Below are 70,105 nucleotides of genomic sequence, written 5' to 3' on the forward strand. Positions count from 1 at the left end.
CACCCTCTCCCTATCTCTCCCCCTCCCTCCCACTCTCCCTTTCTCTCCCCTACTATTCCTCTCCCTCCCCCACTCCCTACCTCTCCCCCTCTCCCTACCTCTCCCCTACTATTCCTCTCCCTCACCCTCTCCCTACCTCTCCCCCTCCCTCCCCCTTTCTCTCCCCTACTATTCCTCTCCCTCACCCTCTCTCTACCTCTCCCCCTCCCTCCCCCTTTCTCTCCCCTACTATTCCTCTCCCTCACCCTCTCCCTACCTCTCCCCCTCTCCCTACCTCTCCCCCTCCCTCCCCCTACCATCCCTCCCCTGTGTGTGTGGAGAGGCAGCCCGTCTGCTCTCAGGGGGGGGGGGTGTTTAGAGCAGAACTACGTCCCGTACCGAGAGGAAACTCCTGCGGTTGGAGGCGACCCTGGGCTCCACCGGTCAGGGAGGGTCTGGCCCCCGTCTCCTCCTGGTGCCCTGCAGAGGGGGGGGTGAGGATAGGGGGGGTGGGGTGGGAGAGGAGGATAGGGGGGGGTGAGGAGGGGGAGAGGATGATAGAGAGGGAGGGTGAGGAAGAGGGGGAGAGGCTGTGGTACTCACAGCACGAGGCTCTGACCTGTGGGTCTGCCGAGCCAGATGACCTCCGACCCCTACCTGGTTGATGACGTCATCACTCCTGGACGAGGCCTCTTGTCTCCTAGTGCGGAGTGAGCAGCCGCTTGGGACCTGGAATGTAAACCTGAAGCTCCGTTTATTATAATGAGGCTGATTTGATTTCAGTGAGTTCAGTTTAGTCAACGAGACGCAGATGCTGTTTGTTCACATTTTGGGACATAACGTTGATGAATACAACTTTTCTAAAAGTCTTATTGAGCTGTTATTATGAAACCCTGACAATAGTAATAATCGATCCATCTTAAAATATACGTATATATATATATATATATTGTACATATATATATGTATTTGTAGTATTTTAAATAATAAGTGTAGTATTATCAATAATTATCTATAAATACCTTAGTGTTTAGATCGATTTAATTTAAATAAGAACGTCAGAATAATAGACGTTGGCTAATTCACACGCAATGTAGTCTTTTAAAAATAAAAGACTCGTGATATCCATGAGAGTGAGAGACAAACACGTGAAAACTGAACTAATGGCGCCCTCTGTCTTCCAGTAACGTCGAAACAACTGTGATTCAACACCTTCACGATGGCTCTTCACCTTTTTAAAGGTTGTTTACTGTGAATATATCTTCTAGATTGTTCGTTGTATTGAACCAGACCAAGAAGTAACTAAGTAAAAATAGGTTAATCTTATGTTGTTTTTGAATTAAAGATGCAAACATAGTGATAATACTTACTAAATATATTTCCCTACCTGGTGTGACATGAATGTAAACATCTTGTCTCACCCATCCTTACCCTTCCTCACCCATCCTCGACCTGGAGCCTTGAGCTGGGGGGGGGGGGGGTGGGGGTTTGGTGTCTCCAAGCAGCCGTCAAAGTCACGTGGCGCTGTCCCCAATTACAGCCAATCCTGCGTGATCTGGCCTCGGTCGCCGTGGTTCCAGACATCAAAGCAGGCCACTCTGACGCCGGCGCTAATTAGACCGCCGCACGCGCACGTTTCATCAGCCGTGTTCTCCCAAACACTGAGCGTCCTCATCTGAGAGAAGGAGGAGGAGAGTTCTGGGTTCTTGCTTCAGAGCGGAGATGAGATCGCCCTGCAGGAGTCATTAGAACATCACAGCTCAGCAGCGGCCAGCTCCACCGCTGACCCCAGGCCAGCCGGGACACCGCGCTCATCCAGAGCGAGATGAGCACTCAGACACACTAAACACACTCCAAACACGGCAGGCTCCGCAGCCCACCACAACGGGAACACAACGCTGCTTATCTCTGGAATACACAAACAGATTTGATTGCCCCGCCCCCAAGTGGCAGCACGACTAAACCTGGCTGCTGATTGGCTCTGAACTTGCCTTGAACTCGGAAATAATATTGTTAAGCTTTTTCATCATCGTCAGACATATGTGGACTGTGGTTTCTGTTGCAGTGCTGTTTTAGTAAAGTCTGTCTCAATGCTTTTACACATCGCACTAAAGCACGTTTTTTCGGTGTGAGCAGTAAGGGGGCCTCATACAAATAGTAGCCTAGGGGCCGATGCCCACCTTAATCCGCCACTGGCTTCACCTCTTTGTTATCAGGATGTTTTCCAGGATCTGTCTGTAAATCTGACACAACGTATAGCACTGACATGACGGCTGACGAGTCATCTGCCCGGACCAAGACACGAGGTTCATAACGACGCGGACATACGTCAAACACGGCCGTGCGTCTCCGCACCGCAGGCGTCACACGGCGGGGGTCGTTAGGGCGATAAACAGAACCGCGCTCGATGTGTCACAATAAATCGTCTTAAATAACCTGCAGAGGGGACACAGATGGAGGAGAGAGTCAACCGTGAGGTTTGAAGTCGAGCGGGGCTTTTCCAGCGGGGTCCGTTTGGCCGTGGCGCCCGCGGTCAGAGCAGGACACTCGGACACTGAGTCTCCGGGACGAGGACAGTGTGCTCCTCCTCCGTGATCCTAAAGGAGCTAATGATGCTGGGAGGGACCGTGATGCTGAGCTGAGGAAACGAGGCTGACATATGCGACTCGGAACGAGATTTATATTAATACAATGGACACGGAATATATACATGTTTGATACCCCAGATGTCACAAGACATGGACTGAAAATGGCTTATTATTCATCATCAGTGGTATTCAGTGGTCAACCACGTCAAACCGACACAACGCGTCAACGTGTTTCTTCCCCGTGTATCTCAAGACAGTATTAAAGTAGTGTATCATTCCTCAAATACTCACCAACCCTGGATAAAGTGGTGGACATTTATTCTCGTTGTAACGGCACAAGGGAATTATATAATATTTCATCCCAACACCCGAGACGATTTGTTTGACTCTGTTGTAGTACGACTGTAACTCCACACGGGGGCAGCATGGGCCTGGGAACAGCGGCCCCTCCGCCCTGACCCTAGATGGTCGTCCTTATATCCTTAGATGAACAACAGCAGGTTATATGTGGAATAGCGGGTCACAACAAACTAAACCTCCATTCAGGGAAGAGGAACCTTCAGCGAACATTAAGTGTATTTTTCATCTCTTTAAGTGCACATGGTCAACGGTATGACTGTCACTAAGGTCATGTTTAATTATAGTAGGCCTACCTAGATATAAATACGACTTATAATATCTAAATATTAATATTTAGTGATTTACCTTTATTTTGTTTGAAGACTTTGGAGACTCACATGTCAGCATGTGGTTGACTCGTTTTGACTCAATCAATTCAAAGTAACACTTTTTGGCAGGTATTACAGTTATAGGAAAAGAATCACAGACGTATTGTTGGTTTTGCTGCAAATGTTTATAATCGTTCAAAATGGTGTTTGTGCAAAAAATATGATATCAACAAAAAGTCTCAACAAGTTTTCTCTTGGATTTCTAGATTTAAAGAGGTGAGGACTAAATACATTTACATTGACATAAAAGGCATATAGCAGACACTTTTATCCAAAGCCACTTACAATGAGTACATTTGTCTGAAGAAAGGGAAACAACAATATATATCGCTGTCGGTACAATAAGGATGTTCATAGAACAAGTGCCAAGGACTTAAAATTGCTAAATTAATCCATTCCCCGTATTCAACAAAGATAGGTAGGATTAGATGCTACACGATGCTAAGTTCTATTTTTAAGTGCCAGGATGTTTAACATACAATAAGTGCGTACATAATGTACATAAAGTGCCAGGACATACAAACATACCATAGGTGTGTAAAAGAGGTGTATTTCGGGGAGTAAGTGAGGCGACAGGGCAATGGGTGGGTAAGGTGGGAGGGAATGCAGCGTCCAGGTGAGCTCTGAACACGTGAGTCTTCAGTCTCTTGTGGGAGCTGCTCAGCGACTCTGCGGTCCTGACGTCGGCAGGGAGCTCGCTAAAAGAGAAGAGGTTTGACTTTGTCGTGCAACCTTTGCTCGATCTTACGTTTGGCGGTACCAGGCGTTGAGCTGAGGTAGTGGAGCCGAGCGCTGGAGCTGGGGGGTGCGGTCTGACCGGTGCCCGGAGGTCGGCTGGGGCAGTCACTCACCCTCTATCTCACACTGCATCTCAACCTGTACCTCCCTGTAGCTCAACCTGTACCTCCCTGCATCTCAACCTGTACCTCCCTGTAGCTCAACCTGTACCTCCCTGCATCTCAACCTGTACCTCCCTGTAGCTCAACCTGTAGCTCAACCTGTACCTCCCTGTAGCTCAACCTGTACCTCCCTGTAGCTCAACCTGTACCTCCCTGTAGCTCAACCTGACGTCGGCAGGGAGCTCGCTAAAAGAGAAGAGGTTTGACTTTGTCGTGCAACCTTTGCTCGATCTTACGTTTGGCGGTACCAGGCGTTGAGCTGAGGTAGTGGAGCCGAGCGCTGGAGCTGGGGGGTGCGGTCTGACCGGTGCCCGGAGGTCGGCTGGGGCAGTCACTCACCCTCTATCTCACACTGCATCTCAACCTGTACCTCCCTGCATCTCAACCTGTACCTCCCTGTAGCTCAACCTGTACCTCCCTGCATCTCAACCTGTACCTCCCTGTAGCTCAACCTGTAGCTCAACCTGTACCTCCCTGTAGCTCAACCTGTACCTCCCTGTAGCTCAACCTGTACCTCCCTGTAGCTCAACCTGTACCTCCCTGTAGCTCAACCTGTACCTCACTGTAGCTCAACCTGTACCTCCCTGTAGCTCAACCTGTACCCCCCTGTAGCTCAACCTGTACCTCACTGTAGCTCAACCTGTACCTCCCTTTAGCTCAACCTGTACCTCCCTGTAGCTCAACCTGTAGCTCAGCCTGTACCTCACTGTAGCTCAACCTGTACCTCCCTTTAGCTCAACCTGTACCTCCCTGTAGCTCAACCTGTAGCTCAGCCTGTACCTCACTGTAGCTCAACCTGTACCTCACTGTAGCTCAACCTGTACCTCACTGTAGCTCAACATGAAGCTCACACTGTATCTTACTATACCTCACTGTACCTCGCTGTAGCAAACTGTAGGTCAGAACTGTATCACTGTAGCTCACACTGTACCTAACTAATTGTTACACTGTACCTCAAACTAGCTCAGACTGTAGCTCACTGTAGCTCACACCTACACTTTGACAAGCTGGCGTACCCCTAAAAACAGTGCCTATGAAAACCACTAGAAGACAAAACAGCATTAATAAAATAAGAAGCAAATAATATTGTGGCGGTAGGGCTATGCAGTGTCTAATGGTATCAAAAACAAATCATAAAATAAAGGTGGTAAAAAAAAACAAAAAAACAATTTAAGTATATATCTTTAACAAAGTGATATGACAAAACACAATGCTGAAATTGTCGGGAACAAATCCCAAGAAAAAAAACAATAAACTGTCGAAACAACAACAGAAGCAGGAACAGGTATATACAGGGCATATGAGTACAGTGGTCCACTAAATACAGTGATGGCCACCCTTATCCAACCTGAGCCAAGCCATATCTCACAGGGAACTCATTCCTCTGAACTCTTGTGAGCCAATCAGCGGGGCTGTATCTAAAGTTCGGTATCATTTGTTTGCTTACTCTTCAATAACACTATTCGTTCCCCCCAAAAATCCTAAACTCAAAAGCTGCCTGGTCGCTCCTCAAACCCCGTTGGCAAACGGGACGCCGGACTCCTGGTTGATGCTCTCCTTGACCTCCAGGGGCAGCGAGTCGAAGAGGTGGTCCTCCACTACCAGGCCGCTGCGGCGGAGCAGCGCACACTGCCCCAGCTGGAGGGGCAGGCGGTCCAGGCAGTTCCCCTTCAGCTCCAGCTGCGTCAGCTGCGCCAGCTGGCCGATCTTCTCGGGGACGGTGGAGATGCAGTTGTGGCCGAGGTTCAGGGTCCTCAGTTTGGTGCACTTGAAGAGCTGCTTGGGCACCACCTCAACCTTGTTGCCGGAGATGGCGAAGTACTGGAGGCTCTGCAGGAAGCCCACCTCCAGCGGGATGACCACGATGGAGTTGTGGCCCACGTCCAGATAGCGCAGCTTGGGCAGGTTGAAGAGCGACGAGGGCAGGGACTCCAGCTTGTTGTGTGAGAGGTAGAGCGACTCCAGGTTCTTCACGTGGCTGATGGACAGCGGGATGCTGATGATCTTGTTGTGGGAGAGCTTGAGGCAGGTGAGCCTCTTGAGGTGCTGGAAGCTGATGACCTCCTCGATGCTCCGGATGTTGTTGGACTTCAGGTGCAGCTCCTGCAGGTTGGTCAGACTGAAGATGGCGTGAGGGATCCGCTCCAGCTCGCAGTTGTGGAGCTCCAGCTCGGCCAGGTTCATCATCTTCTTGAGGCTGTTGAGCACCAGGAGCTTGGTCCCGTCGTTGTCCACCACCAGCTTGACGAGGTGGGGCGACAGGTCTGTTATGTTGGTGGGGATCTTGGTCAGGTTGCTCTTGAGGTGCAGGGTCTTCAGGTGGCGGAGGTCTCGCAGGGACTCCAGCCCGATCATCTTGTTGTTCTCCGAGTTCAGGTTGCCCACCAGATACATCTCCCTCAGACTCTTCAACAGGTACACCCAGGTGGGGATCTCGGCCACGTCCGTGAACTTGACGTGGAGGCAGCGGAGGTGGTCTCGGAGGAAGACGAAGGCGGTCTGCTCCACCTTGGCGGGGCAGTGGTAGAGGTGTAGCTCGTGGAGGTTGGTCATCTGCGAGATCTTGGCCGTGATCCTGGCCTCGGGGATGAGCTCCAGCCGGAGGATCTCCAGGTCGGTGAGGTCAAACACGGCGTCCGGGACCCCCGACAGCATGAAGAGGTGCAGCTCCAGCTTCTCCGCGGCGTTCCGCGTCACGTGCTGCCGCAGCTTCTCGAAGGTCCACTCGTGGTTCAGGCTGATCTCGCGGAGCTTGTTCTCGCTGACCTCGGACAGGAAGACGCCGAAGCGCTTCGAGTACAGCTGGTCGTACTGGTCCACCATGTGCAGGAGGAACGCAAAGTCGTTCTTGACGTCCGGTATGTCGCTGAAGCTGCTCTCTTCCCGCACCTTCTCGAAGGAGTACTCCTTCAGGGGCCGGCGGAACAGCCAGAACAGCGTGTAGATGCAGACCATGCCGTACACGCAGATGAGGGCGATGTAGCTGACCAGCAGCTTCTTCAACATGAACGCCATGTTGTGCGTACACTGGAACTTTGAGTAGCCGGTTAAGTGTTTAATCTCCGGCTCGCACACGTGGGCGAAATTGATGGCGGCGACAAAGGTCATGGTGTAGCATAGGATGAGGATGAACTTGACCGTCTTGATGACCGTCTGCGCGACGTAGAGCTTGTAGATCAGGTCGCTGTCCTCCACGTGAGCCCGGAACTTCCTGACCTTCTCGAACAGCGCCTTGGCTTGCTCTCCGTCCTTCTTGTCCAGGATGGTCATCGCGGGCACCTCGATCACCAGCTTCTCGGCGGAGAACTGGACGCTAGACTTGACCAGCGTGGCGGGGGCGGACTGGTTGGGGCTGCCCTCCTCGCTGCTGGTGGAGAAGTGTTTGGGCAGCGAGGAGGGCCCGACCAGTCGCTGTTTGTTCTCCTCCGAGTGCTCGCACGCCGTCTCCGACAGCGCCTTGGTCGTCCACGGCGACTCGAAGCACTTGCCCAGGATGGAGACGAAGTGCTCAATCTTGGAGCTGGTCTTGGGGTACTTGAACCAGAAGTTGCTGCTGACCATGAGCACGATGGTGTGGATGAGCGCCAGGTAGGGGAAGTACTTGGAGTACCAGGGAAGCGCCACGTGGTAGCACATCTGGTTCACGAAGACGTACTGCTGGAAGTCCAGCGCCGTCCGCACGCCCGTGGGCTCGGGGAAGCCCACCTCCACCGGCTCGCCGAAGACGTACTTCCGGAAGACGTCCGCCGGTCGGCCGTCGGCCAATAGCGCGGCGGCTGCGTCCAGAGGGGCGGAGTGGACGTCAAAATGTCCGCCGCCACCGGGGGCCTCTGGCGCCTCCTCCAGGATGGGCAGGCAGACCACCTGGTCTTTGGTCAGCTGCATGGTCCCCGCAAAGATGGCCAGCATTAGCATGACCACGCCCAGGTAGTCCATGAACACGTCCCACCATGGCTTCAGGATTTTATATGTGGGCTGGATGTCGTTCAGGGAGGCCACCTCGGTCAGGGTGAACATACCTGGAGGACACGGGGAGAGGTCATCAGAGGGAGGAAGATGGAGGTAAGGAAAGGAAACGTAACACACCTGGAAGATATAGAGGTCGGGAAGAGGTCGTTACAGAGAGGGAGGGAGGGGAAGGAAGGAGGGAGGAGAAGGGAAAGAGGGAAACCAAATGAGAAAGAAGGTATCTAGGATAGGAGGGAGGGAGGCCCGGAGGGAGCAATGAAGGAAGGGTGAGAGGGAATAAGGATATAGAAGAAAATACTTAATTAAAGTGAAACCGTAAGGCAGGGAACTTCCTACTGTATGTTTGTGGCAACAGTTGAAGCAAGGTCGCCCTGTGAAGCAGGTTACCAGCAAAATAGCAAACTATCGTCTTCTATTTTGCCATAAACAGTGTGTGTGTGTGTGTGTGTGTGTGTGTGTGTGTGTGTGTGTGTGTGTGTGTGTGTGTGTGTGTGTGTGTTCTCACTCAGATGTTACGACGTAATAACTGTGCATAGGGTCAATCTTACTTATGATCACACATAAGCGAAATTAATGAATGAGAACGCACATGGTCCTGTCAGCGTCCCCCTTCACGTCGAGCGAGTGAACTCCCATCATTGTTAAGGTTCATAATAACACGTGTGTATATATTAGTATATACTGTGACTGCACTCTGTGGTTTCAGGTGGAGTTCTCCGGTAGATCGTCGAGCTTTGGAGGCGCTACCCGGACGATTTGGTTGGAACAAGTCGGGACACCACGAACGGTTTACACCGAGCAAAGAGCTTTAAGATTGGCAGTCATCCAGATTACGTTCACATGCATTAGCTTCTCAGCTTCTCTGTTTTTCACGTTGTGGCGACGAAGCCTCGTCTGTATTCAGGATCTATTCATCATTAATGGTGGCGGTTTACGCATCGGAGACTTCAACCGCGGTTCACCATTGTCGGCTTTACGCACCTTCCGCTGACAAAGATCCGCTTATGAGGACCTCCCCCCCACCGCCGCGTCTCCTCCCGGCGGCCGGGTCCCTGCTCGGTAACCGGGTCCCTGCTCGGTAACTGCGGCGTGTTTACTTTACACTCGAGGTACGACGGAAGATTAAAACCTCCTCCTGCTGCTCCTCACGGACGATCCAGTCGAGACGCAGGGTGACACACTCAACTGAGTCGGCGCACTGGGTGCCCGGGATGCGATCAGACTCGCATTGTAGCCATCCTCCTCATTAGCATCATCATCATACTCTGTTATCCTCGAGCCAACGTTACCGTGTTCTGGAGGGTCTGAAGACCTCCGCGGGGTCCAGATCTCTGCTAAGGATCGTGTCGGTGAAGTTCCGGGTTCCCCTCGCTGAGTGGTGGTCGACCGTCAGGCTGCAGCTTCGGTGCGGACAGATGGTCCGAAACCCGCCGTCACAAAAGGAACTGGAAGCGTTTGTGTCTGCAGTGTTGTGCAATGAACCCTCGTTAACACGCGTTTACAGGCGGCGGGTTAGTGTCTCCTAATGATGTGGATCGGGAGTGCTCACGATGCCCGGAAGATAATGAAATACCGCGTAGGAAGTGTTGATGAACGCGAGAGCAGTGGGCATGTGAACGTGAACTGCTCATTCATCCAGTCATCATGAGTAATCCCTGCTGTGTCAGCGGCCAGGCTTCATTAGACCCAGTGACTCGTTCCCCTTTCATGGAAATAACAAAATAGCCTGAATTAAACCTATTGTTATCATGTCTATGTATATTTGACCGATATATTTCACTTACAGAAACGGAGATGTAAACAGGCTGTATACTGCAGAACACCACAGAGTAGCTTTGTGTGGTGTTGTTGTCGATCCCTCAGACCGCCAGCAGATGGCAGCGTTTCACCGAACCCCTGTAAGTAATGTAGGCCGGGTCACTGTTAACCTAGGACGTGGTGAGGTTTAATATGACGCATTAAAAATAATGAATTCCATCGGATTACTTTATAATTGAGCCTACTTCCTGTCTGGGATTAAGTTAGTACAATATTACATTACTGGGCATGATGAGTATTAGTATTCCAATTCACCAAGCCATCGTATTTCTCATTACATAGTTAGGAGACAGATTATTTAAGATATGATTACACATTTGTTTTAGGCCTTCTAACAGCACGCAATTCGTATTTATGTAAATAATTGATGTGTTTTTTAAAATGGCATTCATAGTGTAAAACAACAGAGCAGACACATTCGAACTATAATTAAACCAACTATTTTTTTTATTATCTAACATGACAAAATTGCTTATAAAAATACATTTTCCTCAAGTTCAGGCGCGTGTGTGTATAATTCATGAACCAAATGATAATTGCATAATAACAGCATAACATTCCCTTTGGATGGCTAGCGCCATAAATATTAGCTTCCTAGAACAGAACAACATTTCCATGACACTGTCGCGAATGGTAGGAAACGCTAGCTGATCCCACACTAGCATCATGAGGTACGTTATGAGTTACCCTGATCGTCTCTGACTGGACCTTACGTTTCTCAAGTCTCAAGCTACTTTAAGGGAAGCTTTCTCTTACTTAAAGGACAAGGCCTACGTGGTTCTGTTTATAGGATGGTTAACAAAGAAACTTTACAACAACCCAAACAATCTTTACTCCTGCCTACGTAGGTCCTGTACAGCGAACAGCAGGCGTCCTTGTGCTGATCTCCTCAGTGCTGTTCATGTCTGTTGTCGTCCCAAAGCATCAAATCTGCCATGAGCTTCTTAACTTTAGTGAGACGTTTTATCCAAAGTGACAAAAGGTGATTACAGATAGATGAAGGAATAGCTCGTTAAGCAGCAGGTAGGAACAGCTCGTTAAGGAGCAGGTAGGAACAGATCGTTAAGGAGCAGGTAGGAATAGCTCGTTAAGGAGCAGGTAGGAACAGCTCGTTAAGGAGAGGGTAGGAACAGCTCGTTAAGGAGTGGGTAGGAAGAGCTCGTTAGGGAGCGGGTAGGAACAGCTCGTTAAGGAGCGGGTAGGAACAGCTCGTTAGGGAGCGGGTAGGAACAGCTCGTTAGGGACTAGGGCGTGTGTGTTTGGTCACTACAGGAGTCTGTCCTGGTTCCTTGAGGGTTCAGCCATCATAGAAACATAGATCCATGTCAGCCTGGTCCCAGAAATACAAACTCATCGTCAACCCAGCAGTCACCAAATAACAAGAGTGTTCATCTTCCGCACCACACTGATGAAGAGCAGTATGTCATAATACTGATATAAAGCCTCATGTCATAGGATGACGTCATAGCATGGCATCACCGATACATGGTATGACATCACACTGACAAATAGCCATATGTCACACAACATCACGCTAATATAAAGCATGTTATATTAGTCATAGTAGGACGTCACACTAGTCGTATGACACAACACTGATATGGAGCAGGACGTCATAGAATGACATCGTAGCACAACATAACTCATGGTATGGCTCCGGTCATACTCACACGCAGCAGGGTACTAAGTATGACCTCCGGGAGACGGACAGACCCACGGACGGGGGAGCCGGCACTTGGGGTCAGGGGGCGTAAGGCACGCCGGCTCACTCCGTCTTCATCTGGGCCCGGACCTCGGAGGGCAGGGTCTCGAACAGCGTGTCCTCCACCTGCAGCCCGCTGCGCTTCAGCGCGCGGCAGCCGCCCAGCTCGGCGGGCAGCGCCTCGAAGTGGTTCCCCTTCAGCTCCAGGTGCGCGAGCAGCGCCAGGTAGGCCACCTTGGGCGAGAGCAGGGACAGCGCGTTGTTGCCCAGCTTCAGCGTCTTCAGCTTCTTGCAGAAGAAGAGCTCGTCGGGGAGGTTCTCGATCTTGTTGCAGTTGACGGAGAAGTAGAGCAGGCTCTGGAGCACGCCGATCTCCGGGGGAATGAAGCGGATGTCGTTGTTGGACAGGTCCAGGCAGCGCAGCTTGTTGCACAGGAAGAGGTGCGAGGGCAGCACCTCGATCTTGTTGTGGCTGAAGTAGAGGCGCTCCAGGCTGCCCAGCTTCTTGATGTGCTCGGGGATGTACGTAATGCTGTTGTACCACAGCTTCAGGCAGGTGAGCTTGCGCAGGTGCTGGAAGCTGACGATCTCCTCGACGCTGCGCAGGTTGTTCTCCTTCAGGTCCAGCCCCTGCAGGTTGGACAGGCTGAAGATGGCGTGGGGAATGCGCTCCAGGTCACAGCGCACCAACTCCAGCTCCGTGAGGTTGACCATCTTCTTCAGGTTGTTGAGCATGACCAGCCGCGTGCCGTCGTTGTACAGGTACAGCCGCAGCAGGTGGCTGGACACGTCCACGATGGACTGGGGGATCTTGGCCAGGTTGCTCTTCAGCGTCAGCGCCTTCAGACACTTGAGCTCGCGCAGCGACTCCAGCACCACGTTCTTGGAGACGTCGGAGCTCAGCGAGCCCGTGAGGTAGAGCTCCTCCAGGCTGCGCAGGCCGTACAGCCAGCCGGGCAGCTCCCTGCTGTCGTCAAACTTCACCCGGAGCACCTTGAGGTTCTCCTTGAGGAAGGAGGTGGCGGTGGTGTGCAGCTTCAGGCAGCACTGGTATAGCGACAGCTCCTGGAGGTCCTCCAGCTTGGAGACCGAGGCGGGCATGGTGACGTTGTAGAGGATCTCCAGCTTGAGCGACTGCAGCTCGGTCACCTCGAAGATGGTGTCGGGCAAACCGGAGAGCATGAAGAGCTGCAGCTCCAGACGGTTGTGGGCGTTGGTCACCAGCCGCTGGCGCAGCTTCTCCGCCGTCCACTCGTGGTTGAGGTTGAGCTGCTTCAGCTTGTTCTCGCTCACCTCCGACAGGAACACGGCGAAGCGCTTGGAGTACAGCGGGTCGTACTGGTCGATCATGTGCAGCATGAAGGCGAAGTCGTTCTTGACGTCGGGGATGTCGTCGATGCCCGTCTCTTGGCGCACGTACTCGAAGGAGTACTCCTTGAGGGAGCGGTAGAAGAGCCAGTAGGAGGTGTAGAGGCTGGTGAGGCCGTAGACGGCCACGAAGCACAGGTAGCAGTAGGACAGCTTGGAGAACAGGTGCGCCATGGTGTGGTTGCAGGAGAAGTCCGCGTAGCCCGTCATGTCTTGGATGTCCACGTGGCACTTGACCGTGATCTGGACCTCCGACACCAGGATGCTGTTGTAGGCCAGGATGAGGAGGAACTTGAAGACCTTGACCACGGTCTGGCGGACGTACATGATGTACAGGATGTCCCCCTCCTCCACGTGCAAACGGAACTTCTTGACCTTCTCGAAGAGCGCCTTGGCCTGCTCGCCCTCCTTCTTGTCCATGGCGCTGGCGGTGGGCTTGTCCACCACGATTTTCTCGGGGATGGAGCGCAGGGACTGGGTCTTCTCCAGGGTGACCTTCTCCTCCGGAGCCACGCTGATGCTGCAGCGGCTGGCGCTCAGCTTCTGGTGGTCCTTCTCCTCCGGGTTCTCACCGGACACCTCGGACAGGGCTCTGGTGGTCCACGGGGAGTCGAAGCACTGGAGGCAGGAGGAGAGGAGGGCAACTCGGGTGTCAGATAGTACAGAAGAGTAGTGGAATAGTGGCAAAGATGTTCAGAGTTCCCCTGGACTCTGAATAGCCTCCCCCACACCCCTCTTATATTTTGTACGTCCTCGCACTTAAAAATAGTACTTATCATTGTGTAGCGTCTTATCCCAGCTATCTGTGTTGTATACGTGGAATGGGTTAACCTAGTGATTGTTAGTGCTTGGCACTTGGTTCTAGGAACGTCTTTACTGTACCGAACGTGATATATTGTTGTTTCTCTTTCTTCTGACAAATGGACTTATTGTGAGTCGCCTTGGATAGAAGCATCTGCCTAACGCCCTAAACGTAAATTTAAGATACATTAGAATAAAATGCCTATATATTTACCTTCCCCAGGATGGAGATGAAGTGTTCTATCTTGGAGCTGGAGCCAGGGAACTTGAACCAGAAGTTGCTGCAGACCATGAAGATGACCGTGTGGATGAGCACCAGGTAGGGGAAATACTTGGCGTACCAGTGCAGCGCCTTCTCGTAGCACATCTGGTTGATGAAGCTGTACTGCTGCAGGTCCAGGTCTGTCTTCAGCCCCGTCATCTCCTGGTAGGCCAGCAGGGACACGTCCTCCGGCTCCGTCCGGTTGGGCAGCGCTGCCGTCTGGTTGGAGGCCGCGGTCCTCTGGGGCAGGCAGATGATCTTATCCTGCATGACCTGGGAGACGAGCGACCAGACAAGGGGGGCGGGGGAGGGGAGACCACCCACCGCACGGGGGTACGAAGGAGGACATGGAGGAAGAACGAAGGATTTAATGAAAGAGAGAGAAAGAGTGAACAAGAGATTGCATGAAGGAAAGAAAGGGTGAATAAACTATTTAAAAAGTCCGGAAGAGAAACAAAGAGGGAAAAAACGATTTAAGATGACCTAAAGAGAAAGAAAGATTGAACAAACTATTGCGGGAAAAACCGAAAGAAAGACATACAGGAAGAGAAGACGTGGGAAAAACAGTTGATCGGAAAATCAAGACACAAACAGACTGAGTGACCAAACCAAACCCTAACAAACCCACACCTATCCAAACACTCGAGTGGTTGAGTGCAACAAGATGGCGACCCTAAACAACTTTAAAGGCCGACTTCTCATCACTCAAAGGAAATGGGACCATCACATCGATCCGTTTGCATCTATAGCCTATAGAGGGTAGAGTCGTGAGGATGACTCGACTATATATAAAGATAGTATTCCACAAGTGAATAATCATCACTATTAGGAGTAGTTTCTGTTATTAATTGATCACTGTTGCTTTAGGATTATTCCTGTTGTGTCCTGTTGTTTTAGGAAACGGGGATAACAGTAAGAGAGGATATAGTATGCGAGGTCTCCCTATCCCGACTTCTGTAAGAATGTGGCCTGAACGTGTCGAACACGGCGGGCACGGAACGCTGCATTGTTCCACCACAGCTCTTTGAACTCTGATACGACTCCTCCTGACAATCCCAGGATGTCTGCTGCTAGCACAGATATCTGCCTCGCGATCTGACTCACCCACCCAACGCCGTCTCTCAGCTCCGTCGGATGGCCAGCGTAATTAATTGTTCTCACTATTTACAAACAGTTTGGACGCTCTCGCAAACACTGGGTTCTGGGATGACCGCAGGCCACAGACTATTCCTAAAACATCTCAATGTTTTACATCATCCTGGCTTTCGGTTAGGGATTTATTGTTTTGGCTAATGGCATATTTAGCAAATACCGTAATACCATGGTTTCACTGCATGGTGCCGCGGCAGGCGAGAGCGTTGTGCTTTATACACAGGCAAATAAGCAACAATAAGCTAACGTGACAAGTCAATGGGTTTTGGGGGCCTATGTTTATGAAGGAGGGGGCGATTTGGCGGGAGTTTCCACTGGTAAACAGAAGCTGCTCTGAGAGTTAGCTAGGCTGCACACTGGCCTGTTTGTCAAGCCATTCAACTACCTTTAGCTACTCTGCTAAATAAACCGTGGAAGTCTATACATGTCCCACAGATTCCCCTCCTTGGGGATTTGTAATAGGTCTAAATGTTTAAAGTGTTTAAGTTCATTAGGCTAAGCTATAGATTCCAATAAATTGGTTTTAAAGATTAATTTAGAGTCTTACTCAGTGGTTCCCTAAAGTTTAGCGTGGTTTATTCGGCCTTGGGTTAATGTGATGCAAGGTTTGTGTGGAAACATGGCTTCATGCGACATATGTGAGCCACAACCACACCCATTCCCTCTGGAGTCCTTGGGGAAGATTAGGAAAAACTACTCTGAGACTCAGCATATCTTTGAATCCCTATACTGTGCGTCCCATTTGATGGTCTGTGAAAGGAATGGCTTTTAAAGACCACCAAATACATTAGAACCAACACCGCAATAATAAATAGTAAATATATGACAGATATCAATAAGTCAGACTCAAATTAGAAACATTTAAAAGGATATGAATGAAGTAGCAGGAAGAGGGACAGAGCGCTGAGGAGAGCTAGCACTTGTATTTTTCTTTAAGCTTTGGACAGAATGTGGACTTTCTGTCTCTGTGTGAGAGAGCGAGAGAGAAGCTGAAATATTTGTGGTCTGGCTTCAGACCACAAAGGGCCATTGAACCTAGATTGGTTTATCTCCATTTAAATACACAGGTGGTGTCTGGAAGGGTAGCCTAGTGGCTAGGCTAGTGGTCTGCTCCCAGCTGGAGGTGGTGGGTTCAGTCCCCTAATACCTGCTCCTTAATGACCTGTCTCTGTACTGTCTAACCCCTACCTGCTCCTTAATGACCTGTCTCTGTACTGTCTAACCCCTACCTGCTCCTTAATGACCTGTCTCTGTACTGTCTAACCCCTACCTGCTCCTTAATGACCTGTCTCTGTACTGTCTAACCCCTACCTGCTCCTTAATGACCTGTCTCTGTACTGTCTAACCCCTACCTGCTCCTTAATGACCTGTGTGTGTGTGCGTGTGCGTGCGTGCGTGCGTGCGTGCGTGTGTGTGTGTGTGTGCGTTTGTGGGTGTGTTCGTGTGTGTGCGCGCGTGCGTGCGTGCCCACCTGTAGCGTGCAGCCGAACACTCCGATCATGAGCATGACGACGGAGAGGTAGTCCGTGAACACGTCCCACCACGGCTTCAGAACGCGGAACGCCGGCTGCTGCTCCGAGAACTGTCGGAATTCCGTTACGGGAATCATAGCGCCTGGCGAGACAACGACGGGTCAGGGGAGAGACCAGGGGGAGACCAGGGGGAGACCAGGGGGAGACCAACGACGGGCGGGCAACAGGACAACAGAACCGCCGCCACCTTCATGTATGGAGAACCCCTTCGATTACATCACCTCTGACCTGGTACCCAAACTAACCAGCGCTAACCTGGTACCCAAACTAACCAGCGCTAACCTGGTACCCAAACTAACCAGCGCTAACCTGGTACCCAAACTAACCAGCGCTAACCTGGTACCCAAACTAACCAGCGCTAACCTGGTACCCAAACTAACCAGCGCTAACCTGGTACCCAAACTAACCAGCGCTAGCCTGGTACCCAAACTAACCAGCGCTAACCTGGTACCCAAACTAACCAGCGCTAGCCTGGTACCCAAACTAACCAGCGCTAACCTGGTACCCAAACTAACCAGCGCTAGCCTGGTACCCAAACTAACCAGCGCTAACCTGGTACCCAAACTAACCAGCGCTAACCTGGTACCCAAACTAACCATCGCTAACCTGGTACCCAAACTAACCAGCGCTAGCCGGATACCTAGTTAACCACCTGTCACCTGATACCTAGTTAACCATCTCTAACCTGATACCTAGTTAAAAAGCTCCAACCTGACACGTAGTTAACCATCTCTAACCTGGTGCCTTTACTATCCATCTCTTAACTTAACCACTCTGAGTATTTTCCAAATACTAAACCTGACGATATCGAATGCATCACAACCCTTGGCAATTTCAGTTCTTGTTATGCACTTCCCTCACACACACACGCGCACGCGCACACACACACACACACACACACACACACACACACACACACACACACACACACACACACACACACACACACACACACACCCCCCCCCTCTGGTGGATGCAGTGGGCAGCAGCATCGTGCTGAATGTCATTAGGCGTTGGACAGGTCTGCGTCTCGGTGGGGCCGCTCAGTGGATCGATCAGCCTGGGTCTCCAGTTCCACCTCCCGAACCTCAGCCCAAAACCACAGCGTAGGCATTAAGGGGGGGGGGGGGGAGGGAGCTCCCCTCCATAAATCACGCGTTTGGTCAGTCACATACAGAGCACAGCAAAAAAAACAAAGCATTTTCATTTAAGCGGACAGAGTCAAACGCTCTCTGTTGTGTTCCCGTGTCCTCTGGATACCTGACCCTCTCCCCCTCTAGAGGAGTAGGATCCCCTCCCAGGTCACCAAGTCAGCGCTGACTTTTCTAATTGTGGACCGGAGTGATGTCATGTGACCACCGTTTGGTCAGGGTGGACGCCAGAGGTATACTGTGTGTGTGTGTGTGTGTGTGTGTGTGTGTGTGTGTGTGTGTGTGTGTGTGTGTGTGTGTGTGTGTGTGTGTGTGTGTGTGTGTGTGTAAAAAAGAGAGAGACACACACACGCACATTAAGTAGTCCAGAATATTTTGTTTTGGAAAATACATTTCTAAAACAAACCTCTATCGTATGGAAACGATTGTCTGTTTCTCCGCTTGGATTAAACGTTCTGGACATTGGGAGGCAGAAAGGCTTTCTTTCCACCGGACGGACAGACAGCGGGCCGGACGGACAGTAGGCAGGGCAGCGGGTCTTCCTGTCAGGAAATGTTGCGAATCTCAGATATCCAAAAACAGCCTCCTGCCTCTTCGTTTGGTTCACACCCATCAGGGATTTAACAAAGCGTGTGTAACATCAAGGTTACCGATCAGAACCTCGCCGAACAAATCATTTAATCGGGGCCCATGACTTGCCAATGAGCTTGTACCGTTTTAAGTCGACCCAAAAAATGGGGTACGCATACAATAAAGCGAGTGAGTTTGTGATGGGGGGGAGAATGACACCCGTTCATCCAGCGTCCCCCTCTCACGTCCCCCTGAATGTAACGGGAGGATCGCTTCAAGGTAAAAGTGCCATCGCCCTCTAAAATGAATCTCACGCAGACCGTGTGGCTTTAACATTGTAATCATCCTATATTTCGGACCCTCAGTGTGTCCGCTGTAAATACGAATACAGTGTCATAGTTGGCTTCCCATCAGAGGGGAGAGCATAGCGCTAGGCTCTTACTGCGGAGGAATCCAGCCGCGCGTCTTACCTTCGGAAAAGCGACGTCGTTTAAGACACAAAGTAGCCGGCGCTGCGGTAATGAAAGGTGATTTTACCTCATGAAGGGTGTAAGAGGGGGGTCTGTGTCTGGTCCAAGGAGACGGGCTGGTGGGGCATGACGTCCGGGCGTCTGCTGCCTGGTCCGTTATGTGTCTTCCTGGAGGAGCTGAGCTCGGCCCGGGCTACACGACATATAGGGGCGTGGATACCGTCCACACACACACACACACACGCGCACGAAGAGAGAGAGAGAGAGAGAGAGAGAGAGAGAGAGAGAGAGAGAGAGAGAGAGAGAGAGAGAGAGAGAGAGAGAGAGAGAGAGAGAGAGAGAGAGAGAGAGAGAGAGAGAGAGAGAGAGAGAGAGAGAGAGAGAGAGAGAGAGAGAGAGAGAGAGAGAGAGAGAGAGAGAGAGAGAGAGGGGGGGAGGCACACACACGCACCGGGAGAGAGACAGACAGACAGACAGACTAATTGAGACAGACTAATTGAGACACACACACACACACACACACACACACACACACACACACACACACACACACACACACACACACACACACACACACACACACACACAGTTGTTTGACGGACTGGTATGTATGGAGTCCATTCATCTCTGAGTGATCCTGTGGGATTTGGGGGGTTCTGACCAGTAAGGGGCTGGGTTGAACTGGCACACAGGGGGAAACCTCAAATCACCAAACTTTACAACACGTTTCATTGTTTGAGTGAGAAGTCACAAGACGTTCAATATCAGGCTCTAAAGATGGTTTAAGAGTTTGAATGATGGAGGAGAAATTAGCAATCAAAATATGTCATGAATCAAGCTTGGTCTTCAAGATAAGATACAATATTAAAGTGAAAATGAATAGTTATGATTTCTCACAACAGATATGAGATACTGTGTTGGTTACCATGTTGTGTTTATTTTAATCTAACATGTTTCTGGTAGTTTGTGTATTTTGTATGTATAAAAAGGGATCAACCATTACCAGGTAACACCTTTCCATTATATTCTGGATATCAAATAAAATCCAATTAATCTTGACAAGGTTTAATACGAACATTTAACCCTATAAATGGTGCCATTTGAGGCTAGTGCTCTGGTCAGATAACGTTTAAATGGTTTGTATTGGTGATAGGCCTATGCTCGATTTGAAGGACATTTTTATTTTCAAGCAAAATAAATAACAAAACTAACCATCCTTTAATTAAAGTAGCCTAATATCAACCCAGGCCTAGTAGTAGATAACTATGAATGAAATACTTATTGATACATATTTCATGCAGGCTAGGTATTTTCTAAAAGGAGATACTGATGTTTTTCTTCGTCAATATTGATCTATCTGCCCTCTGCGTCCTGATCCAGCGAGGGCCTTCTTGTGATTTGCTCTTGAAACATTCCTGAGATGGACGTCCTCCTTACGGAATGTAGGGGTCGCTGCTGTGGATGCTTTACGTTGCTGCCTCTGGTATATCTTTGTAGAAAAAATATATATACATTTTGATTACGTTTATAATCAGTATCTATCTTTTTGATTACACTCTAATGCATACGAAACATTGCTGTAGGTAATTAACTAATTAGCATTATTTATTCCCTATTTTACAGAATACATCTCCATACACTTCCGGGTCCCTCGACCAAACGGTCCAATCAGATTCTGCCTTTGCCCGGGAGGGTCGTTTCGTCATCCGCCTCTATAGTGTTATGTGCGCATTAATCTGATGTATTTAACAGACTATGGCGCTTGAAACGTGGTCATTTGTTGCTCTTGCCTTTTGCACGGAGGTCTATCACTGTTATTGTTATGATGAGGAGGATGATGACGCAGATGATGATGATGATGATGATGATGATGACGATGATGACTATGATGCGTTAATATTCCCTGAAGTTAATTTAAAAAGTGACGGATATACTTTATTTTGTATTTCTTGAAAATTCGTAATCGTTAATAAAAGTAAATGTATTTATTAATGTTAACTTTTGGCGTGGCTTGGTGTGGCGCGGGGCGTGGTTTGCGGATCGGGGGCGTGGTTAACGGAGCTGATCCCTGAAGAGAATCTGTGAACTCTGGACGCCGATGCCCGAGCAAACTTCACATTCAACCACCAACCCGAGACGACCAGGTGAAGCTTGTGAGTTCACGCTTATAATTTGGCCCGATACGTAATATGTCTTAACGTAGTTCTGAAAACGGAAGCTAGTTCATGGTTAACGGTGATATGTCCAGATATGGGTTGCACTTGAATGACCGGGTCTGCATGGAGACCCGGTCAGGGTTTGACATGCATGCCTGCTTTGTAGAAGTGACGGGCTGTTGTACGTGTGTCAAGGATGAGTATCGCCGGGCTGTCCCAACATCTCTACAGGGTCAGCCAGCGGGCTGTTTGGCTGCACGGCGCACGACGGGTCTCCACCACCACAACAGTAGGTCATTCATCTCCTCCATTCATGCATGTTCAAGTTGGGTGGATCCACTCCTATTATCCCACAGGTGGATTACAGTAAACGTATACTGGTGGATTCAAACCTAATCCACCTCAAACCGGTGAGCTGTATTCTATTGTGAACATGCATGTGTTATTACTGTAAGTGAAGGAGTATTACATCAACTTTTGATGGACCACACACATAATAATTAGGTATTTACAGAGTATCTGTGGATAACTATTGTTATTATATTTGTTTCGCTGGTTCAAGGTGAAAAAACGAATGCCATGAAGGTGAACTGGTTATTGTGGTTAATGTCCATCTCTTTCCAGTGTGAATCGCTAAACCAGCGATGTGTAGCTCATTACAGAGAGTCACATGACCTGCTCTCATGTTGCAGGGTATAATGTCCACGCATACAAATGCCAAGAGGATCGAAGGACTTGACCACAACATATGGTGAGTATTAAATACACGCCCACACATGTTGTCAAACCCTTCTGTATGAGTCGACTGTAAACAGACGGTTACCGACAACGTTCTTCAGTCTATGGTGGTACAGTAGGGATGTCTGTATCCTCATTTAGATTCAGGGCATTTAGCAGACGCCATTATCCAAAGGCACTCACAATAAGGACATTTGTCAGAAGAAAGAGAAACAACAATATGTCTCTGTCGGTACAGTAAGGATGTTCATAGGACCAATTTACATGCATTAACAATCTCTTGGTTAACCCATTCCAAGTACGCAACAAAGATAGCGAGGATAAGATGCTAGTACAATGCTAAGTTACATTTTTTAGAACCAGGACGTAAAACATACAATAAGTGGGTACATTAAGAGCCAGGTCGGGCTGCGACTCCCGGAGACTGACCCCGCGACCCCCTATGTGTGTCTCAGGGTGGCCCTCACCGGCCTGGCCGCCGACCCCTCCGTGGTCAACCTGGGCCAGGGGTTCCCTGACCTCCCCCCCCCCTCCTACATCACGGCGGCGCTGGCCAAGGCCGTGTCGGTGGACCGCATGAACCAGTACACCCGCAGCTTCGTGAGTCCCCTGCGCCTGCGTCTCCCCCGGCAACAACACCAGAGAGCCAGCCTCATGTCACGCTGCAGGGCTACTTGACAACTGTTCGCCGAAGGCCCCGTGAATAGTATTCCCCAGCATTCACGGAGCCTGAGGTCAATAATCGTTTGAGTATTACCACACGTGAACACTCCAAAAATAAACAAGATCACACTTTTGGCCGGGATTTATTTGTTTTTATTAGCAGTTTATTTGTTTGTATTAGCGTGACGAGATGACCGTCACAATATCCAGAGTTTGAGACCTCAATCACGGGGTATTGCCCAATATCCCGAGATAGTGAACCAATCACATTGCGCCACCTTAGGAGATTCACGTGTGGCATATACTAATGCTCTTTATATGGTTACTGCTTATTATTCTCCCTCTCCCTCTCCCTCTCCCTCTCCCTCTCCCTCTCCCTCTCCCTCCCCCTCTCTCTCCCTCTCCCTCTCCCTCTCCCTCTCTCCAGGGTCACCCAGCGCTGGTCAACGCCCTCTCCCAGGTGTACGGTAAGGTGTGTGAGCGCCCCATCGACCCCCTGAAGGAGGTGCTGGTGACGGTGGGGGGCTACGGCTCTCTGTTCTGCACCATGCAGGCCCTGGTGGAGGAGGGCGACGAGGTACGACCCTGGGGGGGGGGGGGGGGGGGCGTACTGGGTGGGACGTACTGGGGGACAGTCCCCCCGGCTCCAGCGCTAGTTATTACTGTTGTGTATTGTGGGTTTTACTTGATTCTTGTTTACTCACGGTTCATGGAGCAGGCAAAGTAAACCTTTCATTCATAGTTGTACATGTATGACCTAGTATGTGACAGAAAATAATCAAAAGATTAAAGTGATTTCAACTCGAACTTGAACTTATTCAGCGGGCGGCCATCTTGGTGGCCGCGGGCTAGTTCCCGGGGTCTGACTGTAACCCGTCCTCCAGGTGATCATCATCGAGCCGTACTTCGACTGCTACATCCCCATGGTGAAGATGGCCGGGGCGACGCCCGTCCTCATATCGCTGAAGCTGGTGAGTCCCGCCCGGCGTCCTTTCCTCTGCGGCCCCGACACTGTGAGGTGGGGTGGGGGTGTGTGTCACTGGGGGGGGGGGGGGGGGGAGCCGCATCACCTGACATTACATTAAGACGTTCAGCATTACATGTAGGGCGTTCAGCACACGCTTTTATCCAAAGCAAAGTCCATTTGTCAAAAGAAGGTGAAACAACAATGTATCGCTATCAGTACAGTCAGGATGTTCATAGAACCAAGTGCCGAGCGAGCGCTTACCATCACCAGGTTAACCCATTCCCCGTGCACGACAAAGATAGGTAGGAGAAGACGCTACACGATCTTCTAGAGGCTCCCGAGTGTGGCTGAGGAGGACAGTCAGCGAACCGGGAGTAGATGCAACCAGCCTGTTAAGCCCTGTGAGAATGTACCCGGGATTAAGGGCTGCTCAAACACAATTGAATATAATTGAGTTAATGTGGTGTGTCAAGAAACAAGTCTAACAAGAAACTGCCTGAGTGCAGACTAGCTATAACAGTAGACGGCTGGTCCGGCTCCACCTAGGGCGTTGGGGTTGTAGAGCCGAATCCAAAGCTCATGTTCCTCAGTGGTTCCAAGCCCAATCATTGTGCATGCTTACACGTGCTCATGCTAGCCCGTGCTCATGCTAGCCCGTGCTCATGCTAGCCCGTGCTCATGCTTACACGGGCTCAAGCTAGCCCGTGCTCATGCTAGCCCGTGCTCATGCTAACCCGAGCCTGGTCCTTTTTTGTGCAGCAGCTGCACCTAGACGATTCCCTTTTGTGTGAATGCGTTGTGTGTAACCGTGTTGACGTGCGTGCCCTCGTTGTGACCGTGCGTCACAACGAGGGCTAATGATCGGACGCGTGTGATGGTGTAGAAGTCGGAGAAGCAGAGCGGGCTCACGAGCGCGGACTGGGTCCTGGACCCGGAGGAGCTGGCCAGCAAGTTCACCTCCCGGACCAAGGCCATCATCATCAACACCCCCAACAACCCCACCGGGAAGGTGGGTCAGAGCCGGGCCGGGCCGACACCGGGGTCATGGTCGCACGACGGGGGGTCTGGTCTAATGGGGGGTCTTGTGTAATGGGGTCTTGTGTAATTGGGGTCTTGTATAACGGGCGGTCTTGTATAATGTGGCTCTTGTATAATGGGGGTCTGTGAGGCCCCTTGAGACTGGGCCTGTGTTTAAGGGGCTAGCCCAGTAACGTGGGCCGGTCCTCCCTCTCCAGATCTTCACCAGAGACGAGCTGCAGATGATCTCCGACCTGTGCATCAAGCACGACGCGTTGTGCTTCAGCGACGAGGTCTACGAGTGGCTCACCTACAAGGGCCACCAGCACATCAAGATCGGTAGGCCTGGTCCCAGAGAGCTCCTCTGTTGTCTACAACCTCCGGTCCACAGCGCTCTGAACCAGGGGAGGGAAACTCAGGGTACCCCACGACACGATATGATACATGGCCCGCGATATGATAGTATCTCAATACAGCGAGTCTGCAATAATCAATATATTGTTAGATAATCCTATAACGACGCATCACGATGTCTAACGATGAATACAAAACGACCATGAAAAGGTAAAGTGCTGGATCTGTTGAGAGCTCCTTATTTTATTAATTAAAATCTCGATATTTGAGGTGTTTTTCCTGTATAATTTCCAAATAAAAGTCCAAATTAAATGTTTAATTTGTGATAGAACATTATTGACATCTGATTATTATTAACCTTTATTTACCCAGGCAAGCAAATTAAGAACAAAATTCTTATTTTCAAGTGCAGCCTGCCAGTGTATCGACGATCTAGCGCCACATAAACCAACGTCGCTCTGCTTTCCACAGCCACGCTGCCGGGGATGTGGGAGAGAACCATCACCATCGGCAGCGCGGGGAAGACCTTCAGCGTCACCGGCTGGAAGGTGAGCTGAGGGGAGGAGAGCAGGACACAGGAGCCCCTGAACACGGGAACAAACCGTTCCGCTGTCACGCTACCGTTTGATTGGCTGCCAAGTGGGTGTCAACTAACCACTCAAGCTGTCAAACACAGGACAGAAATATGAACGCACACTCTCAACCGGTTTCAGTCTCTCTCAGCCTGCTGCCAAGCCGATGTGCCGCGTGCTGATTGGCCAGCTGGTTATCTGGGAGAGAATAAGAATCACTATTGTGTTTTTTGTTTTTAAGGCAATCACAACAAGGGTTTTTGTCTATAGTTAGAATCCTAACGAGGATGAGGGTTAGTTGAGGGTGACGCTCCATCCTGTCCCAGGACAGGAGGTCCCAGGAGTTAGCGTACGGGACCTAAACCTCACCTCTCCTGGTGTTCCTCAGCTGGGCTGGTCCATCGGGCCAGAGCATCTGGTCAAACATCTGCAGACCGTGATGCAGAACACCATCTACACCTGCTCCACCCCTCTACAGGTGAGTCCTGACTCCACCCACCTGCGTGGGGTCATACCCCCCCACCCCCCCCCGCTATCCTCTACCCCCTGCATGTATCTACCCCCTCCATGTATCTACCCCTCCATGTATCTACCCCTCCATGTATCTACCCCTCCATGTATCTACCCCCTCCATGTATCTACCCCCTCCATGTATCTACCCCCTCCATGTATCTACCCCTCCATGTATCTACCCCCTAACCCCTCCATGTATCTACCCCCTAACCCTCCATGTATCTACCCCCTCCATGTATCTACCCCTCCATGTATCTACCCCCTAACCCTCCATGTATCTACCCCCTCCATGTATCTACCCCTCCATGTATCTACCCCCTCCATGTATCTACCCCCTCCATGTATCTACCCCTCCATGTATCTACCCCCTAACCCTCCATGTATCTACCCCCTCCATGTATCTACCCCTCCATGTATCTACCCCCTAACCCTCCATGTATCTACCCCCTCCATGTATCTACCCCTCCATGTATCTACCCCCTAACCCTCCATGTATCTACCCCCTCCATGTATCTACCCCTCCATGTATCTACCCCTCCATGTATCTACCCCTCCATGTATCTACCCCCTAACCCTCCATGTATCTACCCCTCCATGTATCTACCCCCTAACCCTCCATGTATCTACCCCTCCATGTATCTACCCCTCCATGTATCTACCCCTCCATGTATCTACCCCCTAACCCTCCATGTATCTACCCCTCCATGTATCTACCCCCGGTCCTCAGGAGGCCGTGGCCCAGGGTCTCGTGCGGGACTACGAGCGTCTGGGTCAGCCCGACTGCTACTTCTCCTCGCTGGCGGCGGAGCTGGAGGAGAAGAGGGACCGCATGGCCGCCATCCTGCGGGAGGCGGGCATGAACCCCATCCTGCCTGAGGGGGGGTACTTCATCATCGTGGACGTCACGCCGCTCAGTGAGTCACTGCACCGGACATGGACCCCAACACTGAGCCTGACCCCTAACACTGAGCCCTGACCCCTAACACTGACCATTAACCCTTAACCCTGTCCCTTAGCATGCTATTTAAATGGGTCGAGCTAGTTTTGCTTTCATCGTGGCTCTGAATCAGAAGAGAAGCAAGTGAACACCACCTCTTGAGGTGTCAAAGGTTCTCCTCAGTAAGGCCCACCCTCCCTCTCTTCAGACGTGGATCTGTCCCACATGCCAGACGAGGCCTATGACCTCAAGTTCGTCAAGTGGATGATCAAGGAAAAGGTAACGTGTGTGTGTGTGTGTGTGTGTGTGTGTGTGTGTGTGTGTGTGTGTGTGTGTGTGTGTGTGTGTGTGTGTGTGTGTGTGTGTTATACATTGATAAACATGAAAGGGCGTGTTGATAACATCTCTGATGCAGTGTGTGTGTGGATGTTAACAGTTTGGGTGCATTGCTTGTGTGTAAACGGTATGTCCTCATGATGCAGAAACTGGCCGCCATTCCTGTGACGGCGTTCTGTGGAGAAGCGTCCAGGAGCCGCTTTGAGAAGTACATCCGTCTGTGTTTCATCAAGGTGAGGAGCGCCACTATGCCCCTCACTCTGCTCCTCAAATCAAACCTCCAGGTCAGCGCCTGATTTAACGAGGTTGGCCTTCTTCTGGTCCTCCACAGCGAGACGAGACACTGGACGCAGCAGAAGACATCATCAGGAACTGGAAGAACTAGGAGGTGAAACATCTCACCGCTAACTCAGGAGGTGAAACATCTACCTCGAAGGGCCGAAGCCAGGGTTTAGGATTTAGTGAAGTCCAGAATTTGTTCTTTCAATGGAGCTTATTTACTGCATTTCTGGATGGGCGAAATTCATAGCAAAAGGACTCCTAAAAACACAACCCATGCTAGACACTAACTACACACAAACTCATTCATAATTAAATAGATGCAGAGGGACTTGTTAAAACTGCACCATGTGTCATCATTTAGAGTGTGTGTGTGTGTGTGTGTGTGTGTGTGTGTGTGTGTGTGTGTGTGTGTGTGTGTGTGTGTGTGTGTGTGTGTGTGTGTGTGTGTGTGTGTGTGTGTGTGTGTGTGGTCTATGTTTTCAACTCCTGATAAACAGTTAAATAGCGCCGATAGATAATATAAATATTTTTTCTTTAAATATCCTGTTTTTTATTAAGGAAATGAAGGCACAGAGATCCTGACATCCGTGACCTCATAGCTACGGCCATGCTTACTCGGGAGGTGAATCAACTACCATAGCAGAACTAGAATGTGAAAATAGTTTATATTTATTTTGTCATTGGACAAATGCAATGAATCGAAGAGAAGAAGGATTTGATGGAAGAGGGCCCTGTGGTCTTCTAAAGTAAACCCTCTTCTAAAGGATATTCTGGGTCCAAACACCACTGTTCTGCTACATCACACATCGATCTCGACTGCTGTGAAATTTAGAATTAAAGTGTGCCTTTCTGTACAAACCTTATTGTCATGTGATCTCTCATGGTCTCCTCATCATAGGCTGTTATAAAAATTATTCGTTTCGACAAATTTGACATTTCCTTGCGAAGTAGTATCATTACTGGTGTGTAGCGCCCTCTGCTGGGCAGACTGGTTCTGCTCAGCGACTCGGACACCAGTCGCACCACAGCGCACGTGGTGTTGTTGCCCATCAGAGAGACGGGATCATTGATCCAAGATGTAAGTTTTAGTAAGTTAGCTGTATGTGTAAAATAAAGTTATCAAAGGTTGTTTCATCTGAAGACCTGTGTTAGCCTCTACTTGGTCGAGAGACATTTCAGTGGTTTCCAACAGCAACCCGGCGACGTCACCGATCAATCGATATGTCATGGTGAGTATCGATGTCTTCTCTTTCCGAGCACACGTCAACGTTTGTTCAAATTAGTTAATTGGACTAAAGTTCGTATTACATCCGAAACGTTCACTGAACCCTTGCTAGTGGCTGAACGCCTCTCAGGACAGTATGAGTGACTTTGAAAATGACTGTCAAAGACCCATAGAACAAAATAAACGATGTTAATATATGTCTGGATGAGCAGAAGGCTCATATACTGGCTCGAGTCAAACACAATATATAATGTAAACTGGCTCTAGTCCAACAAAATGTATTGTAGCGCCAGGGCTATGTTCATTGTATTGTTTATACCACTGCTATTGGTTGCTGATGAGTTCCCATCATGCTTTGCTTTGTGAGGAGTTAGTGAGGATGATTATGGTGCGTTCCAGAGCCCATCCAAAACAATGGGATGTGGGACTTATCCTACCTGAACTGCACTAGCTCCTACTTGGTGAAGTGGGGGTAGGCCGATCACCCCCCAGTTCGCTAGTAGGGGGTTCCACTTCGACGGTGGGATGTTCCACTTCGACAGGCATTCCAGTGCACTTTTCTTAGTTGGAGGTAGGACGTCCCACTGGTTTGGATGGGCGCTGGAACGCACCAAAAGTCAATGTCAGTTTCTTGGTTAAGTTAGGTCTTGGGCAATGATACAATAAAGTCAATGAAAGAATATCACGCCTCTGCTTTTGACTTCCGCCACAGTATAATATGTACTGGCTCGAGTCCAACATAATATAATATAGATTGGAACCAGACCTGCTATACCATAGTATATAATATATGTAACATTTTCTATTTGGGCCCTAAAGTATGACTGTCCCGTGGGTAAATCTCATGTGTTGTTGTTAGCTTCACTGACTCGTACGCCACGGTTTCACTCTTACAAATCATTATCCCAAGATGAAATATTATAGACATGCATAGATTCACCTTAATCCTTTGAGCCAGGTGTGGGCAACCTTATTGTTTCAGGATTCAAAGAATCTGATGAATTATTGATTCCATTCGACTGAACTATGGTCCAACACTTCCAATCCACCTCTGTAGAGTCTGGAAGACCAACTGTGACTGAGGTTATATAAATACAATGGACTTGACCTGTGGGTTAACCTGTACGAAGAGCCTTGTTAATTAGCTTGTGACATAGTCACAGTGTTGAGCAGATTTTCCATGAAATATTAATGTATAATCTGAAAAATACCTTTTAAGAAAAGTGAATGATTTGGGCAATCGCTTTTCTTAATTGGATAAACTAAATAAATATGATCTCAGTGGGGATAGTAGGCCTATTTGTAATCATGTGTTAGACCCTCGTCATTCAGTTGAAGTACCACTAGAGGGAGACAGAGTACAGGACTTGACATGTTTTCTGTAAACCGGGGAAGAAAAACATTTGCATTGATGCTGATATTAAACCTGCATCAAAACTAGCATCAGATTACATTTTCAAGTAACAAATTTAACTGATGAAAACGGAATTGTCTTCACATTATTGTCTATTCGTCTAAATTGTGGCTGGATGTTCTTGGGAACCTTGTATGGCCATGGCCCTAGCTTTTCTGTGCTGTCAATAAAATACCTTGTTAGTATAGCATCTGTTTCTGAGAAATATTCACTTTAAATACTTTGGAAGTTGCCAGTACTGCTATGATCGAAGATAGTTCACAAAGTTTTAAACCTATAATTTACATTATATTGAGTAATTTCGCAAACATCTTACAAGTATAGTAAAAGGTATTAAACAAGGCTTCAAGTCATCCCTGGTGTGTGTGTGTGTGTGTGTGTGTGTGTGTGTGTGTGTGTGTGTGTGTGTGTGTGTGTGTGTGTGTGTGTGTGTGTGTGTGTGTGTGTGTGTGTGTGTGTGTGTGTGTGTGTGTGTGTGTGTGTGTGTGCGCGCGCGCCGTGTTAACCTTCGCTAGTTGAATAATGTCCTGAGTGGGTTTGTGAATACTCATCAGGCAACAAAAGGTTGCGAGAGAGTGAAACACAATCAGTGTTTCCTCCAACCATCCACCTGGTTGTAATAAACATGTGGAGTCGGCCGAGCTGTCGGCACTGAGCCCTCTGGTTACTATGCATGTGAGCTAGTGTCGGCCCGCTGTCGCTGGTTCAGACACTGTGGCTGTTCAGTCATGAATAGAGTCAACCAGCGCCTAGCATGACCTTTAGGAGACACACATGGGCTGAGTTCATAAACATGAGCACCGGATCACTATCACCGGTGTGTGTGTGTGTGTGTGTGTGTGTGTGTGTGTGTGTGTGTGTGTGTGTGTGTGTGTGTGTGTGTGTGTGTGTGTGTGTGTGTGTGTGTGTGTGTGTGTGTGTGTGTGTGTGTGTGTGTGTTCATATTGTGAATACTTTCTATAAAGTAAATCTCCCTTATCCATCCATCTAGAAAATATATATATAGAAAATGACGACGTTTAGATGAAAATAGATGTTAACATTAGAGATAGTGGAAACAATTAGATGTGTAGGGAAGGAGTTGATTAATCAAGCTATTTGCCCAACACGGTTAAAGACAATAAGTTAAGCGGTGAGATAAGGTAATATCAGGTGTAAGGTGTCGTGTTCGTCTGATTAAATGGCGCTCTACGACCCATCAGCCCGCTGGTTTAAATCATGTTGCTGGGAACAACAGAGCGATCCGTCCTCCGTGGGATCGCACCGCGGCCGCGCCCGGCCCCAGCAGCTCAGATTAGCCGTCTGATGAATGGTATTATCCTCATAATGATTCATCTCAATCACCGTCTCACGCCACAATGGCTGATTAGAGCCCCAACGAGCTCGTTATTATTACCCATAAACCCCAGCGCACGTTGGGGCCTCTCCCATGTGACCTCTGCATGTCAGTGTGGCCCGCGCGCTGAGATACCGCCCGGGCAGCGTGCGCTCTGATTGGCTGGCTGGGGCAGCGGGGAGGAGCGGGGAACAGCAGTTGCTCTTCGGGGAGCGCGCGTGCGACGGCCTCGGAGTTTGATGTGCTCCGGGTGGAACGCCGTGGTGCTGATGTCGGGAGGTGGATGTAGTATTAGTGATGTCCGAACAAGCTAAAGGCTAAGCTAGTGTTGTTTACATGACGGCTAGCCTTGTTACAGAGGAATAACTTTATTCCAGTTATTTAGAGGAGTTGGAGATTATTGTCTTTAGCTTCTAGCTAACAAGGCAACCAACAAAAGTAACAGATTTTTGAAGTTGTGGATTCATTGAGTCGCTGTCCTTTTGTGCGTTTTGGTCCGTTTATAAACCTGCTCATTAAAGGATATGAGGATTTGAAAAATGACACCGTGTGAGTTTTAAGCCGAGAGCGGACAACAAATGATGTCCTCGCTCACCCCGGCCATATGGCGAGTGCCACACACACACACACACACACACACACACACACACACACACACACACACACACACACACACACACACACACACACACACACACACACACACACACACACACACACACACACACACACACACACACACACAGAGGGAGAGCGCGCTGGACACATAATTAATTGGTGGCTTCTGCCATTTATTTCCCGGACTAGATTTAGTCCTAATTGGGAGGAGGTGGTGGTGGTGGTGGTGGAGGAGGAGGTTGTGGAGGGATGTCTGTGGGAATGTGAGGATGCTGATGGAGCAGACAGCACCACAAGCCCATCTGGCTGCAATACTGTACCCATACCCCTAGCGGTACTTTGGAGTACTGCAGGCGGTACTCTGAAAATGTAAAAAAAAAGAAAGAAGAATATTCAAATATTTTTGAATATTTGAATGAGCAAGTTGAAATTCTTAAAGCTAGACTCGCATACATTATTTATGTTCATTTCATTAGTTTTTCTCTCAAACATTTGTGTCTGGAAGGGGGTTCTCAGCTGAAAAAATATCTTGGAGGGGGTACACTAGTAGAAAAAGTGGAAGAACCACCACCGTGAACAAACCGTTGTAAGATGTTCAAACACCGTATCTTCTGTTTCTCTTTCGTAGCGTCTATGGTTTTGATATCGTTTTGTACGTTGTATCGGTCACAGTGGATTTAATCAGATGTCGTTACATCCTCTGCTGAGCTAAATTGATGTTTTAGCGGTTTGTCGTTTACAGACACGAGGCCGATGTGCAACGAGTCCACGTCGTCCAGCGTGTTTCACTGGTGTTCATTTAAAGTGTGTGTTTAATTACCAGAGGCTTGTGTTGTTTGCACACACATCTCTCCCCAACTCCACCAGCACACCTAATCAAATCCAGGAAAACAATTCAATCATGTTAATTGATTTTTAAATGGGATGGGAATCCTGCCGAGGCGAACATTAATCTAGCGTGACTCCGGAGAAGGTCGTACTGCCGCTACCTGGAATTCTAAAGACGGCTTTCAGGATGTTTAAAATACTAAATAACAGTTTACTTTAATACAATTATGTTTATGTGATGTCCTCATGTTGTCAGGTGTCTGAATCACCAAAATAAAACCAGCAGTACGATATCATGTAACCAAACGACATTCAGTGTTTAGCCTCTTAAGCTCCAGCCTATTTTTAATTGTCTATTTTTTTCTCATTAATGTGCTTGGTGTTTGAGTTGTGTTTGGAGTGTGTAAAAATGACTTATATGTACTTGTAGCGGAGTTTCTCATGTTTAATTTGATATGACTATTTCTACATATAAGGCCGATGTTGTGCGCCTTTGGCTGCGAGAGCGATCACGTCCTTCCCAAATCTGGGGAACCTCGAGATTAATAGGTTCGAAAAACCAAAATACTTTTATTTTGTAATTTCTCCCACTGTCCAGCTCATCAACTTCCTCAAAAGAACACTTAAATTCAGTCTTAACATCCTATTTATTCAAGTGCAGTTGATTAAGTCTTAAGTGAACACTTAATCATCTTTCTTAAAGGACACTTCGGATGTGTTCCAGTCATGTAAGACGATTCTTTGTCTCATGTATCAGCTCTGCGGCTAACGCTAAGCTCTGCGGCTAACGGTAGCCCAGCCGTAGCGCGGCGGCGCTGGGGTTAATGAGGGCCAGACGCCCCTGGTCCCGTCCGCTCTGCTCCAGTCCCCCACGCCCCTGACCCGCTGGACGGGGACTGAGGGGGACACGCTGGTACCCCCAGAGCCCGGAGGGCTGAGGGGGACACGCTGGTACCCCCAGAGCCCTGAGGGCTGCGGGGGACACGCTGGTACCCCCAGAGCCCGGAGGGCTGCGGGGGACACGCTGGTACCCCCAGAGCCCTGACACATCTAAGGGAGGGCCCTACTTCATCACCCACCTCCCCGGACCAAACCTGCTTCCTCCCTCTCCTACCTTCTCCTCCCCTCACCTCCCCTCTCCCCTCTTTTTCCTCCTTCCCTCCCTCCTCCCCTTCTCCCCCTTCCCTCACCCTCACTCTTCCCTCCCTCCTCCCCTTCTCCCCCTTCCCTCACCCTCACTCTCCCCTCCCTCCTCCCCTTCTCCCCCTTCCCTCACCCTCACTCTTCCCTCCCTCCTCCCCTTCTCCCCCTTCCCTCACCCTCAATCTTCCCTCCCTCCTCCCCTTCTCCCCCTTCCCTCACCCTCATTCTTCCCTCCCTCCTCCCCTTCTCCCCCTTCCCTCACCCTCACTCTTCCCTCCCTCCTCCCCTTCTCCCCCTTCCCTCACCCTCACTCTTCCCTCCCTCCTCCCCTTCTCCCCCTTCCCTCACCCTCACTCTTCCCTCCCTCCTCCCCTTCTCCCCCTTCCCTCACCCTCACTCTTCCCTCCCTCCTCCCCTTCTCCCCCTTCCCTCACCCTCACTCTTCCCTCCCTCCTCCCCTTCTCCCCCTTCCCTCACCCTCACTCTTCCCTCCCTCCTCCCCTTCTCCCCCTTCCCTCACCCTCACTCTTCCCTCCCTCCTCCCCTTCTCCCCCTTCCCTCACCCTCACTCTTCCATCCCATCTTCTCTTACTGACTCCTTCGCCGATCTCTCCCATGCCTCCCCCCTCCATATCTCCCCCATCTTTATGCTACCTCCACCTCCCTCTCCCCTCTTCCTCCCTCTCTCCTCTCTTCCCCCCCCCTCCCTCCTCCCCCTCCCTCCCTCCCTCTCTTATCTCTCTCTCCTCCCCATTCTCTCCTCTGCCTCCCCCCTCTCCCTCCATCTCTCCCCCCCTCTCCCCCATCTTCCCGCTCTGATTTGTGAGCCCAGATTAATCAGAGCACGGGGGTCTGATGAAGTTGAGCCGTTATTGGTCCAAATTTAAGCAACCATCTTTTATTGTCTCCATCATTCATTACGGGGGGGGGGGGGGGGGTCTGTGCCAATTATGCAAATGAAGCTGCACAGTTTTGCAGATTACTTCATTGTGAGCGTGGGTTTAATGATTCAACGATAATAAGCTTGCGGTTCCTTTAATTTTCCGAGGCTTTGTTTCAATTTGTTCTGAGTCCAGAATCTGTGAGCTGCTGTTAACCCCCCCCCCATGGCCAGTGCCCTCCCTGCAAGCCCCCCCCCCCTCACCTTAAATCAGGCATGCTTTATTTACATTTACATTTAGAGCATTTAGCAGACGCTTTTATCCAAAGCGACTTACAATAAGTACATTTGTCAGAAGAAAGAGAAACAACAATACATCTCTGTCGGTACAGTAAGGATGTTCATAGAACCAAGCACTAACTATCACTAGGTTAACCCATTCCCCGTAGACAACACAGAGAGCTAGGGTAAGATGATACACAATGCTAACTACTGTTTTCAACTGCATGGAAAACACCACCATATTGATCTGTTAACTTCAGATCGAATTCAGAGTTCTTACAATCTTCATACTCCAGTTGAGTTGAGTGTTTCAATGTTTTAAAGGTTTAGTTGGGAGGCTGGGTGTAAATTGGTGTTACGTGGCGGTGTTGATGGGATGACACGCCAGCAGGTGAAAAGACGCTAACCTGAACAGACGTCAGTCTCACTGCTGACACTGGAATCCTTCTTCTCCCACTTTACAAAACGTGTAGATGAGCTTATCTTCCTCGGATGATTGAGAGTCCAATATGTACAACATGGGTACACACACAAGAGCAGGAGGAGCTAGGAATCCTAACCAGTCCATCGACCTGTACTACGCCTGTACTACATCCACCTGTACTCCATCACCTGTACTCCTGTACTCCATCACCTGTACTCCATCAGCAGTACATCACCCTGTACTTCATCCACCTCGACTTCACCGCCCTGTACAATCAATCCAGAACTCTCTCACTCTCTCTCTCTCTCTCTCTCTCTCTCTCTCTCTCTCTCTCTCTCTCTCTCTCTCTCTCTCTCTCTCTCTCTCTCTCTCTCTCTCTCTCTCTCTCTCTCTCTCTCTCTCTCTCTCTCTCTCTCTCTCTCTCTCTCTCTCTCTCTCTCTCACCGGGCTGTACGCGCCGTGCTGTACGCGCCGTTCGTCACGGACGGACCGTAGCCCGGGGGGGGCTGGGAACAGCTGTCTGGGCTAACGAGGCCGTCGCCACGGAGACCGGCGAGGGCGGCGGTGGCGTAGCGCGGCGCCACGCGGCCGCGGGACACGTAAATCAGGACCTAACGAGGAGCAACGCCATTAGAGTAATTAACGGAGCGCCCATCTCCCGCTGTCAGCCCTCAGCTCCCACAGCGCCGACGTCACTCCGGTCGGAAGCGGTTCAGTCGGGTTCTGATGTCACTCTGGTTTGAAGCTGTTCAGTCCGGTTCCTAGTTAGCTTAGTTTTAGTTTCTCAGTTTTCAGTCGGTCCCGTTTGTATGCTTCAACGTTCTGGAACTTCAAGCTGCGCCGTGAATTATAAATGAACCGGTAATTACCGTTATCATTTTGTTTTTAATTGGTACAAAGTTTTGGGCAGATCGGTGTCATCGTTGTTAATTACACACATTTATTATCACATTTGTGTGTTAATGTATATTTCTACATATATGTAAATATATCTAGATATACAGTACGTAGCCTACATATATACATGTTCTCTCAGTCTCTTAGTAATGTGACACATATCAAGTCAAACTGGGAATGGGCGGGACAAACACAGAAGGCACGTGATTGGATCCCACAGTATTGAATCGTCGACGGTCACTGCCCACCAGTAAGGCCACCACTCCCAGCAGGAACCCGATTGGACGGAATGTCGGAACAGTTGTATAACACGACCTAATAAGGTAGAACAAAGGTAAATGTTTAGTCTGACTGATTGAGAGGTTGGATTGAACGTGAACCAGTGAGTGATCTCCGCTCCGCACAGCGCCGGTGGTGTTCTGCACGGAGCGCGTTCCCGACATGACAAATGACCTTCTCCACTAATGTGAGGGAAAGGCCACAGGCCATTCTGCGTAATTAACGACGCGGAGAACAGCGCGGTCGGGGCGCTGACCTACTCCAGAGCTTACTTGGAGGTACAGTATGTTTGATGTGGCCTTGTAGGCCGCTAATTGATTCAGACGGCTCCTATTCGCCTACATGTTGGGGTTCATGCCCGGGTACCAATATGACTTGTGCTCGTGATTTATGAAGCTTGTTTTATGATGTCCTCAAGGGGTATGTTATGTAAATAGTGTTTTACATTTTGTGTATAAAATTGGGGAACCACACACACACACACACACACACACACACACACACACACACACACACACACACACACTGCATGAATCCATTAGTGATATTCAATTGGATCAATAACCCGATCATCCGCCTTCCTGTCTGAGGGATTGCGTGAGACGGGTTCAGCAGGCGGAGCACCGTGCGGATCTCCCTCCCGCTCAAACGTCTCGTTATGGGATGGTTCCACCACCGTGGAGCGCCTCTCCAGAGGAGCTGCTGGCCGGAGGGTAAGCACCCGGGGCTGACCTCTAACCCCAGCCCTACAGGTGCTGCTTCGTTTCCCGTCCTGACGTTAACCGACCAGACCGCTCTGCAGAACCCGCCGTTCACACTGGCCCGCCGTTTCACCGCCATCATCTCAGAGCGTGGGGTTTTTACAGGCCTGTGCGCTGGTAATTGGAGTTAAATAAAACTCAATCGGAGCTATCCATCAGGGCGGGACGGCGGGCGGGACGGCTGTGGGAACGGAGGTCCAGAGTTTGTCTTGGCTCTGGAGATAGTGCGGCGCGCCGTGTCGCTGCGCTCCCCACAACAAGCCCCCGCTTTCAAAGGTTAGCTAGTTATGCAGTGTCAGACGCAGTGCTATCCGAGGAGAGCCTCTACGCACTTCACTTGGACACATTAGTGTCTGAAAGTCAACATTTGTTATAGCAGGAAGGAAAAAAAAGCCAAATGGCAATTATACTCGCAAAGGTTAGACATCTGCTGTTTATTTATTTATTATATGGTGTTGTGTAAGCTAACTATGTCCTAGCGCAGACGTTCCTTGAAAACTCTGAAGCTACGCTGTTTGGGCTAGCTTGGTCCTGGCGTGGAGGTAGCATGGTCAACTCTGAAGCTACGCTGTTTGGGCTAGCTTGGTCCTGGCGTGGAGGTAGCATGGTCAACTCTGAAGCTACGCTGTTTGGGCTAGCTTGGTCCTGGCGTGGAGGTAGCATGGTCAACTCTGAAGCTACGCTGTTTGGGCTAGCTTGGTCCTGGCGTGGAGGTAGCATGGTCAACTCTGAAGCTACGCTGTTTGGGCTAGCTTGGTCCTGGCGTGGAGGTAGCATGGTCAACTCTGAAGCTACGCTGTTTGGGCTAGCTTGGTCCTGGCGTGGAGGTAGCATGGTCAACTCTTAAGCTACTTGGGTGGATTTCACTGTAGTGTTATGAGTGTATTAATATAATGATGCACGTAATAATCCCCCGAATTGGATGACTCGGGTTGGGGTTAGAGTTCATCTGATCTTATCTTACTAAGGGGAAATGTATTAGGTCTCAACCTAACTAAAATGTTATTGTCGAATATATTAATCGCAAAATGCACTCCAAATTTTCCGAAAGCAATCGTTTTATACGTTCTGAGACAGAGATAATCTTCCAAATAGTTCCTTTTTGGGAATATTTAGGTTGGATTACGTGATAGAAGGCCTAAAAGTTGATCAATTACCGAAACTAATACATTTTCTGTTGATTGACTCATTGGCTAATAGTTTCAGCACTGGAATGACTTTCAACTCATTGGGTTGCATTATTTTAAAATATGAGATTACATTAGGTAGAGTCCTTCCAGATCATTGTGCATCTGAGTATGATGCGGTTGCAGTATTCTGACCGATACTGTCAAAGGGGTTTAGTTTTAATTTGTTTTTTTGTGTTTTCTACACGGAGTGCTTTTGAAAGCAGAAGCACTTTATTTAAGGGCTTTGTCTGCAGTTGGCCTCTCCATCATTCTATTACTTATGTAGCCGTCATAACCTAATGGCTGAAGGACGGCCGCCATCTGCTCTGGGTCTGTGGCCGGAGGTTCACCCTCTCACACACGTGGGCTTCAGAGAGACCTTCTTCAGGGTCGGGGTCAGGGTCAGGGGTCAGGGGTCAGCATCCAATGAAGCTTTTTGAGACTAAGTCAGAAGGAGTGATACAAATAGGGTGTGTGTGTGTGTGTGTGTGTGTGTGTGTGTGTGTGTGTGTGTGTGTGTGTGTGTGTGTGTGTGTGTGTGTGTGTGTGTGTGTGTGTGTGTGTGTGTGTGTGTGTGTGTGTGTGTGTGTGTGTGGAGAGAGATGGACAACCTGTCCCATTGCAGAGTTTTATAACAACATGGGCTGGGCGGGGCTAAAGTACCCCAATGTGGGGTGGGTGTGGCTAAAAGACTACCACATGTTGGTCCGGTCTGGGGTGGGCGGGGCCTCCCTGCGGGTGGGTGGGGCCTCCTTGGGTGGGAGTGGTCCTGGATTTGAAGGACCCATTGCTGTGACCCTCGGGTTGTGACCAGAACCACGACCCAGAAGGACTGCGTCTCCCTCCAGTACAGATGAATCATCTCAGCTCTACCGTGTTTAACAAAACTCGCAAACTAAAGTTACAAACTGTAGGCGTTTCTCTCTGACGTCTTTATGAGGCCGAAGTTTGGTGTGACGCGGATTATGGGATTGATATATCATTTATGATTTGTATAGTGGGCTAAAAATGGCCCTGATTGCTTTGATTCTCTCTCCCTCCCTCTACCTTCACCATCTCTCTGCCTCCCTCTTCATCTCTCCCCTCCGGCTGTTTCTCTCTCTCTCTCTCTCTCTCTCTCTCTCTCTCTCTCTCTCTCTCTCTCTCTCTCTCTCTCTCTCTCTCTCTCTCTCTCTCTCTCTCTCTCTCTCTCTCTCTCTCTCTCTCTCTCTCTCTCTCTACCCCCCCCCCCCCCCCTCCTCATTTATTCCTCGCCCTTGAGAGAGAAAAGGCGCAGTCGGCACATTAGTGAGTCAATGCAAAGCCATATTATGTTTAATTAGCTAGTTTATATAATGAGGTGTTCGTTCCTAGCGCTGTGAGCCGCACATCTGCACCGATAACTCAGCAATCACCACGCCGACCGGGGGGGGGGGGGCACGCACCCACCCCACCAGACTTACTTACTCAGAGATGAATTATGTCTCGCCGCCGTCTTCCAGAGGCCATTAATTAAAGCCGGTGGCGTTGCGCTCTTTTTCTTAATTTCATGTACCATTAGCATAATAAACACGATTTGAGTTAGCACAATGTGCTCATTCTAATGGATGCTATTTATTCAACTTTATTATTTAAAGCGGCGGTAATGGAGGAGGAGGTGGGGGGGAGGGGGTCCCCGACGTCCCCACAGGGGCTGCGGTCGCCCACACAGACGTGGCCCTCAGCGTTTGGCTAGCACACTTGCGCAGAGCTAAGTTCAAGCTCATGCTGTTAGCTTGGCGCTAGCCCGGCTACGAGCGCTCCAGGAGCGCTCGTAGCCGGGCTAACGCCAAGCTAACAGCATGAGTAGTATGACTTCACCAGGATAGCTCGTAGCTGTGCTAACGCTGAGCTAACACCATGAACGGCTCTGAGCATTCCAGGAGAGCTCATCGCTGTGCTAGCGCCGAGCTAACAGCATGAACTTCTTTCAGCTTTCTAGGAGAGCTCGTAGCCAACAACAGCATGAGCGGCTATGAGCCCCTAGCCACTCAGCACTCTGAGCGGACCAGGGTTTGATAGTCCTGTGTCTGGGAGGGGTTCATTGCAGCGCGAGGGGACAGACGTTACGGTGGGTGAACACGTTGTGCAACGCACAGCAAAGGGAACGCATCTTAGCATTGTGTAGCGTCTTATCCTAGCTATCTCTGTTGTCTACGGGGAAAGGGTTAACCTAGTGGTTGTTAGTGTTTGGCACTTGGTTCTATGAACATCCTTACTGTACCGACAGAGATATATTGTTGTTTCTCTTTCTTCTGAAATATTGTAAGTCGCTTTGGATAAAAGCGTCTTCTGAACGCCCTGAAGGTAAGTGTAGTGTAAAGGCCCCGACGGGAGCAGGGGTACCGTTCTCCAGGGGCACCGTTCTCCAGGGGTACCGTTCACCAGGGGTACCGTTCTGCAGGGGCACCGTTCTCCAGGGGTACCGTTCTCCAGGGGTACCGTTCTCCAGGGGTACCATTCTCCAGGGGTACCGTTCTCCAGGGGTACCGTTCAGCAGGGGCACGGTTCCCCTCAAAGGTTCTCCTCCGCTGACGATGTGTGAGAACGAGAACGGCACGAGGCCTTCTCGCGCGTCGAGGTCCGGCCCCGTTCCCCCGCTCGCTAAACGTTCCTCCTTCGTTGGAACAATCACGGACCCCGGCTCCCACGCCGGTCGGGAATCCCCCCCGACCTTCCAGCGCTCGCCCGGAGGCAAGACGTCGTTAGCCTCATCGTTAGGGACAGGTACATCGTTAGCGTAGCGTAGCTCCGGCCCGTAGCCTAGTTCCAACGACCCCCCCCCCCCCCTCCCCCAGCACGCCATGGCCCGGACGGCCGCACCACCCGCCAGGACTCGGCTGGAGGAGAAACCAGTCGCAACCGGTACCGCCGCTAAACAGTCAGTAAGGCTAGCCTGCCGTTTGTCCTGGGGCAAATATTTACACAAAAAAAGAAAACACGTATCCTAGCGGCGCCCGGTGCGCTCCTCACTCCATCACCTGCTGTGAGTCGGGGGCCGCTGCCCCCCGGGGGCGACGGGGAAAGGCGTCCTGACTGGCCGGCGGGAACACGCGGCCACGCTCCGGGTTCCAGGATTAATTGTGGAATGAATTAGGGGACGCGAGGAGGCTATGGCCTACTTTATCCCCGATGAAGCATGAATTAAAGTGGGCCAGGTGAGGACAAGGGGAGCTGGTGTGTCTCTTATTGTCCCACATACACCTCCTCCTCCTCCTCCCCCCTCATTGCTATTCAGATGTTCGTTAGAGAGAGGGGAGAGTCACACCGCCAGCCCTACGTCGCTGTGTGCGTATCGCTCTCATGGAGGAATGGAAATTCACTTTCATCGCCTCATTATTTAGAAGTGTTTTTATGGCTTTGACTGTGTTCGTTTATGCCTCCGCCTTCATTTGCCTGTTTTAATTACTAGTTATGTTGTGACTGTTTCATGGCTGCCCACACGATACCTACACTATACCCAGGGGGAGGTAGGAAGAGGAAAGGCAGACAGACACATTGACAGGTTGACAGACAGATACAGACAGACAGACGGTCATATAGGCAGGGGGACAGACAGACAGACAGACAGACTGTACTCACTCCTTTCCTGGACGTTTCCTCTGCGTTTCAAACGGCCTTGCTGCTTTGGACCGTGTTGTCTGAAGTATGCCTCTGAGACGCTTCACAGCGTAATCGTGATAAGTACATGAATATATATAAATATATATAGTAAACGTCTCCATCGAAACACTGTTGACAAGGAGAGCTTTCAGCTAACCACATGCCTAAGGATGATATCTTCGAGAAATGAAAAGAAAATTGAACGTCCTTTTTTTTAAATTGACTTCCATTTAGTAGAATGTGGGGGAGGGTATTATCGGCAGTCACTTTGGGTGAGGGGGGGGGGGGGGGGGTCTGTCGTTACGGACGGGCTGGGGGAGGGAGGGGGAGGGAGAGGTGGAGGCGGGGGGGGAGACACAGCTCAGGGTGTCAAGCGCTGAGTGGAAAACTCCTGACACCCAAATGACACCCAAACCCATTACTGTCTTCCTGGGAGTCGATGCCCAGAACAACTCAAGCCCTGTACACCTCTTCTTCTTCCTCCTCCTCCTCCTCCTCCTCCTCCTCCTCCTCCTCCTCCTCCTCCTCCTCCTCCTCCTCCTCCTCCTCCTCCTCCTCCTCCTCCTCCTCCTCACCCTCCTCCTCACCCTCTTCCTGATCCTGGTTGAATGTTCCTGAAGCTGATACCGTATCTGAGGATGTCGTACGTTGGAGCCCTAAAAGTGTGAACTTGAAGACTTAGTTATGATATCATTTTTACTTATATTATTTTTTACGTTTTTGATCGTGTTTTAATACACAATTCCATAATTGTAATGTGCAGATAATGAGTGAGGTGTTAAATCCTTCATATCTCACATGTCTCAGAACTAAATGAACGTCTCAGAGGGAAGCCTTCAGTAGGATTGAGATATTGTATGTTTCCATCCGGTCCTACTGAGGGGGAGGAGGGGGTGGGGGGGGGGGGGGGGGATCGATGGTGACGGTGCTTGTATTACCTCCCCCCCCCCCCCCCCCCTTCGGGGTGGGGTGGCGCCGCTCCGCCTGCCGATCGATGTTGCGGCTGACGGAGGTTTGGACTGGTGTTGTGTTTACATACAGTGGTGACCCCACCCCCCCCCCCCCCCCACCCAACCACACCAATCAGCACCCGGCCCCACCCAGCATCCACCTCCACCCAACCCCACACCCCCACAAGCCTCCAACCCCCCCACCTACACCACCCGCACCGATCATCCACCTCCATCCAACCACACCACCCCAACCCAGCACTCCATCCTAGCCCACTACACCACCCTACAGGACAGACCCCCGTCTCATCCTAGCCCACTACACCACCCTACAGGACAGACCCCCGTCTCATCCTAGCCCACTACACCACCCTACAGGACAGACCCCCGTCTCTGGTTCTGGTGGAATATCAGACTGTATCTATTAGGGATAGGGATGTCTGCTCTGGGTCGTCTAGTGATGTCTGCTCTGGGTCTGATAGGGATGTCTGCTCTGGGTTGGCTAGCGATGTCTGCTCTGGGTCGGCTGGTGATGTCTGCTCTGGGTCGGCTAGTGATGTCTGCTCTTGGTCTGATAGGGATGTCTGCTCTGGGTCGGCTAGCGATGTCTGCCTCTGAGCGATGGGCAGACGGATTGCGATGGACTGTGTGGGCGACCGCGAGACGCTGCGGTTTCCTGATTCAGACCGCACATCACCGGGGGAGGGGGGGAGGAGGGGGGAGGAACCAGACCACTTATCAACGGGAGTGGGAGGGGGGAGGACCCAGACCCCTGCCCTCTTCAGATGGATTCAGTATGGGGGAGAGGAGGGAGGGGGGGGGAGGAGTGGGAGCTGCGCTGTGTTCCTGGGACTGCGGGGTGTCGGGTGTCATTAGCCCAGCGAGACGCGGGGGGGGGGGACCGCAGATCAATGGGCCTGCACCCACGCATTAGGCAGCAGCCGCCCCCCCCCCCCCCCCCCCCGTCTGATCGGTTTACTGCCAACCAGCACCACCGCACTGGCCCTGTCCCCGACCACACCCAACACCACCCCCACCACCCCGACCGCTGGCCTTACTGGAAACAACCCTGGCTTTGTTGTGGTGAAATTAATCCCCCCCCACAGCCCCCACCCCCATCACTTCATACAACCAAATATATAATATATATATATATATGTATGTATGTCTGGAGGACCTCCACCAGCCCGTAGCCAAGACCCCGGCCAGAGAGACGTTCTACATGGGCTTTAGTCCGGGTTTTAAAATCAGATCTGATTATATATATTGTATATATATATATATATATGTTGTGGTCATTTTATCCCCTGCTGGTTCAGGGAGAGAATGGCCTTATTTGGGCCTTCCTCTTGGTTTGGACTTGATTGTTTTACACTTTCTTCTCCTTTTCCTCCCGCTGGTCTGAAGCCCGTTGAGGACCTCGACTACAGTAGAGCTTCATTTGGTCTGGATGAGCTGTGAGGACGACGCGTTGTTCCTCCCCCCCTCAAGGCTCAGTTCAGCTGGACCCCCATGTCGGGTTAGATTAGGAGTGTTTCGGGAAAGTGTTGCGTTTGAGAACCATCATGTTGGCTCTCTCGACGCACGCCGGAGTCACGGCGAGCATCCTGGAAGAGGGAGGGGAGGGGAGGGGGGGGGAGGGGGGAGATGGGTTCAGAGAAATATTGGATTCTGTGCGATCCAAACATGATCGACGTGTTTGGACTGGAGCCGTCCTCCACCAGAGATACCCCACACTCAGAGAGACGGGCGGAAACCCAAGCCCTGCCCTGTCTCTCTCCGCCCGCAGCCTGTCTCTCTCTCTCCGCCCGCAGACCTGTCTCTCTCTCTGTCTCTGGGTGTGACCAGGACTCCAACTGAGTCTCTGAGTAATGACCCAGACAACAGACGGGTTGAATGATGCAATGAATGAATGTAGTACTCACTCATTCATTATACAACAAAAGTATCAAAGTGATTACAGAACGAACCGAACCGAGTGCCATGTGGTCCTTCACATTCAATGGACACACTGTGTGTGTGTGTGTGTGTGTGTGTGTGTGTGTGTGTGTGTGTGTGTGTGTGTGTGTGTGTGTGTGTGTGTGTGTGTGTGTGTGTGTGTGTGTGTGTGTGTGTGTGTGTGTGTGTGTGTGTGACTGGCTACAGAGTGTGTGTGTGTTATAGCAACAGATCATAACACACTGACGTCGATTTGCAGCTTATTTAATTCCCAGTGTACAGGAACCCATGTGACCAGGAAGTGAAACAAACCTTTTTACGACATCCTTGGTCAGTTCCTCACTCCTGCGTGTGTGTGTGTGTGCGTGTGTGTGTGCGTGTGTGTGTGCACGTGCGTGCGTGCGTGCGTGCGTGCGCACGTGCGTGCGTGCGGCCGCTACAGGAGTGGATTAATATTTCAGAGGGGTTGCATCAGCTAAGTGACGCGGTCACAATGACAGCGGCTCGCCGTCTGAATTAAAGATGTACTCTGCCACTGGGCGATGGCGGCCGCATTAGATTAGCCCCCAGCCCTAATCTGTCACACGGGGGCCCGAGTCCTGGCCGCGCAGCCCCACACCGGCCCCCAGCCGGTCCTGTAATGGGGAGCCATCGATCGGCGGGCCCCGGCTGATTGAGTTAGATAATTAAAAGGCTCAGTTGTATCACTTCCATTAGGACTGTTTGTGTTGCTGCTGCTGTGTTGTGTTGCTGCGCGCCACCTGGACTCTCCAAGGGGAGGGTGGCCGCCATCTCGGCTCACTACGGGGTCGGCCGTTTGGTCCGTTTGGTCGGTCTACACTTTAATGCATTTTTAATCAGTGTTGATATCGAGGCCTTGGATTTATAACGGAAAAGGGGAAACAGTTTCTCTGTTGTCAAGACTGGTCTCTAGTCTGGGTCACAGGTCAGGGTGTCTGGGCTCTAGTCTCTGGTCTCTAGTCTCTGGTCTCTAGTCTCTAGTCTCTCTAGTCTACCTAGTCTCTCTAGTCTCTAGTCTCTCTAGTCTCTAGTCTTCCTGGTCTCCGGTCTCCCTGGTTTCTGGTGTCCGGTCTCTGGTCTCCCTAGTCTATCTGGTCGCTGGTCTCTGGTTACTGGTCTCTAATCTCTGATCTCTCTACTCTAGTCTCTGGTCCAGGTCCTCTGGTCTCTAGTCTCTAGTCTCTGGTCTCTGGTCTCTGGTCTCTAGTCTCTATACTCTGGTCTCTAGTCTCTGGTCCAGGTCCTCTGGTCTCTAGTCTCTGGTCTCTAGTCTCTAGTCTCTAGTCTCTGGTCTCTAGTCTCTAGTCTCTGGTCTCTGGTCTCTGGTCCTGGTCCTCTCCTATGGGTTCAGTTCTGGGTGTCTCCTGCGGTCTCCACGGCGATGGATCAGCAGATAAGGTGTTGCAATGAATCTGTGCGGTTCGAGTTCCTCAGCAGGCGGCGGGTAGAGCCGACAGACGCCAGGTCACATGGGGCCAAGGGGGCGGAGCCTGGAGCAGGAAACGGACGGGAGGTGGACCTCAGTCTCTTTTCTCCAAGAGAAAACCGCCTTCTCATTGGCCGATATATGCTGAGCTGTGCTTTCTAACCGACAGATTTCAAGGCTTTAGTTTTGTTGGAACCAAGCAGTCTGGGGTGCGTTTGTTAAATCGATCGAAATACTCAAAGTGTGGATCTGTGTCCCTGCAGGTGTGGTCCGGTGTGGGTCTAATTGGACGCGGTGGGCCCCGGGGCCCCTGAGAGAGCGAGACGGCCTCGTTACTCTAGGGGCCGTTTCCCCCCCCCCCTCGGCGGCGGCTAATCAACCGATGACACGGCCCTCGCACTGAGGCCCCGCCCCCCTCCTGTCCTCCATTTTGAAAGGGAATCTCTGAGTTGGTCGCCGACGCGCGCTTTGATCCCCGATGTTGTTTTAACTCGACTGTTATGAACGTTACGCAAAGAGATGTGAGAGTGACAGTCGGGCCGAGCACGTGATCGGAGAACCGAGAGAATATTAGATGGTGGACGTGTTCCACGGATCTGTGATCGCATGTCGTCTTTAACCCCTGATCACATGAAGCCCCCCGTCAGAGGGGAGGGGGGGGGGGGGCTGAGAGGGGGGGGAGACAGCGCTGGCTGACTGAAGCTGAATCCACACATCTCTGGAAAGAGGAATCTTCTGAAAGGGAACTCGCTTTGAAACCGGGCTTAATCACCTCAGGATGACGTTCTGTTTACTCAGAGACACTAAATATATTTAGATAACTGTACGTGCTGATATCGATCAAGATCCATAAAGCAGAGACTGAGTCTGTATAATCACGTGTGTGTGTGTGTGTGTGTGTGTGCGTGTGTGCGTGTACGCGCAATATAAGATTCACTCTGATGTTTGATGAATATCTGTGTCACTGCGAAAAGTACAGGACAGTATTGTGAATTGAATAAGCAAAGTCTCACTATAAATGTGAAAAAAGGTGCAGTTTTGCTTGAAAGTAAACTCGGCATCCCATAATACTGCCAGGGCCATAACCAATGGAGGTAGTCCTGGTTTTGTGAGTACTTCTGTTGTGTCGGGATGTGTACCCCTTCGTTAGCCCCCCGTCCCGACTCTCTGAGACCGTGTGTTCAACGGAGGCGTGTGCTTCATCACAGAGGTGTTTGAGATTTAAACAGCCAAGAAAAACATGAGCTAGGTGTGAGCACCGCTAATATTTCTGTTTCTAATTAACACTTTTCATTTCTATTTACCAAAACCGTACGCACAGCTAGTCACAGCTGAGGAGCAACACTTTGACAGCTCATTATGTACTGTATGTTCTAGACGTTTATCCGTTTCACAGACGCTTGGATCCGCTATACGGTGATACAACAGAGAGATGTTCTATCGTTTAGTCATTTCACAGACGCTTGTGTCCATTGGGGAGTGTGTGTGTGGATGATGGCTGGTTGAAGCAGACTCACCTGGTCTGGGTCGGACTGACTGGACTCTGGGGCTGGTGAGGGGCTGGTGAGGCTGCACACCTGTTGCACAGAGATGTAGTAGTATTACGTTAAGGTATCTTGCTCAAGGATCCCTTAAGGTAAATTGAGGTCATTGGGGATCGAACCGAGAACCTTTTGGCAGCATTGTTGTTTTTTGCAACTGTGCTTGGTATTTCTGACAAAGGTTTACTTTCATCTATAGTTTTTTGCTAAGTTAAATTTGGACAACATTTTTTTATCCATGTGCTTTCAATTCAAACGACAGCAGACAACATATTCCCCCCTTTGCTGTCACACTGAGAAAAACAGAACAGATTTTTTGCACCTAATATACAGAACGCCAATTATTCCCTGAATCTGTTGAAGTACGACTCAACCTGACACAAACTGCACAATAGAACCTGTTAACAAAACTGTCTTTTCTATTAATGAAAGCGGTTCTTTCATTACAATAAGTCCTTGGAACTCAAACCTTGAAGCTCTCACTAGGGGTTTGCGTTCCTTCGTTCAACAGACGCTTTATCCAAAGTCACTTCCAAGCTAGGCTGGGAACAATGTAAGTAGATAATCACTTTCCTTACAATCAATAACTGCAGAAACATTCCAAGTCCTGAACGACCAAGTTTAATAAAAACTACTGGGGGAGAGTAGAGTAGCTGTAGGAATCCAAATCAAGGAATCATTAGGGGATTTACTTCTGTATATTTCTAGATTTGGATAAATTAGTTGCATTCTTGTTACAAAATGTCAACAAAGTGTGTTCTAAACTCCAGAGGGTTGTAAACTCGTGTCAATGTAATATGATTGGACGCCTAGAGAGAGTCTTCCTGCTGAGTCTGAGCTGATGATGATGATGATGGTGATGATGATGATGATGATGATGATGGTGGTGTTGATGGCTGTGCTCATGCAGGCGATACTGTTCCTCTCAACGTCTCCACTGCGACAGGTTTATCTCCCTGGGAAGGACGCGCGGTCACATGACCCGGAGGACTCCCTTATCTGAGGAAGTGAGCTGACGACATGGCGTCCTGTCGGCTGGCCAGAGGTCCATGGAGGTGAGCTCATCTGGGGTACGGACCGGAGCCTCACAAGGTCAGCACCACACTGAGGAAGTTAGGGAGGGACGGTCATTCACAGAAAACCAAAGTCGTTTAAAGAACAAAGTCAAATTAAAGCATAATTTGATATAATATAAAAATTGCAATAAGTAATATAATATAATAAAAGACTATCGTTCATTATACCAATCTTTAAGTTTATGATTTGATATGCATAGAGGTGGTCTAATAAATATGCATATTGTTGATTAATTTGACCATAAACAGTTAAAACAAATTAAAGAGTGGTCCTCCACAATAAAAGTGTACAACATTTGAATTCTTTTTTTTTTTTAAATTGTTCAGCTTTTTAGAACAAATTCAGAGACGAGCACCAAAATGAAGTAACCTAGCAACCTGGAGGGTGTGGCCTCCTAGAACCATAAAACACCCTAATAACCTCCAGAACGCTGCCTCCTCTGTGCCCTCTCCGTCCGGCCCGCTGAGAGCAGTGAAACCCCTCTGAACCAGCCTGGATGTGTTCGTTACCTTATGATGATGAATTTGCTGTCAGGACGTCGCGGGTTCGATGCCCGCGCAGACCTGTCCGTTCGGCGGCGCGGGGCGGCGGCGGCGGTTGAGGCTAACGTAGCGTGGCGTGCGCTACGTCACCGCTCCTGAGTGCGCTCTGTTGTCCTAATTTGATAAATGCTTTCCCTGTGAGAGCCTGTCTGCTCCCCTTACAAGAGGCCCCAGATTATGACCAAAGCCATCGCGCCGCGAGCTAATGTAATCACAAACACAACAGCACTTTACACGCCGTCTGCTGCGCCCGCCGCTAATAGAAACAATACAAGGCCCCGCTCCGGCCGGCTCCCCCTCTCCTCCTCTAATGGAACGCCACCGCAGCAAACACATTCATTTAATCACAATCCCTCCCCCTTCAAAGTAAAAGCACCCGAGCAAGGCCCCAGAATGAGAGTCTAATGACCCATGAGCAATAAGCAAGTGTTTGAGTAAATGTACTCTTGGTCTGAGAGAGAGAGAGAGAGAGAGAGAGAGAGAGAGAGAGAGAGAGAGAGAGAGAGAGAGAGAGAGAGAGAGAGAGAGAGAGAGAGAGAGAGAGAGAGAGAGAGAGAGAGAGAGAGAGAGAGAGAGAGAGAGAGAGAGAGAGAGAGAGAGAGAGAGAGAGCTTTTTACAGAGTAGCGTATCAATATTTTAAGTAAGGCTTTCCCCTGCGTTGGCGGCTAACTGGATTAGCGTGTTGATGGCTCCTGACAGTGTGCTGTTAGCCATCCTCCATTTTGCCTGTCATCCAGTGGTCCCTGGGTGCGTTGCGGAGCACCGTTATATTTCATAATTTGTTTTGCTATCAGGGCTGATTTGTAAACGCGCAAATTCTAATTAGCGATAGCTGCAGTTTTCTAATTTATTAAATATGAAGCGATTCTTGCGGCGGTTGCGGCGCCTTCGCCCCCCGGCCCAAGATGGAAGTTTGTGGTATGCAAATCCCCCCCCCCCCCCCCACGCCTTCGGTTGTCAGCACTTTTTAAACGTCCCGTTTCAGACGTCGGAAGCCCGTTTTTCTCTCGTTTGTTTTTTATCTTCTCCCGTAACTCGGTGTTGACTCTCGTCAGATCGGCGGCCGCGGTTTCCGTCGGGTTCCGGCGCTTTGTGTAAACTGATTAGAGGTGGCTTAACATCAGCCCTGACACATCAAAGCACGCCGGTCGTTCTCCCAGACGCACAAACACACAACATGTTGTGCCTCTCTGATTATGAGTTAGGGCTTCGCTAAGCCGATCGTACACTCCAACGTTTTGGGTTTCTGACAGTTCTCCGACCCGCTCTCCTCATCGCCGGATTCCACCGGCGCCTCCGACGGTACCTTCATCCGGTCCGCCCATCACTTAGCTTCTTTTTACGCTGCTCAGAATGATTTAAAGCGTTTTAAAATGATCTAGAATACTACATGCACGGGACTGTCGGCTGTTTATTGAAGGCCCACTTATCTGGAGTGAACTTCACACTAATTGCGTTTGGGGGGAACGCATCTATCAAGCTACTGGAGCAACTAATTCACTCCTGCTTTCCACATCAGCCTCCCCTGCTCAAATGATGCATGTCTCCCCGGCGCACTCAGAACCCCATTTACATACCCAAAATATACATTTATGAAACGGAAATTGATTAAATAGAAATGCATTTACGTGCATGTGCAAGTGTTTTGTCTCGTATGTTAAGAAAACCCCCGGGCAAACCATGTTCCTCAGTCGAACACAAACCATGTTCCTCAGTCGAACACAAACCATGTTCCTCAGTCGAACACAAACCATGTTCCTCAGTCGAACACAAACCATGTTCCTCAGTCCAACACAAACCATGTTCCTCAGTCCAACACAAACCATGTTCCTCAGTCCAATACGACCCAGAAGCCAACCTCCCTCTCTGATGGGGCGCCTGGCGGTGGTTAAAGCGCCGAGCGGGTCGCGAACACGCTCCGACTCGTTGGCTCAGTTTCGCGGCTCTCCGTCGAGCGGCTCTGCGCCAGCTCCTCACCGCTCCACTCTGAGCGCTCCACTCTGAGCGCTCCACTCTGAGCGCTCTCTCTGTCCCTCTCTGCATAACGAAAACCTCGGGCCGATCTGTCATGAAACCCCTCATCTGCAGGAAGCTTGGAGGATCCTTCACGTGGACGGAAGGGGGAGGGGGGGGGGTGGAGGGGGGGTACGGGGGGGACGCCAGGTGTCCACGCCAGCCGACCGCTCAGGTGTAACTCCATCGCTGACGGGACATGACGAGGGGCCGGGGATGAGGGATGAGGCGTGGAGGATTCTGGGTAGAGGGGCACCGCACGACTCTCTCCCTGAAGACCACCCCCCCCCCCCCCCCCCCCCCCTCACCGCCTCCGATCCACAGGAGGTAGGAAAGTTTCCCTCCTGATCACTTCTTGCTGCTCTCAGCTCCTATTGGTTAATGAGCTCTGCAGCCATACTGGAGCGGCAGATGTTAGCGCGGCGGCGTGGCCGACGCTGGGCGCCGCGAGACGAATCATCCATCTTGCCGCCGCTCGCTTGGTCTGGAACCAGGCCTCGGTGATTCTGCAGCGTCTGACGGATTTAACGTCTGCAAAGGGTTGGTGTTTGAAACTGATCACGCACATTATGCTCCCGTTTGGTGCGCCGGCGGAAAGGGCTTCTGTTTGAGGAGGGCTGATGGCGGGGTATGTCCCGATGTCCAGGAAACACGACCAAATAAGGAGCGGGACAGGTGGGACAGGGTCACGTGACCCAGGTGTTCCTCTGTGTTGAAGGTGAGGCGTTATTGTGGGATCTAGGACTCGATGTTCAGCTCTGTGCGAGGGAGCATTTAGCCTGGAACAGGTAAATGCGCTTCATTGATTTACAGTTCTTTAAATGTGCTTTATCGATCATATATATTTAAATGAGAGAGAGAGAGAGAGAGAGAGAGAGAGAGAGAGAGAGAGAGAGAGAGAGAGAGAGAGAGAGAGAGAGAGAGAGAGAGAGAGAGAGAGAGAGAGAGAGAGAGAGAGAGAGAGAGAGAGAGAGAGAGAGAGAGAGAGAGAGAGAGAGAGAGAGAGAGAGAGAGAGAGAGAGAGAGAGAGAGAGAGAGAGAGAGAGAGAGAGAGGGTTCCTGTTTACCAGCTCCGGGTCCATCACCGTCCACCAGCAGTAGTTGTTCTCTCTGTGAGCTCCTCCAGAGTCGCACCCAGCGCGCTCAAACCCTCCTTTTGTCCCCGTATCGACTCCAGGATCTCATCTGGGGTTACCGTGAAACCTTCTGATGTTAAATCCATACTCAATCTTCAGAATGCCACTAGAATATGCAGAATGCCAGTAGGCGGCATTATTATATTATTATTAAAGTATTTTTTTGTCTTTGGCCAGAGAAATTAGGTTTTATACTGTAACACCATCCCCTTCTTAGGTCTTCTGCTGCGTTTCTTCAAGTCCATTAAGGCGGGATGGAGAGAGCTATTGATTGGCCGTCTCCTGTCTCCCTATTAGCCTCATTTCCTAAGTGCAAGCTCATAACCACTCCAACAATTCGGCATAACGAGCAGAGCTCGGGGGATAGCCTCGGCTAACTTTAGCATCGGGTTAGCGACATGTTAGCATATTGACGGGTAGACGTGTCCATGGATGCTAGCGAGCATGAAGTGTCTTTGTGGCCCCTTCGTTCCATCATCGATAGGCGTATTCATGTTTGTTGTTGTTTATTTGCTGACAGAGCCAGTAGGCGACGGTGGTGTTGTTCGATGGCTTCACCTCTGAGAGGCGGTGTGTGTTTTTCTCTTAGAAGCGTCCGACCATACAGAGAAGGAGTTGTGATCTAAAACTCAGGTTAGTAGTTAGTAGTAGTTGATCGAAGTTCACCATTTCACAACAAATGTTTCTATGCAGAGTTGGATAGTATGAGTAACTGATTTTAAATGTGACGTTTTTGAAGTGAGGTTCGCTCTCAACATTTCCGAGAACCTAGGCGGGAGGTTTAGGGGAGTTGGACACATTTCTTATTTTCTCCTGTTCAGGGTGGCTCCCACACACTGAAGACATTTATTTATTCAATTCAGGACTTAAAGTAAAAAAACATGAGTATTTACAGCCATTGCCCTGGTTTCATAACTTCTAATCCTTACCCAGAAGATTAAACATTAGTGTTTGATTGAACATTGATCATTGACCAAGTGGCCAAAGACCGCAATCTCATTATTTTCAACAATGTGGACAGGATGGAATCAGTGATTCAGTGAGTGAGTCAACCATAGTTCCATGTAGCCAACAGTAGACCAAATGGTTGCATACTATTAGCAGGACACTAGCTACTACTAGCTAGAACTAGCAGGACAACTGTTCAGTCTACTGGTTCCTAGAGGTAACGCGAGGCCACCTCGTGGAGCAAAGCTTTCTATCAACGGACAGCCGCTGCATGCATCAGCGAGGTCCTCTTATATCAGCAATTGAGACAGGTAACCTAGCATTAGCTGCTAAACCGCATCAAGCAACATATACTGTAGTAGCTAACACTAGCTCCTCTTCCTAGCGATTCTGGTAGCTAATGTTAGCTCATCTTTCTAGTGAGTAAGTCAGGTCACCTAACATTAGCTGCTCTAAACTACATCGATAAACATGTACCGTAGCAGCAGTGGTAACAGCATTAGCATGCTAACACTCACAACCTGTCAGCTGTGTTTTGATCGGATCCCTCCACCAGAGGAGTCGGTCCAAAGTGTTGTCAAAGCAGGAGGTAAGTTTGAGGCCCAACACCGCGTCGTTGGACGGTTGGGAGATAGGAGGTGTCGTGTGCGAGCGCCAAGTGGGTCATTTGCGCTACTTTCGCGCTCAAGGTGCGAGAGATTGCAGCTCGGGGAGATTGCAGCTCCGTGTTTTCCTTCCACCTCCCTCTCAGATGACGGTCCTCTACGGTAGAATTGGTCCTACCGAGACATGCGCTCTCCTCTCTCCTCCTTCTCCCTTCTCTCTTCGTTCTCCTCTCTCGTCTCTTCAGTCTCCTCCCTCCTCCCTCCTCTCTCCATTCTCTCCTCCTCTCCTATTTCCTCCTCTCCTTTCTCCTCCCTCCTCTCTTCCCTCTCCTCTCTCCTCCCTTCATTCTCCTCTCTCCTCTCCCCTCTCTACTCCCTCCTCTCCTCTCTCCTTCCTTCATTCTCCTCTCTCCTCCCTCCCTTCTCCTCCCTCCTCTCTGCATTCTCCTCTCTCCTATCCTCCTTCCTATCTCCTCCTCTCCTCTCTCCTCGCTTCATTCCCCTCTCTCTTCATTCTCCACCTCTGCTCGTCAAGGTTCGAACCCTTCCATTTTAAATTGACATAGAATAGGTAAAGTATCAAGTCCTTTCAAATACGTGTTCTTCTGTACTAAATCTGAATTGACCTAAATGTTCTGTTTAGGTATTTGTTTCAATTTGATCCCTGACCTAAATGGGTTTGTTAACATATATCAAGTGCTGTCGAGGGCTGTGGCCACGGAGCTGTGTGTGGGGGGAGTCTTCATGTAAGCAGCGTGTTAAATGTCTAACCCTGCGCGTAACCAAACCTCCTCGATACTGAGCCCGAGGTTTACCTCAGAGCAGATCTACACTTATACAACCCTTAACTTGGACTTTATACAACCCTTAGCTTGACATAACCTGGACTTAATACAAGCAGGCCTTTATGTAACCATCCACTTTATACAACCCTTAACTTTATATAACCTTAACTTTATAAAACCCTAGCTTTACATGATTTAATAATGCATTAAATGTACCACCCTCAGATATAACATGACTAGATCATATTAAATACATATAGGCTAACCTATACTGTACTATATAAATATATACCATGTAAATCATATGTATAACATGACATGTTTATCATATTAAATACAGCTAGGCTAAGCTATACTGTTCTGTATATACCATCACCATTTATAACATGACTTATAGATCATTTAACACAGCTAGGCCAAGCTATGCTGTACTGTTTATGTACCATGTGAATCATATATCTAACATGACTTGTGTATCATATATAACCCATAAAGGCTAACCTGTACTGCACCACCATGTCCAAAATGTCTTATCGCATATTAAGCTATACTGTTATCCTGTACTTCACCACAACATATGTAGTGTGGGTGTATCTCTGCCATCGTATGAACGAGGAGCAGGGAGTTTATCTCCCTGTGCTTTGATCCTCGTACCTGTGACTCTGCTTTGATGCAGTATGTTAATCGTATTGTTTTTAATGAACTGCCTAATCCTCCGTGCGCTACGTCCCTCCGGCGCCCGATTTGCATTCTCTGGGAGCAGCAGTATCTCTACGCCGCCAGCTCCAACGCGGGACGGGAATACATCTGTAGGATCTGCAGGTCCTCTTATCTGATGGGTGTAGCACGGACCAGATAAGAGCAGGAGAAACTCGTCTCCTCCTCGTGGGATTGAACCGAGCGGTAGAGTAGACTAAAGCCATGATCAGGTGATGGGCGGGATACGAGGTGAGTGACACACCTGCGGTCGCCCGACAGAGACGGCGGGGCACTGAATGGCGGTGTTGTGGTTCTGCCTTTATTTGGGTTGTAATAAATACGGCTTTACAACCGCGCAGAACTCTCTATCTAATGAAGCGCGTCCCAGAGAGCAGCGGCGTGGGGATGGACGTTCCTCTGGCGTCTCGGTAACCCTGTCTCTTTGTGTTTTAAGAATCAGCCTGAAAAACAGCCCATAAAACGCAGCGATGTTCGTCACTCGTGTTCCTGTTGACGCTGAGGAGCCGAGGCGTTCTCCAGAGTGACGGTTCGTCTTTTGGAGGAGAGGCGCGTTTAGAGGAGGAACGGTGGCCAGCATACTGAACGTCCTCTGCAGATTAAACCTTTAAGATACCTCAAGAGAAGGACGGATACCTTAAGATAAGGTCATCCCAGATGGGAAATAAATAGCAGAATTAAAGGAAAATAAAATACTTATAAAGGGATCGAAGAATCAAATATAATCTAAGAACTACAAAATGATCTGCACAATAACAAATGAACATGGTGATCATGATGTGGTCGAGTGGTGGAAATGAAACGACACAAAGCAGAAGGTCAAATGTAAATGAGAGACCGCAATAACCCTATTATAACGTGATCATGATCATCCTGGGTTTATTATTTCGATGGTTCAGACTGGGGGAGTCGGGCCTCTTGGTCTGGGGGTGAATCCCGGCGTCTCCACGACCCCTGAGCCCAGGTGTTCCCGGGGGCCGCTCCAGTCCCTGACCTTGGGGTCGGGTTCCAGAGGTGGAGACAGGTGGAGTCAGGGAGTCTGGTGGGGGGGGGGCTGGAGCCATCGCTACGGCAACATGATGGGGCCAGGGTACTCTAGACATCACTAGCCCACATTATGGGGGCCTGTGGGAGGGGGGTGGGGGGGAACTCGAGCCATCACTACGGCAACATTAGGGGGGGTCTGGTTACACACTTTTATGCAAGGAGGACGAGCTTTTGTTGTGCAACGAGCTTCTAATCAGTTTAATTCAGTCCTGAGAGCGAGCAGTCGCGCTGTTAGCCGTGTATGTATCTAAATACATATGCTAAATGTATTTAGCGTACTGTTAGTTTGCCGCTGTTATGTTCCGTCACGTCAGGGTTGATTGTTGTGCTCAAGGTGTTTCTGAACTACAGTTCTAGTATCTCCCTCCGCTCTTGTGTGGGAAGGCTTGCCTTGGCTGGGGAGGGACGGAGAGGATGTAACCTGGGCTTGGATCACAGCTCCAGTATCAGCAAACCCAACGTGAGGCCGCCAGGGGCTATCAAGTTGAGGCACTAGGCTCCTGGCAGAGGAAGGGTTGGGTTGGTTCAGGGTTGGTTCGGTTCCCGGCTCCTCCTGACTGAAGCAGGGAGGTCGAGGGTTCTGGAGTGAGACACTCGGTCTCTGCCTTGCTTGGTTTTAACAGCTCTCTGTTAACTAACTGGCTGATGTTTAAAATCCCAAAACCTAAAATCAAGTCTACAGTCTGTCTCAACAAAGAACAGATCTCAATAGGATCTGAGTCTATGGTTTCCGACACGCGACACTGAAGAGCAGAACTCAACTGTGGCTGGGGTTGGGAGGGGTCAGAGAGAGAGAGTTTCTGGTTCAGAGGTCAACGTGGTGACCTGGAGTCCGCTGCCACTGCCCAGGTGAAGGTCAGGTGTCGACCGGCCAGGCTCATCACTTAACGGCTCCAGCTCATTACTTAAAGACCTGCGGTTCAGGTCAATTTCACCGCTCTTCCTCCCGCAGGAAGGCAGCGAGAACACCAAACACTTCCCCTAAATACACGATAAATAAATCAAGCTCTCTGCGTTGGATCTGGACGCCTCAGGTGAGGCGGACTCAACTGTGAGCACTAGGAATATGTCGGAGGACGGAAGGAGGGATTCGTTCGCGTGGGCTTTTGTTCCTACAGTTATTGTTTTTCAATGCAGAATTCAGATCGTGGTAGAAATGTCCAAATAGGCAGAAGTAGGAAAATGACATCGGACTGATTTGATAGACCGGAACCTCGGATTAAATCTAAAACTCCTGAATTGAACACTTTTCCAAACGTAGTCAGCTGGAAGATATTTACAACATTACATTAGGTTTTAACATCTATTCAAGTTTTATGAGCATTTTTAATTGATTTAGCGAAATACAGTAGATAGTAGCACAAAGACCGCTAGCATGCTAGCATGGTACCATTCTACCGCGCTGCTATGCTGCTACGCTGCTATGCTGCTATGCTGCTATGCTCCATCTGTAGTCATCAGTAGCTGAGGCGCTACGCAGGATACGGGGGGTTGGAGAGCCATGCTAGCTGGCCCCGTTAGCGCTAGAATGCAGAGTAGAGTAATGAGGATTGTAATTAATTTTATGGGTTATTAATTTAAATTCACATCTAGAGAACAAGTTTAAATTCACCTCTGCTGATTGCTGCCTAGTCCTCCCATTTGAGCAAATTAGAATTTAACATATTCTGTTTCAGTGACTCAAATTAAAACACTAATTCTGTATGCTACACTGGCTTTGGTGTAATTGCCCTACGTGTGTGTGTGTGTGTGTGTGTGTGTGTGTGTGTGTGTGTGTGTGTGTGTGTGTGTGTGTGTGTGTGTGTGTGTGTGTGTGTGTGTGTGTGTGTGTGTGTGTGTGTGTGTGTGTTATGTAGGCCAGATTTATTCACCATGAATATTTTTAAAACATGAATTTGTTCGACAATTTCATGACGGTTCATTTAAAAGATCACAATGGTGGGGCTTTATTTTATTTGACATAAAAAGAGATTATAAAAGTGTTGAGGGTTTAAAAATAGTTTTAGCATGGAGCGGGTAATTTTTAACGAAGAAACTGGATGTTTTGCGGTCTTATCCCATAAAAGGAAAAGACATTGTGATATCATTATTGGCTGGAGCAGACGTACTCCAGCTGGGGGATGAGACTGGCCAGCTCTCCGCTGCAGGACAGAAAGAGGAGGGGGGAGGCAGGGTGGGGAGAGGAGGGAAGGTGAATGATGTTAGGAAGGCTGTGTTAATGGAAGCAGCACGGAGATGTGTGGCTCATGTGTGGGTGCGTTGTTAACTGCTGATGATTGCCACTCTGGGTCGGAGCAACCTTTAGTTAATGAACAGGCTTCAGTTTAGCTCCAGTTCAGGAGGAAGCAATCTTCTCTTTACAGGTCGACTTCGCTAGACTTTACAACGTTTTATGGCCGAGTCGATTTGTTCCAAAACTCAACGTCACGCAGAAAATATCACGCTCGTTTACTTTGGGGTTTTATTTGTGTGAAGTTGAACTATTCTTCAAATTTATGGTGAACACATTTAGCTAATTGCCCTCATCCATCAAGTATAACATCTAAACATATTTATAGAAACATGAAAATATATAAATTATACGATCCTCAATCTGTTTTGTCAAAGTATGATTTTATGTGGTAACTATTCGGTTCTGTGCCAAAATAGCATTTAGCCTAAACGTTCACATTATGTATTTTATATTCTAAATCTCCATTTCTTAATGAGGGGATATTCTAATTATATTGTCAAGCACCGAGCTTTAATGATCTATGTTTTATAAGCATATGCCGAACCAGTGAGACGTAATATTTGATGATTTAATGCATTTAGAATGGACACTCATGTTTTCACATAACAGGTATTTCGACTAATAATCCAATATAAAATTACAGCTGTCTCGAGGAAAACGTTAACAAAACAAACGTTTGCCCAATATCCCAATACGAGCTGTACATGTCATTTTTATTATTTACTTCACTACGGTGTTTCATGTTCTAATGACATTTCATTCCTTCAAACTCTGTCCTAGTCTCAGTGTTTTTCTCACTGCTCTCGTGGTGATGCTGACACTCTCCGGCTCGACATATTCCTCGGTGTTTAATGTGTTCCTCAACGTGTGTTCATGCCAGCCGAACACGCGACACACACACCGAGGGGGTTCCAAGCTGTCCAGAGCCGGTGTCAGTGAGCATGAGCCACAAGCAGGTGGAGCTATGGGCAAAGTTAACTTCAGGGGGAACCCGCTCCAGGATTTCTATTTCATACCGTCTCCGCTTCACGTTGGGTCATTTCTTTCCCGGAGACGCGGTTCTGCTTCGGGACGTGATCCCCCCCCCCCCCCTCCCAGGGCCTGGTCCGGACCCCACTGTCCTCGGTCCAGACCCTGTTCTCTCTCCCGGAGCCTCTCCTCCTCCCAATGCTCCTCTCCGTCGTGGGCCGTGTGTGTGTGTGTGTGTGTGTGTGTGTGTGTGTGTGTGTGTGTGTGTGTGTGTGTGTGTGTGTGTGTGTGTGTGTGTGTGTGTGTGTGTGTGTGTGTGTGTGTGTGTGTGTGTGTCCCTGGTTCCCTGGCCTCTCCTCTGGCTGTATGTTGTGTCTCTCCACAACAGCATGCCGCCCCATCAGGGCCTCCCCCCATTAGTGTCCCGGGACGGACCCCGGCGCGTGGAGCAGCCCCCCTAAAGAGGTGGAGAGGGGCCCTCCTCCACCCAAGGAGAGGACAGGTTGTTAAGGGCCTTCTGCCCGATGGGACCCAGCTGCTCTCAGAGCCAGGAGGAAGAGGAGGAGGAGGAGGGGGAGGAGGAGGAGGAGGAGGAGGAGGTGGTGGAGGAGGAGGATGAGGAGGGGGAAGAGGAGGAGGAGGAGGAGGTGGAGGAGGAGGATGAGGAGGGGGAAGAGGAGGAGGAGGAGGAGGAGGAGGAGGAGGATGAGGAGGGGGAAGAGGAGGAGGAGGAGGAGGAGGAGGAGGAGGAGGGGGAAGAGGAGGAGGAGGAGGAGGAGGGGGGAGAGGAGGAGGAGGAGGAGGAGGAGGATGAGGAGGGGGAAGAGGAGGAGGAGGGGGGAGAAGGAGGGGGAGGGAGTGGAGGAGGAGGGGGAGGAGGAGGTGGTGGAGGAGGAGGAGGAGGAGGGGGGAGAAGGAGGGGTAGGAGGAGGAGGAGGAGGAGGAGGAGGAGGAGGGGGAAGAGGAGGAGGAGGAGGAGGGGGTGGTGGAGGAGGAGGAGGGGGTTGGAGGAGGAGGAGGAGGAGGATGAGGGGGAGGAGGAGGAGAGGGGGAGGAGGAGGTGGTGGAGGAGGAGGGGGAGAAGGAGGAGGAGGAGGGGGTTGGAGGAGGAGGAGGAGTATCAGCAGGAGGAGGCCTGTTTGACCTTTACTGCGCATCAGCGCTATCCCTAATTGACCTTATCTCCGTCTCTGCCTCGTGGTCCTGCTCTTCATCCGCCGCTCTGGCTCTTGTTCTGTCTCTCTATCTCTCTCCGTCTCTCCGGTACTATGTTGGGGATTAAAAGAAAGAGGTTTGTGTTTATTACAGCTTGACTCGTTCAGTTTGACGTTATCAGGGAGGAAGTCTGTTTTTATTTTCAAAGGAGTCAGATGTTAATGCTTGGAGAAAACGGAACTACAACTTCCAAAGTGTTTGAATATAAGAGGGAGGGAGAGAGAGACGGGGAGTTTTTCCCTCAGCTTTGGGCAACGTTAGTCTGTGTCCGTCTGTACCTCCCCGGGTCCTCGTGGGTCTGCTCAGCAGTGACTCTGTCCTGGAGGTGGTTATACTTCCACTTTCTGTCCGGCCCCGCTCACCAGCTTCCTGAAATGTTTGCTGGGCATGTGTTGAAGGAGGAACATCCATTCCTGGCTCTCTGTGTCCTCTCCAGGGGGGGGTCTCCATGCCCCCCCCAGCCTCTCACAAACACCACCTCCCCTCCTCAGTCAAAATAACTCCATCTCTTATCCATCGTACAACTTCTAATCCCCCTGAATCGGTTAATGGATGGCGTCCTAGATTAGTCCGGTGACCCGCCCCTCCTGAGGTGTCACCTGGCCCTCTGCCCCCCCCCCCGAGGAGATCGTGGTCGGGGGGTGAAGGTGAGGAGATGGTAGTTGGTATGGTTCTCCTGCCTCTATGGACGGGAGAGGGGAGAGGGAATGAAGAGCAGCTGGGCTGAAGGTCGGAATCAAACCTGCGATCCCGACAGGATGCATGGGGGTAAACGGACTGCATTTATACCTTTCATAAGCCCACGGCGGTGTCAACCCCCCAGGGCGACAGCCAGCTGGTCAGGAGCAGTCAGGGCGAGGCGTCTCGCTCAGGGACACCTCGGCACTCAGCGAGGAGGAGCCGGGGATCGAACCAGCAACCTTCCGGTTACCAGCCTCCCCGCTCCTCCTCCTGAGCCAAATGCCGCCCACACATTAAGTGTTGATGTGTGGTGTGGCGGGGGCCAGGACTGACGGTGGGAACCAGGGGGGAGTGGGGGCGGGGAGGCCTGACTCACACCCCTGCCCTCTGTAGGGCCGGGCCTCTTCCGGAGCTCCGCCCGCTAGGAGCGGCCTGACTACCTATTCATCATCAGCGCTGGCCCCGCCCCAGGCAGGGGGGAGGGCTGGCTGCCGGGCGGCGTGACCTTCCAGAGACGGCCCGGAGAGGCCGGACTACTGTCCCGCTTCCAGGAAGATGGAAGACCGGACCGTCGTCTGCCAGGTGTTTCCGGATCGGTGCGTCGAGTGTCCGAGCCGTCCGGGATCTCAGCGACGCCCGGTCCTCCCTGTTAGGAGGGGGGGGGGGGTTGGCGCTGACACTCGTTAGCCCCCCGGTGTCGGAGCGACGCCGGACGGCGACCGGTCAACTGGCGGGGATGAGCGGGTGATCCGTTAACGTCACTCCCGGTTAGGAAGCTCGTTTAGTTTAGTTTCTTCTCCTTCCTCTCCGGTGCCTCTGGTTTCCTCGCAGGACGGTCGGTGAGTGGAGAGCTCCGAGGCGATCGGACGGAGCCACGACGGGATTCGGTGGCATTTGGAAACACACTTCCTGCACTTCTCTATCGGCAGGAAGGGGCGTGTCAGGAGGCGGTTTGCCTTTCAGGGGACGCTGGAGCGGAGGACGGCTCACGGCCTGAAGGCTGAGCTGAATATCTCTATCTGGTTTGTTCACACGTAGGGAACGAGAAAATAAATAGAGGCTCTGAGTCACACACACACACGCATGCACTGGCTCTCTCTCTCTCTCTCTCTCTCTCTCTCTCTCTCTCTCTCTCTCTCTCTCTCTCTCTCTCTCTCTCTCTCTCTCTCTCTCTCTCTCTCTCTCTCTCTCTCTCTCTCTCTCTCTCTCTCTCTCTCTCTCTCTCTCTCTCTCTCTCTCTCTCTCTCTCTCTCTCTCATAGTTTTGGGGCGAACGATGCCAAAAGTCTGTGGTTGCCTGCGGTGACGGCCCTGCGGTGACGGCTGCCCTGTCAAAAGAGATCAATTTTCTCAATTCCTTCTCATAAAAAAACAATCATATACCAATCACCGCGTTGATTGCCCGGGTACGATTACCCGCCATGCGAGTTGCCATGGAATTGTTAAATGATCATCACTCAAAAAAAAGGATCTTGAAGAACGCTCCAATCTCTGTCTTCAGTGGGGGAGAGTCGAAGGGTGTGTGTGTGTGTGTGTGCGTGTGTGCGTGTGTGTGTGTGAATGGTTGGTAATTTACAGAAATTAAGAGGGACATTTACACTTAGGGAATGGCCCCTCTCATAAAATAATACGGCGCTGGTAATGAGGAGGAAATGTGATTAGAGCGTAGATGCGAGCGGGAAAGTGGTGAAATACCGTAAAATACAGAGAGTTAGAATGATCTGTAACCTTCTCCAGCACGCCGGAAAGTCATTATGTCGGTTTGGGATAAGGTTCCCCATGACCGCATATTTATTATCTATCTAAATAGAATCACTTACCTCCGATGCCGATTCTGATAGCCAGTCACCGCAAATATCGCGTCCCTGGCTTGACGTGCAGTAAACTCGGTAAACCAGACTACACCGGTGCCTCTTAGCACCTTGTTGTTCACCCCTTGCCATCATCCATACATGAGGAAATTAGACATTTAAAGGAGAACATTCCTTCTCTCGGTTTAAAGGGCAAAGCAATACATTTAAAAGTCTGTCCTGTTCCTAGATCTTTACAGGGGGAGAACAACGAGTGTTTTCAGCGTGGGATAGGAAACGACAGGACGGTATATATATTTATACGTTCGCTGAATGAAAAATGTTCCATTACCTGGGCCGGAACTGTCCTTAAAGTTCCTCCTCATCTTATCTGCATCTCTGCTTTACTTATTCCCTTCCTCGCGGTGCGACGCAGCGAGATTTATGATTCCACGTGACTATTGTTCACACATTTGAGATTACAGCCATAAATATGTAGCGCGGCTAAGGATGTGCCGCGGCGCGGGCTAATGAAGGCGCCATATGCGTCGTGCTAAAGCATGCGTGCACATAGGTATCTGCCCATTTGTCAAGCTGGGGACGCTAATTACCTCACAGCAGCGCGATATTGTTTTCCAGCCTTTGCATTCCAACCCGCGACATTAAAACATACATGGTCGCAGCATAACCACAGAAGAAGAAGAGCGCGCATGCATATGAATGTGTTAGCGGTGTTTTGGAAGGCGCGCTGTCTCCGGTCCTCAAGGGGCTGGGGGGGGGGGCGTGTGACACCTCCTTGGGTCTGTCGTCCATCTTCCTGCCCGGGGGGGGGGGGGGGGGGGGGGTTAATGAAGGTGATTTGATTTCATTCATAGCGACGGCCCCAATCGCCGCCTGGTTACGCTCGGCGTTTCGGGCTCCGGTTCCTGGAACGCAGGGGCCCCTGGTGTTCCTGCTGAAGGTTGAGCACGGGCGAGCCAGGTCGCGGGTTCTGGCGGCGTGCAGGCTAGCTTCAGCTCTGCCTCCTCCCGCTGACAGCAAATCGGGTGTCGCCGCCGCCGGTGGTTTAGCAGCGTGGTGCGGAGACGCCGTCGGGCTCGTATGAATCACTCAGGTTCATTACTGCAGACCATCAGGGCGGCGGGGCTTGGGGGAAGGAAGACTCATTGAGCGGGCCTCAGGATGTAGGCCCTCAAAGTGAGGTTAGGCCCAAAACATCAACAGCTAGCTAAACCCTTCAGAGCTTGCTAAATGGAGTAGAAGTGAGGCTAAACTAAGACGTTTTTCTCAACGCAGGAGAAGCTAGGCTGAACACAGAAACTGATTTAAACTCAGGGGAAGCTAGGCTAAACTCAGTAGAAGCTAGGCCCCACACAGGAGAAGCCAGGCCCCACTCAGGGGAAGCTAGGCCCCACTCAGGAGAAGCTAGGCTAAACTGAGTAGAAGCTAGGCCCCACGCAGGAGAAGCTAGGCTAAACTGAGTAGAAGCTAGGCCCCACTCAGGAGAAGCTAGGCAAAACTGAGTAGAAGCTAGGCCCCACTCAGGAGAAGCTAGGCTAAACTGAGTAGAAGCTAGGCCCCACTCAGGAGAAGCTAGGCAAAACTGAGTAGAAGCTAGGCCCCACTCAGGAGAAGCTAGGCAAAACTGAGTAGAAGCTAGGCCCCACTCAGGAGAAGCTAGGCTGAACTGAGTAGAAGCTAGGCCCCACTCAGGAGAAGCTAGGCAAAACTGAGTAGAAGCTAGGCAAACTCAGGAGAAGCTCAGTTCCTGTGGAGTAGCTAGGCTAATGAGCGATCATAAACAATTGGCTAAAAATACCACACAGAACAACTCCCTATCTTAGTAGCCTTTGGCTTTTTTTTGGCTGGTTGACAAAGCCTAATCTTAATTACCGTAAACCACTGGCCTCGTGATCAATCTTTAACAGCAGTCCTATCTTTACCACGGTAGAATAGGAACACTGTGGCTGACCCTTCTTTTCTTTTCAGAAATAATAACTGATAATATAATATTTTCTTGATGTATAGACTGCCAAACGACAAACCTGTTTTTCATTTCATAAATCCGGTGCTTTAAACTAGGGTAAACTTTATTTTATTAATAGTTAGTTTTTTATTTAATACGAGTACACGATGTCCCCACTTTTCTCTGAATATATTTAACTTTGGCAGCCTCAGTGACAATAGCTTACGTATAAGAGTTAATTAAGACCCTGATGTGATTAATTAAGAGTGAGGTTGGACTATTTCTGTTATTTCACATATCCTTTCCACATAAACACAATCTCAAAAAGTCTATTGATACTTGTTAACGTGATTGTCTGAAGTTATCTTAACAAAAGCATGTCCGTGTGGTTTAATAAGCAGAATCTCTCAGATAAAAAAACCTGCCTATTTTCCAGAGCTAAAAATACGAAAGTTAACAAGTTTGATGGCTATCTGCCCTCATGTTCCAGCTATTTTCATAGCATCTCTGGTGGAGATGCTATCTCCAAAGTGCTTTTAGATATTAGAGGCTGTGCTCTTTACAGCGCGCAGTAATCTAAATGGATCTCAGGGCCTGGAGGAAGGCCGTGGCGCGGCTGCCTGCACACCGCCGTCTGCAAACAGCTAATAAGCGTTTAGTAGAAACAGGCTGAAACCAGGAGGAACAGGCCGGTGCACGCAGCTAACCCCCACCTGCCTGCGAGTGACTGTTCTGGAAGGACCTGCGCTACGATCACATGCCCATTCACAAGGTTTAGTTTTCCAAATGCAACGCAACACAGTGGAAACCTTTCTTTACATCCATTACGACGACAAAATACTAAATGTGAGTGAAGGAAAGATTACATAGATAAAACAACAAAGAATATAAAACAAATGCAATTTTAATTAAATCTAGAATGTAAAAGATGCAATACTAATAGGCCAACCGACCGCAAAACTGTGCAGATGTATTGACCAAACGGAAGCAAATGCAAACCCCCATTTAAAGATTGTAATAGCAGCAAGAGTATTTAACTGGCCTCCGCTTTCTCAGGTTGCTGAGGCTTCGTGTTGGGCCGTGGTGTTCACCGGCTCTGAGTGACGTTACATGTACACGTGTTTCCCTGTGAACGCTCTCTGATCACACCTCGTCTCACTAATCCCCCAACGCATGGGTCGCACCTCCTGGTGGATGACATCCATCAGCACTGTGCACACTCCCACCCCCACCCCCACTCACCCCTCTCTCCCCTCCCTGCCACTCACCCCTCTCTCCCTCTCACCCCTCCGTGTACCAGGTGAAGGTGTACTATGTGTGTACCAGGTGAAGGTGTACTATGTGTGTACCAGGTGATGGTGTACTACGTGTGTACCAGGTGGAGGTGTACTATGTGTGTACAAGGTGAAGGTGTACTATGTGTGTACAAGGTGAAGGTGTACTATGTGTGTACCAGGTGAAGGTGCACCAGGTGAAGGTGTACTATGTGTACCAGGTGGAGGAGTACTATGTGTGTACCAGGGGCAGGAGGGTGTACATACCAGTTTTAGTGAAGGGGTTCGACAGAGTGTGTAAACGGAGGAGAAAGCTGGGAAAGTGTCCATGTGCACAAGAGAAGGATCTCTGAACGTGCGTGCGCGCGTGTAGCCCTGCTGAACGCGGCCCCAAGCCACGTGCACCTCCCTCCCTCCATCTCCATCTGGCCATACCTTCCCCTTGTTTAGACTCCACTAAAAGCGGCCGGTCCCTCTCTGTCTCTCCAGCGAACCACTCAGCCCTCTGAAGGCTTTCTGGTGCCCTGGCCAGCACCACGGCGCGGTGATCCCCACAGCACCGGGCTCCTGTTCCGCTGAGGTTCCAAACACTCAACACAGGCTCAGGAGTTTGGGGGTTAAGTTTGTCTGCAGAAGGATCATCACTGTATATCATTCCCGTTTTGATACTGCATTATTAAGTACAAAATCAATCTTAATTAATCCAATCATCAATCTTAATTAACTGCTATGTATTAATCACTGTTGAAGTACCTTACCCCGAAGAAAAACTATACTTTTACAGACAAATCTGCCCTCCACTCTGAGTACGCTATGACTGAAAATAGACCTGATTTGACAGCAAACAGTCATTAATTTGAGACTTACCAGAGAGTCCTAGGATACACGTTACCTCTACCCTTTGTTGCTTACATGTAGAACCAGGATTAACTGCATTTAAAAGCAAATAGAAATTAATTAGGGCGATTTGGTTAGCCTTTGTTCTTTACTGGATTTTAGAATACCAGGTACATTTCAGATTTTTGTTCCATTAAATTGGGATATTTCTGATAGTAGCGCTAGTTTTTGGGGGCTAGCCGCGTTAGTGAATAACCCAAATATAAGGCGATCTAGTCAAAGGTTCTCCAACTTGATTAGCGTCTTATCCGGCGCGGCCGTGCGTCCGGGCCGGTCGCGGCGGTCCGGCGGTTTATCAGATAGAGAAAGTTCCCTTTCATAAGGTCAGCTTTGGTGATTGTTTGTTTCCATAAGCCTCTATAAAAGATAAGCCAAAGTCCACTTCAGAAAACCACTCATTAAGATTTTGATCGGTCTTGCGGGCTCGGTGAGGGCGAGTTAGGAAATGCCATCAGAAAATTGCATTTCCCAATGACATTAGGCGGGCTGCCGGCCGCCATTCGACCAGAGAGACGTTGCCATCTGATATCGTTTGGGGCAGGATAAAAAACCGGCTTGTTTTTCTTTTTCTTTAAAGTGAGGCAATTAAATTGTCTTGATGGTCTCTGAGAGCACTTAGACCGAAAGAATACACTTGTAAATCAAAAAGCTTTCAATCATCACAAATCATATTTGGGAGGATCCTTTCCCGCAGCGGGGCCGGCGGTCGCGGCCATCGACCATGTGACATCAGAAGAAGGTTATTGCGTCCGTCATGTTGGCTCATGATCTCGGTGTTGTCAGGAGGCGGATGATGCTTTATGTCAAAGACGTGCGTACCAGATCCAAGATGGCGGGTTTGAGGGGACCGGGAGGGAAGAGAGGAGCGATCGAATCATAAAGTCGTTTGGCAGACGCTTCCACCCAGAGCCACTCACAGTAATGGAGCCCGCTGGCTTCTGATCCACCGGGGGTCAAGGTCGCGCCTGCTCTAGGAAGGCGACAGGTACACCGCTGACCTCTGGGTTTGAACCCACAACCCTTGTGTTTGCAGGCAGTCTCCCTCAGCGAGTGTGGTCGAGAGATGCTTGATTGTCGTGAAACGCTCGCTTCGTTTGACCTTTTAGGTTTCAAAACAACAAATTATTGATCAGCCGGTTGAATCCCCCTACACCCCCTTACGCACTTATTGTGTGTTCTACATCCTAGCACTTAATATACACACTTATTGTGTGTTGCATGTCCTGGCAAAAGTAGTGCTAAGCATTGTGTAGCATCTTATGGCACGTGGTTCTATGAACATCCTTCCTGTACCGACAGCCGTATATTGTTTCTGCTCACTGCCCTAAATGTAAAGGTAAAGGTGGGGGTCTGTCTGACGGTTCAGACATGCGTGGGACAGCCACTACTCGGCCTGGCCCAGGGGTTTAGCTCTTCCTCCTCTGAGGTGAAGCCCGGAGAGACTGAAGGAGCTGAGGTCTGAAGAACTCTGAAGGGTGTCGTCTATTTTAGTTAAGACATAAATCCCTTCCTCTTTATTTCATTCAGATGTAATGCCTTCTGACAGCTAATTAAGCAGGTTTTAGAACCAGGTTTACTTAACATTATCATACGCCGATGAATTACCATTTTACATTTCTCACTTAATCATTTTAATTACAGCAGACAATTTATCAGCGTCTCCCCAGGGGAGGGGGGGGGGGAATAATTGGAGAGGTTATTAGTTGAAGGCATGGTGTATACGTTGGGCCTAATTCGGGAGCCTTTGAAGTTGCTGATCACCTTTTATAGGACTGGGGAGGGAGGCAGCGGGTAGCGTTGTTGACCTGAATCCTCTACCTCTTCCTCTGTTCTCTGAGGATGAAAGAGACGCCCTCAGGGCGCTCAACATGTGACATGCATCGCGTCTTTATGTTGATTCGTTTTAAACGGATAAACAAGAATCTCCTGTTAT

The 70,105-nt window shown here is 49.9% G+C and overlaps 3 protein-coding genes across 14 annotated transcripts; 1 reads left to right on the forward strand and 2 right to left on the reverse strand.

The window, feature by feature from the left end:
* Positions 1-3,415: 3,415 nt before the first annotated feature.
* Positions 3,416-10,273, reverse strand: LOC130377983 (volume-regulated anion channel subunit LRRC8D-like). 6 transcript variants are annotated; one of them, XR_008894440.1, is made up of 3 exons: positions 9,453-10,273; positions 4,913-8,213; positions 3,416-4,878 (listed from the first exon to the last, which is right to left on the reverse strand). XR_008894440.1 is itself a non-coding variant. In XM_056584927.1 (2 exons), the coding sequence occupies exon 2, from the start codon at positions 8,209-8,211 to the stop codon at positions 5,704-5,706; it is 2,508 nt and encodes an 835-aa protein (XP_056440902.1). In that variant the 5' UTR covers positions 8,212-8,213; positions 9,948-10,273; the 3' UTR covers positions 3,416-5,703. The 6 variants fall into 6 exon arrangements, 3 of the variants coding, with proteins under 3 accessions (XP_056440902.1, XP_056440899.1, XP_056440901.1); XR_008894438.1 differs by having other exon boundaries at positions 3,416-4,359; positions 4,581-8,213; XR_008894439.1 differs by having other exon boundaries at positions 3,416-4,247; positions 4,282-8,213.
* Positions 10,274-10,397: 124 nt separating this feature from the next.
* lrrc8c (leucine rich repeat containing 8 VRAC subunit C) lies at positions 10,398-19,176 on the reverse strand. 2 transcript variants are annotated; one of them, XM_056584928.1, is made up of 4 exons: positions 19,057-19,176; positions 16,738-16,880; positions 14,067-14,387; positions 10,398-13,669 (listed from the first exon to the last, which is right to left on the reverse strand). In XM_056584928.1, exons 2-4 carry the CDS (start codon positions 16,873-16,875, stop codon positions 11,747-11,749), a joined length of 2,382 nt encoding a protein of 793 aa, XP_056440903.1. In that variant the 5' UTR covers positions 16,876-16,880; positions 19,057-19,176; the 3' UTR covers positions 10,398-11,746. The 2 variants fall into 2 exon arrangements, with proteins under 2 accessions (XP_056440903.1, XP_056440905.1); XM_056584930.1 differs by lacking the exon at positions 19,057-19,176 and adding an exon at positions 18,356-19,050.
* Positions 19,177-20,941: 1,765 nt separating this feature from the next.
* LOC130377985 (kynurenine--oxoglutarate transaminase 3-like) lies at positions 20,942-49,314 on the forward strand. Of its 6 annotated transcripts, XR_008894441.1 has the most exons (16): positions 20,944-21,142; positions 21,312-21,434; positions 21,838-21,896; positions 22,339-22,483; positions 22,974-23,123; positions 23,431-23,517; positions 24,397-24,522; positions 24,749-24,869; positions 25,356-25,432; positions 25,845-25,934; positions 26,697-26,883; positions 27,115-27,185; positions 27,389-27,475; positions 27,574-27,658; positions 28,083-28,753; positions 49,224-49,314. XR_008894441.1 is itself a non-coding variant. In XM_056584933.1 (15 exons), the coding sequence occupies exons 2-14, from the start codon at positions 21,342-21,344 to the stop codon at positions 27,625-27,627; spliced, it is 1,347 nt and encodes a 448-aa protein (XP_056440908.1). In that variant the 5' UTR covers positions 20,942-21,142; positions 21,315-21,341; the 3' UTR covers positions 27,628-27,658; positions 28,083-28,853. The 6 variants fall into 6 exon arrangements, 5 of the variants coding, with proteins under 5 accessions (XP_056440908.1, XP_056440909.1, XP_056440906.1 ...); XM_056584933.1 differs by lacking the exon at positions 49,224-49,314 and having other exon boundaries at positions 20,942-21,142; positions 21,315-21,434; positions 28,083-28,853; XM_056584934.1 differs by lacking the exon at positions 49,224-49,314 and having other exon boundaries at positions 20,942-21,133; positions 28,083-28,853.
* The last annotated feature ends 20,791 nt before the right edge of the window (positions 49,315-70,105 follow it).

Source organism: Gadus chalcogrammus, unplaced genomic scaffold, assembly GCF_026213295.1.
Source record: "Gadus chalcogrammus isolate NIFS_2021 unplaced genomic scaffold, NIFS_Gcha_1.0 GACHA032, whole genome shotgun sequence".
In the NCBI taxonomy this organism is placed as follows: Eukaryota; Metazoa; Chordata; class Actinopteri; order Gadiformes; family Gadidae; genus Gadus; species Gadus chalcogrammus.

Bases quoted from the DNA above. Each gene is read 5' to 3' on its own strand.
- LOC130377985 (XM_056584933.1), top strand. From the start codon at position 21,342: ATGAGTATCGCCGGGCTGTCCCAACATCTCTACAGGGTCAGCCAGCGG. The intron at 21,435-21,837 runs GTAGGTCATTCA...CTCATGTTGCAG, and splicing joins GGGTCTCCACCACCACAACA to GGTATAATGTCCACGCATAC. The intron at 25,935-26,696 runs GTGAGTCCTGAC...CCCGGTCCTCAG, and splicing joins CCTGCTCCACCCCTCTACAG to GAGGCCGTGGCCCAGGGTCT.
- LOC130377983 (XM_056584927.1), bottom strand. From the start codon at position 8,211: ATGTTCACCCTGACCGAGGTGGCCTCCCTGAACGACATCCAGCCCACA.
- lrrc8c (XM_056584928.1), bottom strand. From the start codon at position 16,875: ATGATTCCCGTAACGGAATTCCGACAGTTCTCGGAGCAGCAGCCGGCG. The intron at 14,388-16,737 runs GTGGGCACGCAC...CTCGTCTCCCAG, and splicing joins TGTTCGGCTGCACGCTACAG to GTCATGCAGGATAAGATCAT. The intron at 13,670-14,066 runs GTAAATATATAG...TCCTGCCTCCAG, and splicing joins TCATCTCCATCCTGGGGAAG to TGCTTCGACTCCCCGTGGAC.